We start from the raw sequence: 72,089 nt of genomic DNA, 5'->3' as shown, positions 1-72,089 counted from the left end.
CATTCTTGAAGGTAGCCGTCACGAGCGTTTGTTCGAATTTGCCTTTAATGAAGATCCATACCTTAAAATATATTTAAGCCGTATGTATCTATAGCCCCTTTTCCATACAATCTCACGTGAGGACATCTAAAAAAAATATATTGTCTTAGCCCACTTATTTTACTGTTAAATATTCCACTGGTAATATATATCTAGTAGTATGTAGTATAAAATCTAATCCACTAAATAATTATTTCTCTACTTCATACTTTACATATATAATTAATATTCCAAAGAATAATTATATATGCACATACATTTTATATGAACTAGCTTTAGGGTACGTACGTTGCACGTGTTTATCGCGTCAATCAATTAAAATTTATATAAAAGAACAAGTTATGTAAAATAGTAATGGACATTATAGTAGATGCAAACATTTATTTATTAAGTTAATGCGATAGTTAGAGTTACAATAATTGAACCTACAACGATAAATGATTTGATTAAGTTTGTTATGATGCATTTACTAAAATGCCAAATATTTTAGCAAAGAATATTAAAAGTAAATATGCATGTATATTATTGTGGGAAAAAATACATGTAAATTACTAAAAAAATATTAATCATAGGAGTAAAATATTGTACGTACATTTAATGTTAGATAAAAAAACTGTAGTAACAATATTTTGGAGAGTAAAGTTTTATGTCAAATATGTGAAAGAAAATTTAACGATGTAGTTCTAAATATTAGGAGTTTCTATATAGTTAAAATAAGAAAAAAATAAGTTTTAATAATTAAAATTTTATTTTATTTTAAAATTTTAGATAATAGAGTTAATTAAATTATAGCTTTGACTAATATGAAAGCTATTTTAAAGGATAAAAAATGCAAATAAAATTTTGCTAAGGAGCTTCCTGCTTTTAATATAGTATCAATAGATGAAAAGTACGTGTTGCATCTTATTGTACATTCGCTAGGTGTTACCTCGTATTAATGAGAATAATTTTTAAAAACAACATAAATATTATTCAAAAGATGTGTTCACGTTATAATATAAGAATTAACAAAAAATTATAAGTTTTAAATGATAATTGTGTTAATCATGTTTAGGAATTTGACCTATTCTAGTAGTTTTTCCTTTAGTTTGTTCTAATACTTGCTTTATTATATAAAAATATCAGAGGAATAATATTTGATTACAAGGTGAAACTATATTTTCTGTCTACCCGCTTTGAAAATTTTACAACTATAATAATTAAGACCCTTGAACCTAAAATTGATGTTCGAAGCTAAAAGTATGATTTCAAGGCATATGGCCCACGTGCCTTGGAACTTGGAAGTCCTAATTTGAATTTGTAATATATGGATTTTAAGCTTCTAAATTTAAAAACGTTTTTTTTACAAATAAGATATAGTACATAATCAGAATAGAAAAAAATTGAATACATAAATTTAATTAATTTTGATGTCCTAAATATTTAAGAAACAATTAAAGTCCTAAATATTCAAAAAATAATTAAATAACTATTTTGTTCAGTGCAATTTTTTTGACACTTTCTAAAGTAAAATTGTATAAATTTCGATGATAAAAACAGTAGAATAGTGAAGCTTCTTTTATAGAAGATTTACATATATAACTGAAACAGGAAAACATTTATGTAAGGTAAAATTATGTATAGTTAAAATAAATAAAGTGCTTATTTTTTACCAAATAGGAGTTCAAAGTGCTTATTTTTTACCAAATAACTTACAAAAAATTAATCTAAAATGAGTACAAAGTGATCGAAACTTTCCTAGTATAAAACGAAAGTGCTTGAAATTTAATTGAGTCAAAATTTTATTTAAAAGGCCTCCTAAAACTCAAAGGAGTTACAAAGTGGTTACTTTCCTAGGATAAATTGTGTTTAAAATTTAATACTGCTAAATTTAAGTGGAGATAGAAAGTGAAAAATCATCATAAGTCTAAAATTAAATGGAATTTCAAAGTGACGACAATTTTATTAAAAGATAATCTTAAACATATAAGTGGTATAAAGTTTTAGAAATTTTCCTAGTGGTAATTGAAAGTTCATAAAATTTAATACTACTAAATCTACATGGATTTGTAAAGGCACTGACTTGTAGATACAACAGGAATAGAAAAATTAAAGTCTTAAATAGTAGGAGAATAATTAAATGAGTATTCCTAAATATTAGGAAATCTATTAAACAAAATATTTTTAATTATTAGAGAAATAATTAAATGACTGTTTTATCTAGTGTGAACTTTATATTTAGAAGGTAAAAAAGACGAACGACATTTCGTTTAGGGCCTTCGTGCTTTTTAGTTCCAATTAATAAATTATTTTTAAAAATTTCATAAGGTAAAATCTTAATTGATTTTAGAGTATTAAATATTAGGATTTCCTACGTAGTTCAAATAAAAAAATTATAACTAAAAGTTTAGTTAATTGCAAAATCTTAAAATTTTAAGAAAAATAATTTAATACAGTTTTGTCCAATATAAGAACTATTAAAAGCAGCTAAAAATGGAGAAAAAAGGTCCAATAAGAGCACGAAAAAATAGTAAAAGAAATAACTTGACTAAAGATTAAAGCATACAGTCTAATACAAAAAGGATTCTATTCAACCAAGCTTTACAATCCAGATTAGCAAAATAAGATGTATTTGTTAAATAGGTGCATGCAAAATTCAACTACTAATACAAATACATGAATGCAAAATTCAACTGCTTATTAAAAAATTGCTCAAAGAAAGAAAATCTAAAACCCTTAATTTTGTAGCTGTTGCTCCAACAAGGCAAAATTATGATGATGAAAAGGCGAAATTGTAACTTCTTTTTATAGAATTACAGGCGTATATAAAATTGGGTGAAAATTTTATTAAAAAAAAGACTCTTATAAGTTTTCAAAGAGCTTGTCTTCATCTAATATAATTATAAAAAATTTAGTGTCAAAAATTTATATCAAAACTTTCCTAGTGTGTGCATGAATTAGTCAAAATTTAAGAACTTTTCAAATGTGAAATTTTAATACTCCTAAATTTAAATATAGTTGAAAGTATCAAAAGTTTCCTAGTATGTGAATTAGTTAAAATTTTATTAACTAAAGAAAAACCGAAACCTTCCTATTGTGTGTAAATTGGACAAATTTTTATTAACTAAAAAAGATCCTCCTAAATTAGAATTTTTTTTTTAATAATACTCCTAAATATAGAGTTGGACGAAAACTTCCTATTGTGTAGAGAACGAAAATGTTTCCTAGTATGCGTGTCAATTATAAGTAATATAGGAATAGTAATTAAATAACTATTCCTAAATAGTAGGGAATTATTTAAATGACTATTTTTAATATTAGGAAAATAATCAAATGACTATTTTGTCTAATATGAACTCTATTTTAAAAAGGGTAAAAAAGGCGAACGACATTTCGCTAAGGGCCTTCGTGCTTTTAATATAGTATCGATATAGATATAATTAATACCCGCTTCGGTATGGAGTCCGTTAAATTTAGTAAACTTTAATTAAGAAAAAAACTTAAAAGTTCACTCTTAATATTGGGTTATTACAGCCATATAATTCCACTGAAAGAGGGAAACATATATAATTCTGTTTTAATTTCAATTATGATTTGACATTTAGGTAGTCACGTTTCGAGGACTTTATTTCCTGTCTAGAATTTAAAGAGCATGAAGAAAAAAGATGGCTACTAGTGTCCCGAAGGGAGGGTCCAGTTGGTTTGGAGGGTGTTGTCTATAATGGCGACTGGAGTTCGATTCCCCTCAATGCCTTATGGGTCTAATCTTGTCGTACAAAACTTGCGTAGTGCGGTTTACATTCTCTGTGTAGTTTGCAGGCTATTACACAGTGGAGGATTTATCAGTGCGCATAGAATGATCACCCGAAAAGCAGAGGCTGTGGCAAAGACTGTAGCAGCTGCGGGTTTTCTTGGGAGTCCCAAAAAAAATGGTTACTAGTACCTTCATTCATTGCATGAATAAGTTAGAGGCACATTATTACTCCTCTTAAGAAATCCTTCACTCTGTATTTATCTTAAGAAATCCTTTAAGTATGTGTAAATTATTAATTTAGAATCCAGTAACTTAAAAGGATCACCACCACTCCGAACTCACAATGTTTGAATCCTGGCTCCACCTCTAGACTGGTGATATGAATATCATATGATGTGATAATATATTTGGAAAATCCTAACAGTAATTCATACGAAACATCGATTAGCCTATCTTTGACGACTATACGTCCATAAACAAAGAAAAGAAAATATAGGATTCTTTCAGGAGTCACGGCAACGACATCTGAGGGGCGCTTTGTTATTATTTGGGGCTTTGAATATTTTGAAATTTTAGGCAAGTTTGAATCAATATTTTGTAGCATATAATATTTGTAACCAAAGATAGGAGGCTGCCCATAGCAGACTATTATGAATATGAATAGTCTTACATAAAACCTTATTCCAAAGCACGTGCTCTCTACACTCTATATATATATATATATATATATATATATATATATATATATATATATATATATATATATATATATATATATAAATGTTTTTTTGATAGTACTTGTCTTTGTCCAACTACTCTATTAAACAATGATGAATAGTGGTGGCAATTTGATATGCCTTGCCAAAAAATTACACCAACATTATGTATATACACTATATGTTTGAATTCATTTGGCTTGATTTTATTCAGTGCCGACTCAAGGGAAGGCGATTAAAGCAATTGCTTTAGGCCCCTTCAAAGTGAAGACCCCAATTGTTCATTAACAATTAATATTATTATAAAAATAGTACAAGGGTTATGTAATTTTCTTTCTTGGAGTGTAATAGAGATTATTTCGGAAAAAGCAATACTTGAATCTCATAATAAACATGAAATATGACAAAATAATAGTTTGATGACGACATTGATAATAAACAAATAAAAATAAAGTTTCTTGTAATATATTTTAAAATAGATTATTTCTTATAAAGAATAGGTCAAGTCATATTTTCAATTTCAAAGACACTTAAAGTATTTCAAATATATAAAAAGTATTTCGACATCTACTTACAAAATTAAGATCATTAGATGATGGGAACTTACAAAAATATTATCTTTATTGCAGATATATGTTTCTTAAAAAAAATTGAAGCTTTGGTGAGTAGAGTTACTAGATATCTTTGATAGTGGGAACTAGCATGTAGCCGAGTGAAGGGCTAAAATACGTACAAAATGATTCATAAACCATTATTACAAAACAATAAGAAAAGAAATCAATTAAAGAATAAATATGTGTATTACAATAAATTTAAGGCTTCTTCTTAATTTTGGCTTTAGGCCACAAATATCATTGAGCCGCCTCTGATTTTACTTATTTATATTTTGATAATCCGACCCCCCCCCCCTTTGAAAAAAATTTGGCTCCACCGCTGATCAAATTACATGTACATAATTTTTTTTTCAATGATAGAAACTAAATTAGAGCAGTAGTCAAATTTTCTGGTGTCATGCATGACTGCTCTCGTCAAGATCAAAGAGGAATTAATGCCGTCGTACGTAGTAAAACAAATGGTATATATAGTTTTTTTTTGTTGGCTTTCTAGATTAAACATTCACTTATGCTTCCAGAAGGACATTATGTAAAATAAGGAACTATTTACATTGTCACAATTATTGCTTGGACTAGTACTCTTAATTCTTATCCTAGCTACTTTCTAATAGACAAATCTAAAATCATATGTATGTGCACCATCAGAAAGTTGAATATACATAAAGAATACGTACTCATCCATAATAAATTGTTGTAGAGTTATGCATGTATGTGTAAAGTCTTAACTGAAAATTTAAACAGTTAAGATGAGATATTTTATTTATTTATTTATGAGACACTTTTTAATTTGTTTCTCGAGATTCAAACTATATGAACAGTGCAACATTTGAATATCATTGCATATAGTTATTCGTGGAAAAGACTGACAGTAGGATAAGTCTCATTCAAATAAACTGGCTTCATTAATCAATAGCGGTGTGATCATGGGCGAAGTTACACTTTGCTAATTGACCGCTATTTATTGGAAAATTACATTGCGTATATAGATAACAGAGACGGTTCAACGGATTTAATGGCCTAAAGCGAAGCTCTATCAAAAGGCCTCTTAAATTTATTTCGTAAAATTCATATAATAATGAGACACAAAAATGTGCTTTCTATTGATCCATCAAACTATGACTAAATAAAGTAGCTAAGTCAGAGACCGTGAGTTGAAGTCAGAAAATAAAATAGTCAAAAATATGAAAAGAAATGAATAAACTTAGAGGAGGAAAAATTAAAACTGAAGAGGAAGACAAAATACGCTAACTACTAAGAGAAAAAATTTATTATTATTTTCCAACTCATCTTTATAACCTCAACTAAAAAAATAAATTGTTAAAACTTGAAATCTCTTATTAATAATTATTATATAAAATTTAGTATATGTTAAGCATAATAATATAATAAACTCCTAGTAATATTTTTGGGGCCTTTTAGTTTTGGGAGCCTAAAGCAATGACTTTAGTAGCCTTGTCCTTCGGCCGCCCTTGATAGGTAAAATATTAGATTTTAGAGATACATAACATATATTGAATACCTTTTGTCGGAATTTTTTTTACTTATTTCAAGTTTGAACATCGTTCAGAAAATTTATGGCTTCGCCACTGGATCCGGGTGTGATGGATTATGTATGCACGTTCGTAAATGGACTCTAGCCGCGTCGTCTATACTTTCTTAGAAAGTTCAAAAAGACCTCTTTTCTCTTTTTCTTCTTGACCCTCTATTTTATTGTAAACCTCGTATATTACATGCACCTAAAATGGTTTACTCGTTTTCTAATTAATTGACATATTTTAGTTTTTTTTTTCCCCTTGTATATATGCAATTATTTTCCTTATTTCTCTTTCCTTTATTATCATTTGATTTTTCAACAACTTGTTAGAGATGATGGACTGGATGAGCCCGTCTTTGTCTAAATAAAATTTTGAATATATGCAAATCCACTTCCAACCAAGAGGTTGTGAGTTCGAGTCTCCCCAAGAGCAAGGTGAGAAGTTCTTGGAGGGAAGGATGTCGGGGGTCTATTTGGAAACAACCTCTCTACCCTAGGGTAGGGGTAAGGTCTGCGTACACACTACCCTCCCCAGACCCCACTAAGTGGGATTATACTGGGTGGTTGTTGTTGTTGTTGCAAATCCAGTATAAATTGTACATGTCGTGGAGTTGATTTATTTTCAAGTTTTGTCCATATATTCCCTTAGTCTATACCATGGAGACAAAGACAAAGTATTTCACGTATTCTACTGGCTATAAGTGCAAATTTTCTACGCACTCAAATTTTCATTTTCCTTTTCTCAAAGTTAATGATGACTTGACCAAGCTAGCCGCCGGTAACCTTAATTTTCCACGTTATTATGTAGACAATACCGTACCTGCCCTTCAAAATCACTATATATACCATTTTATTTTTACAACTTTAACCATTTTGATCATATATGTATCTTTCTATAACAACACCAAATTTTCATATATTTTTTCCATACCATATATAGTTAAGCCAACTAGTTTAAATTAAGGTGCTCTTTTATCCTACCAATAAATGGAGAATCAGTCGATGCCCTTTCTTGGTTCAACAAGCTGTGTTCGAACCATTTCTTCTGACTCCTTTTCAAATTCGATAAATATTGGTTATAACTCTATGAATGGATGGACCTCGGGATTAAAGACCGAGATTTCTAATTCTACAGCAAGAGAGCAAAACATAACCAACATCAAAAACAGCCTTATGGGAGTGGTTTCATCAGAAATTCATACTACCAATATTATATCATCCCTTAAGAAAAAGGGGGATAAGAAAATTAAGAAGCCTAGATTTGCTTTCCAAACAAGAAGCCAAGTTGATATTCTTGATGATGGATATCGCTGGAGAAAATATGGACAAAAAGCTGTCAAGAACAACAACTACCCAAGGTAATTTTTTTCGTCTCAACACTACCTTATCCTTCTTAAAATGGAGTAGTTGTTATGTCTCATCATATACTCAATTTATCTTATCTTTAGTTTTTTTGTTATGAATGAAAAATTTAAACTGTGATTTAGTGCCCTTGTTATCGCGGTATACCTTCGGTTTTTTTATTATCTTGGTGTTGTTACTGTTTTTTATTCATGGCTTCTCCACTACCGTCTCATCTATACTTTTTTGTATTTATTTTATTTGGATTAGATTTGTAGTGTCAATCTAACACAAGTCCTTTTTTTAATATTTTTTATTGTTGTCAACTATCTATGTCATGCCTTGCAGGTGAATATGAGAGAGAGGCTGTAAGTGCATTCTCTCCTTCTCCATCTTCTGGAAAGCACTCTTTGAGCATGTATTTCTTTTCAACACTGTTGTGATTATGCTTCTTTTTTTTCATGGCTTTTCCACTCTCGTATTTCTGCATACCCACAGCCTTTCTTAGACCTCACTTATGGGATTACACTGGGTTTGTTGTTGTTGTTATCACGCGATCTTATATGAGATGCTTTATAGTCACCTTTTTAATTAAGTTAGAAAGATTATATGAGATACAAGTCATAGCCTGTGTACATGTTTTAATTTCGAACAAAGGAACTAAACGGAAGAGATGAGGGAACAATAGTTTTTCTTGTAATTTCTATTTTTATTGTTTTGGTGAGCTAGTCAGTTTTTGATTGTTAATTATACTTAGAAGGGAAAATTTGGTATTTATAAATATTTAAGATCTTGCTGGTCTTAATAATTAGCACAAGGAACTTGCGATCCCCTCGTGAATCCAGACGACTGCAATCTAGCTAATCCAAGAATTAACAACAACATACCCAATATTATTTCATACCGTAGGGTCTGGGTAGTTAATCCAAGAATCTTGAGGAGTAATTAATTAGTACCTTGCACTCATTTTTGTGTGTAATTATATTAACACCGGCCTGATCAATAAAAAAGATTTTCTTTTTCTCTTTTGAATAACAACGGTGTCCACCAATTGAATCTTTACATAGCCATGTTGGTAATTTTACTAGAGGACAATTCAGAACCTATTTAAGTTAGTTTCTTAAGGTGCTGATATAATATAGTATATAGTATGGTGATTCTTGTTAATTTGCAGAAGCTACTACAAATGTACACATCAAGGATGCAATGTGAAGAAGCAAGTACAACGCCTTTCCAAAGATGAAGGAGTTGTGGTCACCACTTATGAAGGCATGCACACTCATCCTATTGACAAGCCCACAGACAATTTTGAACAAATCCTCCATCAGATGCATATTATTCCTCCCCATTAATTATTCCTATTTTAATGCTTCCAAATAAATTAAAGGGGTCATATATAATCTGACGAGGCAGCCAAAAACAAGAGATAAATGCTGCTTGAAGATCATTAGAGTTGTAAGTGCATCAAACAAATGTATAGTACTATTTACTATTGATTAAAACATATGAGTTCTGGAGATATAATTTTCCTAGTCGTTACTACACATTATTTCACGAATAATGCATGGTTGCTGTGAAAAGATTCTTTTTTATTTGATATTCTCTTTTTGACTTTGGATTTTAGTTTGTACTTCATCTTTGTCTCCTTCCTCTCATGGCTGCCAGTTGCCACTTGCAATGGTTTATTATTTTTCTCTAGCAATAGCAGCATACTTAATTAGAATGGAGGAGGCTGGTCACCTTTGAGGACTTTCTACAAAAACCAATGATATTTCATCGTTGCCTTTGATGCATGGCGTCTCTTTTAGTTCCATTCTATTAATATTTTCATTTAATTAGGGTATGGTTGGACTCATATATGCTATTTTATTTAGAGAAATTTTCATAAAGCACTATCTTTTAGTGGTAATTAGTTATCTATAGATACCATTTGCTATATTACGGATTGTAGATACGTTTTCTGTTGTTATAAGATGTATTAGATGTATTTAAGCTACTATATTCATGAATACAGTAGCAAAAATAGGCGTGAATTAGGGAAGTCGAGCTAATCAATTGTTGTATTCGAGTGTATTACAGCTGGACAAATTATTGTATTCGACTGTATTCACGGCGTGAAACAGGGGGTTACCCTGTTTTTAAATGGAAAGTAAATCAATTAACATAATAGACTCCTAATATAACTTAACAAACTCAATTATAACACACAAATTTTGTATTTTCGGTTATAAAAAAGATTCTCAACCGAAAAATACCCCAAAAACATAGCAATCTTCAGAGAAATTATATAATACATCTGAATACATAAATTATATTAATTAGAAAAAATATATGAATACATTCATGGCATATAGCGAGACAGTGAATATAATGAAATACATAGAATACAGTGGGATACATTGAAATACAATGAAAAAAAACAGTGAATACAATGAAATACATGGAATACAACGAGATACAATGAATTACAATGACAAAAAAGACAATGAATACAATGAAATACATAAAAATACAGCATGATACGTTGAAAATACATTAAAATATATTAATAGAAAATCAAGTTGCTCAGCCCCAAACTCCATCGTCTTTGTTCAAGAACAAACCCTAATTTCTGGCGAATCTGCCGTCGAGCAAAAACCCTGAACACTACATGTCTTTTTGCAAGTGGTATGTAACTTATACAACGTCCATCACACGTGTTTGTATTGCAGGAGAACTATATTGTTGTTGTCTACCTAAAACTCCTTCATCAACATATAGTCCTCTCCAAATGAAAGACCCGTGAAGCACATAAGGATTGACCAAATTTTGGGTTGCACAAAATTAAAGGAGAAAAGTCAGAAAAATCTTCGTGGTATACCAGGCAAAATCATCGTGGCTAATGGTAGGTGATGCGGGTGAGAGGAATTTTGAGATTGAGCATCGTATTTTCAGGGAATGGGGGAAGAGAATGGCATGTATCAAAGTAGAGAGAAAAAAGAAAATAGTGTAACTGAATAGCGTATTTAGTGGCTTGGGAGGTAACCAAAATTAGATATTTTGCTATAAACATTAAAAGGTATCTATAGAATATAATTTTTTCAAATGGTATTTATTTAAAATAAATAAAGTGTTAAACTTTGCTATAAGAGGTAAAAATTCCTTTTATTTATGTGTTTATAACAATTATGGATGTCGAGTTACTTCTTCTTACGAATATAAAAACATATATGTTACATGCTGTATGAATGCGTTACTGGTTTTGTTTCTTAAATTGGAAAGTTGGATAATAATTTTTCAATGAATAATAAAGGAAACAGAAGTTGTCACTATGCAGAGGATGATAGTTCGTTCTATATTCCTATGTGGGTTACCAATTTCTTCATTCGCTTCAGAAATTAATTTTTTTGACGTAAGCATATATCATGCCACCCTCTGTGTTTAGGACAGTGTTCTCGTCTTTTACACGACATTAACTTAGAAGTTATTTACGAGTATGATAGTTCTAACAAAAATGATTTTTAATATTTTCTGATGAAATACGAGCAGTAGCAAGAAATTCAGTTCACATCTCCGGCTCATTGAAGCTCAAAATTTTCATTTTCCCAACCAAGCATGACACAAGAAAATAGATGCTAATTGCAAAACAGAGTTCTTTTGTGGCGGAGGCAGGATCTCTACGAAGGGGGTTCAAAAAAAAATTTTGTATCTAGTGGGAATTGAACTCATGACCTTATGTAGATTTTGAACCCCCTTGACCACTAAACTACACTTTTGGATTGTGTTAAGGGGGTTCAAAACTTAATATATAGAGGTAAAAAACAGATTTTGCCTTATATATACAGTGTATTTTTTCGACGAAGGGGTTGCGCCCCCCTAAATCCGCCCCTGCTCAGGACAAAAGTAATTTGAAAACTCCATTCTGTGAAGTAACATGAAATGTGAAATAGCTCATCCTTACGTATCAAAATCAACTGTGCATCGCGTCCAACAACCAGTTACTGCCGACCAGTTCAAATATCTTCACATTGTTGCTTAATCTGTACATCTCAGTATATATCAGAAGAAAAATAGTATTTGTACCAGGATACAAACGCCAATCATTATAGTGTTAACCTTAACAACCATAGAGTGGCACTAGTTGAGGGGCTAGAAAATGATATAGAAAATACTTTACGGACCAAAAAATTGAAACATTAAAGGGAATTGTACAGTTTCTGATAAGAATTTCAACTTGAGTCAAACCTAATGCTTGTCCTCCTTAGAAATGTCCTTCTTAGGTATCTCCTTTGGCTTTGCCTTCTCCATTTCCCTACAGAAAAAACAATGGTATGTCATGTTCATCTGACACACACAGACAGAAGGAGTGCAACTCATAAACTGAACAAGCAAAAGGAAAAGATGCAATTTACAAAGGGAAACAAGTTAATACAATGTCAAAATATAAGATTTAAAACACGGAGATAAGAAGAAGAGATTCTGGATATAACTTATAACATGCTATTGAAATATATCATAGAAATATAAATAATATATAATCAATTTCATGAGTCATAACATATACAATTATTGAAAAGGTATCGAGGAAACATACCATAAAGTCTAAGGATATATCATAACCTCACAAAACATTGATGATTCGCAATGTGCTTGCCCAGGCTAGAGGGCAAATTCTGCTTTTCCAATGAATGGTTATGTTTTAGTTCTCACAGGGAATGCAGTTTAATTTTCTAACTATGCATAAAATAAGTCAATTCTACTGCTAAGAAAATTGCTTATACCCTCCTAATATGGGACACTTAATAATCCCCATTCCCCCATCTAGGATTGGACATTTGCTGCATGGATAATGTACCATGGGAGTCCAACAATGGGTAAACTAAAGATAGGAATGGGTTGGGCTCTAATACCAAGTTGAAGGAACAACTCATCCCTCAACCAATGTGGAAACATCTACGTATTCAACTTATATTGATAAATTAAAGATACGAGTAATGATACAAATTTTGATGTCCAAAACAGAGGAATATAAAGCTTGATTTGAAAGAAGTAAGAACTGATAACAAATCGGGACACAAATTGATGGCATCAGACTCATGTCCAAGTGGTGTCATACAAGTTTAAGCTAAAACACAAACATGACATCAATAAGTGAACATGTGTGTTTAGCGCCTGTTCTACATAACCGCCAGAACATGAATATTTATGTGAGACAATTGCAAACTTGAACAAAGTTAAATGCTACTCTGAGAAAACAAAAACCATTTAACACTGATATCTCAAAAATCTAAGAAATTTACCCAAAAAGAAAACATTTTAATAGTATTGAAATAAACATCTCTCTACGGAAATAAACAGAAAACAATAGATTTTGTCCCACAGGAGCTAGGAAATAGGAAAATAAATCAACTTATGTGCATACTTCACTAATGACTACCTAAAGCACTTTGCACTCAGAAATCCACTCAAATTACTTGAAGTGATTCCTACAGTATACAGATATGGCAGTATTATGAAAGGCAAAAAAGAAAGTGTTAAAAGTTGGTTGGACTTTAAGCGCAAATGAAGAACGGGTTTTGTGAAGAAAGGCGCAAATTATATGATATAAAAATTAAGAGTCATAACAATAAATACAGATGCAATTATATGGACAAAGGAATTGAAAATATTTCTAAAATTAAGTGAGTAGTTACTATTGTTTAGTGCTGCCGCTTCAAGACAAAGCTCATGAGTGATGAAACATTTGTTCAAGTTCCATGAATGAATAGTATTGAAGTCAGTTAACTCTAGTTACAACAACAACATACCCAGTATTATCCCAAACCGTGGGGTCTGGAGAGGGTAGTATGCACGCAGACCTTACCCCTACCTTGTGAGGATAGAGAGGCGGTTTCCAATAGACCCTCGGCTCAGGAAAATATAAGCAGCACATTAATGAAAATATTAAAAAGAAGGGACAATACCCAAAAATCATATAAAAGCAGAATATAAACAACAAGACAGTAAGGTGATCAACAATGAAAGAAAACAACGGTTAGTCATAAAAACCTACTACCAACAAAAAGCGAGACTGCGTGCCAACACTACTGTTATGAATACTTTACACCTATGTTGTGCGAACTCTCCAAAATACTGCCGCACCCGTGTCGGATTCTCCAAAAATACACTGCTTTTGGGGAATCCGACACGACTGCGTGCCAATACTACTGTTATGAACACTCTAGACTACCTACTCTACTACCCTAATCATCGACCTCCATACCTTCTTATCAAGGGTCATGTCCTCGGTCAGCTGAAGCTACGTCATGTTTTGCCTAATCACCTCTCTCCACCTCTTCTTTGACCTACCTCTACCTCTCCGTAGGCCCTATCAACCTCTCACACCTACTCATCGGGGCGTCTGTGCTACTCCTCCTTACATGACCAAACCACCTAAGCCGCGTTTCCTGCATCTTGTCCTCAATAAGGGTCACACCCACCTTATCGCGAATCTATCTCAACATCCTCATCTCTGCTACCTTCATCTTCTGGACATGAGCAATCTTGGCTGGCCAACACCCAGCCCTATACAACATCGTTGGTCTAACTACCACTTTGTAGAACTTACCCTTAAGTTTCGGTGGCACCTTCTTCCTAGTACAATACACAGAAATGACTTCCTAGCTTCCTTTGTACGCTACTCTCTCAGAACTTCTTCTCTTCTCTGGCAGCCAAGCTTGGAGCTTGAGCTCAGATTTATAAAACTTACAAATAGGTAATGGTTTCTTACGAAAACAACATTTCCACTAATTTTCATGAGAGGTCTCGTCACAAGCTTCGATAGGAACAACTCGGACTACTTTTTATGGGAGACTAGCTCAGTAAATTTGAATATTTGAAAGTTGCAAAAAACTGTACGAGACGCATACACTTTTATTACCAAATAAATAGAGTTACTTGCATATGATAAGACAGCTATTCCAAAGCCATTTGCGTGCAGAAAGAGGATATGAAGAAACTAAAGTTGCAATACAAAAGCGTCGCCTAAGCGAGGCGAAGTGCTCAGGCTGTTTGCACCTAGCTTCAGGGTTTAAGCACAGCTTAGACTAGCTTTTGACAACAATGGAATATTGTTGTGTTTTGCAATACCGCAAATTGCAAAATTAGTTCCAAAAATTTTCCTCAAAATACTTAAAAGTAGACATACTTAGCGGCGGAAGCGGACTCTTCCTCGAGCCAATGGCGAATTTGACGGACGTTACGCTTGAAGATGGAGGCAGACTGTTTGATGTCGCTCCTCACCAGTAAAACCACGGCGCCCACTCCCACCACCGTCAGTATAAAGTTCGTTAACGCCATTTCGGAGCTGGACTTCTGATTGATATCTCAATATCAAGAGCACAGAAATTGCTTGAGCGTTACGGTTAATCAATTGCAGATGAACAGGTGATTATGATGATGATCCGATTTGTATGCAAGGGTTTTGGTACTGGAGCAGGGTTCTTGCGTCACAAAGAAAATTTTCTCAGCTCCGCAGAATTTAATGGGCTATTAAATAATGGGCTTTTGCAAGTACACAAATCCACGTTAAAATAAGCATGGGCTAACCAGTTTTTAACTGGTAATTAAAAAATAACAGTCATTAAATAATCACTTTTTTGCTGCAATACGAAAAAATTTAGCATAATATACTGAAGATTGAAGCACATGTATATGAACTTCCAGCATATTATGTTGGGATTCCAACATATTTATGAAATTCCAACATATTATGTCGGAAGTTCACATGTAAAAAATTCGAACTCCAGTATATTATGCTGAAATATTTTCTTAATTTTGAACAGTATTTTTGTTCATATTTATCTTTATATGAAAAGTGGCTAAATTTCGATTACTTTTGAAATTGTGCTATTTTACAATTACCACTTATAAATCTGACTATTTTTTTAATTTCACCCCCAAATCCACCGCCATTCATTGTTTATTTTTTCTAGTCAGATAAATAAATTATGCATATATTATATATCTAGCATATAATACATATATTATATTGCTTAATTTGACTATACGTAATTAAGCATATATAATACATAAATTATGCATATATTATATATCTAGCAGCTATTTTTAATTTAAACGATTGGATAAACGACTATTTGGATTAATTCTTCTAACTGTTTTGGGCCTATGAGATGCCATTGGTGAGATGTTAAACCTGTAGATTTTGGGCTAATCCAGTAGTAGTGGTCATCAACTCTCTTTAGAACTTGGGACTGGAATTGAGCATTAGTTGGGCTAACTAGATGTTGCGCTGTGGGCTAAAAGTAGAAATGCGATTTCATACAATTTTGACAAAAACGCTGACGAATGATATGACCCTGGTTATAACAAATAACACTTACATGTATTTAGTATTAACACCAAATGAAAGAATTTAAACAATAAGGGCCAGATTAAAGGGAGAAATTCAAAAATAGCCAGATTTACAAGTGGTCATTCAAAAATAGCTACAGTTTTAAAAATAATCGAAATTTAGCCACTTTTCATGTAAAGATAAATCTGAACGAAAACACTATTCAAAATCCGGAAAAATACTCCAGTCTAATATACAGGAGTTCCAGTATAATATATCGGTTCAGCATAATATACTGGAGTTTGGAGCACCGGTGCTCCAGTCTCCAGTATATTATATTGGAGCCAGCAAAGTATATCGGTCCAGTATAATATGCGGGAAGTTCATACACAGGTGCACCGAACTCCAGTATATTATGCTGAACCAGTCTCTATTGCAGCAAAATAGGGGTTATTTTTCATTGACTTGACAAACGCTGACTATTTTTGAATGACCATCCGAAAACTGGTTAGACCGTGCTATTTTAACCAAATTAAATTGTAACGCTTTCAGCATTTAAGGGTCATGGGCCTATCGGAAGAGAAGTAATTTTTGGCCATAAATTAAAGAATTCTTGTTTCGGTAGTTCATATCATCATAGTGTTTTTATCTGAAGACAAATACACAACGGTCAAGTCAATTAGACATTCACAACGGTGTCATCGTCTCCCGGAAGATTTTCTGAACTAGCGACACAAAGAGAAATGTTATGTACTCCCTATGTTACAATTTTTTTTGACGTTACTACAATTTGTAAGTAAAAAATTATTTCCAGGGATCTTATTACATAAAAAGTTATTAAATAATTATAATTATAAGAAAAATTGCGTTAATATATTTTACTTAATTTCTTAACGTGTATTTTAATTCGAATAATATTCGAATTCACTCTGAAAATTAGATAATTTAGATTCTCATGGTCCAACCAGCACAATTTCATTTGGATAGAAAGAATAATAAAATCTCGGAGAATTTTTACTACTCAAGATTTATTCAACATCCGGGAATATTATTACTCCATGTCACTAGTAGTAGCGAGTAGCAAGTATTTGTAGTACCTAGATAGTAATTTATTGGTCTTATTAGGTGTCAGTGGCCGACGCACGTGGTGACAAGCGAAGGGGTTCAATTACCGTTTTATCAAAAAATAATATTATATATATTTATGATTAAATATGTGTAAATTTTGTATAAATATTTTATTTGAACCCACTTGACAACTACTATTTTACGACTTAACTTATATACTTCTAAGATTAAACCCACTTGCACAAAATTCTTTAAACCTTTTTTATTACATAGCGAGTCTAGGAATAGTAAGGGAAACAGAAATCTTTGAATTAGAACGCTACATTTAACTGATATAGGACGTAATTGCAATTATGGCTATATAATTCTTTTTAATAAATTGTCTTTTCTCTCTTTTCTTTTCTTATTTTAATATCGTGTCCATGCAGAGACATAGCTAGCATGAATTCGATACATGAATCCCGAAGCTTTTGCTCACTATATGCATTAAAAATATACTAAATACTAGTCTTAGAATACGCGCGTTGACGCGTGAACCTCGACTCAAGGAATATGAGATTTCTAAAAAATCACATAACACTATTTTAAAATTCATATTTGAGTTATATAATAAAAGTTAATGAAAAAACTGTAAAACTATGAAACTGATGATTGTTGATTTTATTTAACTAACTTAATGAAGGAAAATGATCCGTCACGTAAAAGTCATCAAAATCCTTAATTTTAGGTATGCCATAATTAATTATTAATTGTAATTTTGATTTGTCCGACATGAAAAGCATTTACGAAGGGTAAGAAAATCTATCAACACTTCGTATTAGAATTTCGTACTTTTATAATAGAATGTATATACACATATATTGATAAATAGATATATTTTACCCATCTATCAAAAAGAATTAATGCAAATGTAGATCATTAAATCATATTTTATTAAAATTACAACAACACTTAATTAGTTGAATTTAAAGTTTTAAAAATTAGATAAAATTTACATTTAACATAGATTTATTTATTGAAGGAATAATTTAATTTTTTTAAAGAGTATCGAAGCTTAAATTTAATGATAATAATTGACTTCACATAAATTACTCCATAAATTTTTAGGTTATTAGGTATCTAAATATTTTTATTATTTTGTTAGTGTTATTCTAGAATTGAAGAGTTATTTTATACTCTCAAATATTCAAATTAATATATACTAAATATTTATTTTAATCATTTAATCAGATATGCACTTTGTTTAATATCACTTGCTATTTTCCACTTATTATTCTTATTTACGTCTCATATTGCTTGACATGATGTGCTTATGCAACACACATAATAAAGTTGCTGGAATGTTTAGATTTTTAAGTTTTAATTAGGTTAGCTTGTGTCTTGAAACATATAACCATATTTATAAAGCAAATAAGTATATGTTATATTACGTGAGAGAGTTAACTTTTAGGAAGAAACATACTCATAATGACAGGCTAAAAGAAATAGATAGTTAAATTCAAATAAGAAATATATTTATATAAGTTAAATATTAGGATTTTTTATACCCAAATAAAGAAAAACTTAGCAGTCAAATTTTATTTAGTTTCAAACTCCTAAATATTAGGAAATTAGGTAAAAACGGTTTTGTTTAATATGAGTTCTATTTTAAAAGGGTAATAAAAGCGAACGACATTTTGTTAAGGGCCATCGTACTTTTCATATAATATAGATATAGATTAATAAAAATTTAAATAAAAATTAAAGTATTATTATATATTAACTTGAGATAGTCGTAGGCATTATAACTTTTAAATCTTACCTGGATACTCATTTTCTCGCCAAAAAAAAAAAAAAAGAAAGACATTTTCATTTTTTTTGATGGGGCCCTCATTCCTAAATTCCTACGTCACTTTAATAATTGATTAGGCAGAATCAGCATCCCCTTTTTTGATAGAAAGTCCATGTAGATTCTGCTGTCAGGTAATGCTGGAGAGACAACAATCTGAAAAATTATCTGTTGATTAAGATCCCGTTTGGACATAAGATTTCTTTTACTTTTTTTTTGAATTTTTTTTTATTTTTTGTACGAAATCAGTGTTTGGTTATAAAATTTCTAATTTTTACTTGAAGATGAATTTTGAAATTTTTCGAAAACTAAAAACTCCAAAAAATAATTTTTCAAAATTTTCACTCAGATCACTCACAAAACTTAAAATACAACCCAAAATGGTATTCATATCCAAACACAACTCTAATTTTCAAATACTATTTTCACTTAATTTTTTTTTTTTGGAAACTTTACAATTCTTATGTCCAAACGCCCATTAAGACCCAACAGGTGTGATGTTACCTGCATTTTAAGCTACAAAATTAGGAGTATATTTTGTTCCTAGTTAATAGTTATTTATTTTAACATAGGGGAAAAAGAAAAACAGATCATCTAAATCTTCTAGAAACCCGCATTTTATTACTGATATATTTGATAATTTAGATTAAAGAATCGTTACGTGATACTTTGTAACAAGTGCAAATAACAGTATTATCACTGTTGAATTCTCGTATTTGATAATGCAGATTGTGGAAACTAGTACAAAGGGGACTTTTTCGTAGAACTTGAAATTCCAACAACGGAGAGAAATCTAGACGCCAAAAATTAAAATAAAATAAAATAAGAATCTGCTAGCACACCAATTATTCATTTAGTAGTAAATCTCTCACCAAAGTTTGAAGTATATATAGTGGTCCTATCAAATATTGCACTTTTAATCCCACAATATTATTCCATTCCTAAGCTTCGTCAGATTTTCCTTGGTAATGGGCCATTAATTGGAAAAACTAAATAGCGAGTTAGCCACTGCAAGAAAACTAATTAATGAACTCTATGCGAAAAACAGCCCGGTGCACTAAGCTCCCGTTATGCACGGGGTTCGGAGAAGGGCCGGACCACAAGGGTCTAATGTACACAACCTTACCTTGCATTTCTGCAAGAGGATATTTCCACGGTTTGAACCTGTAACCTTCTGGTCACATGGCAACAACTTTACCTGTCAAGGCTCCCCTTCAACGAACTCTATGCAAGATAAGCAAAATATCTATTCTTAGGAGATTTTTCCTCGAGAGAGAGAGATTTTTGCCATTGTACTTTATTTGCAATTGATATCTCAATAATTCGACGTTGCATATTTAACTTTCAATGTTGTTTGACACTTGAGAGACAAACGAAGAGTAATTATGTAGAAACTAAAATCGTACTTTGTATTTTTAATTTAAAAGCTTAATAAGTAGTAATTAGGGCTACACTACAAGTTGGCATACAAACAAAACGGTTGAAAAGTCATAGTCATTTGCTGCTTGCAAACAAAAGAAAAAAGAGACTTTAGTAGTCTCCTAGCGCCCACTTTATAATCAACGAACTGATGAAGGCAAGAAATTAAAGGAAGCACAAGAGTGGATGACAGGTAACAAAAACAATTGCTTTCAAAATTATGTGATATGGAATTTTTGAAGGGTGGAGGCAGAAGCCAAGACATGGATTCTGTCTAATACAATATTTTTTATTCAAATATTTTATTTGTATTAAAAAAATTATTAAATATATATAAATATTATATTTAAAATTCAATTATTAATATTTAAAATCATATTTTTAATATTCACAACCCATGAAATTTAAATATTGGCTTACAGATAGAGCAAAGAGGGGAAAAGTGATCAGGAATCACAAGAAAAGCCACTTTTAGAATGATGTGCAACTAATCAATATAGGGTAGGGCATGGAATATTATCTTATTTGAAGACCATCACCAGCATAAAGATCTTTTTTTCTCAGTGTGTTGTACATGTTTGAGTAAAGCAAACCATTCAGGAAAAAAAAGGGAGTATTATTAATTTTAGCCCGTGCTAAAAATTATTTATATTTAGTAGTCGAAAAAGTATATAAAATTTGTATATTTTTGTATATAACATACAAAATGTGTGTGTGTCTATATATATATATATAAATTTATATATTTTTTCGATTATTATTTTTTCCAAAAAAAAAAAAAAAGAGAGTAAAAGCAAAAACAAGCTGCCACTTGCAACCCCAATATTCTTTTTAAGTCTTTTACTAGTATCCTTAACCGCATACCACCTGAAAAATAACACACACCATGATTCTAGGATTCTCTGGCTTTTCTTCTTCTTTTTCCCATGTATGTCTATAAATCTGCGTCTAGTTACGGAACAAATTGTGAATCGGCAACCAAACACCCCTATTTCTTGAGTAATATATAGAAACAAACATGTGCTAATTCTTTCTATGAAATCTGACTTGATGCCCTAGTTGTAATAGGGTTTCTAGCATATCATATTCTTAATTAGAACGAAAAGGATAGAAAGAAATGACGACCCAATTATTCTTTCTTCTCGCCCCTTTTCATTTCATCATATATAATTAAATGTGTTGCCTATATGGTAGCTTGCAAATTTAATTTAATTAAAATGCTTATTGGTGTTATTTTAATAGAAAGTCATGAATATTAGAATTAACTTTTTCCTAATAACTTATGATTAATTAAGTCCAAATATCATAACTTTATAGAGTAAGAGTTTTTTATACTATTAATAGGAAATTAAACTCATAAAATTTCATCGCATCATGTGACTGTTATTTTCAAGTTGCAAACTACATGATGGGTGAATGGTATAGATGCAAAACCTCATAGCAGCATTGTACGTACCTCAATATCTCCAAAATGCCCAAACAGTGAGTGAAGGGTGGAAATTACTGACAGAGACACTGTCCTTATCCATATTATTTCTCGCAACCAAAAGTACAAATATATTTGCCTCATGTATGATTTTATGCGTAAGCTCGTTCATGGAGAAACATCATCTGTCCAGTTGAAATGATGTCATAATCAAGCAAAGCCTTTTAAAGACATTATATTCGTCGCATTAATGAATTTATTCAAGATGCAGCTAGTAAAGTAGCTGTTTCATGTTTGGAAAGGTATATATAGACACAACAAATTAAGAATTAAGAAAAATCTCAATTAACTCTTGATTTGTCACAAATCTATACATACAGTATGCTAGCTAATGGTAAGATTAACTTATTATTCTCTCGGAATCTAGCTGCTGGCAGTCACTATAGTCTATAGATATATATAATCAAATATAGTGTTTAGGTTAAGATGACCTATTTCTGGTTCGATATTATCTTTGCGATCAGGCGATGCAAAAAAGGCATCCAAGTCTCTCAACTATATATAGTCTTTTGAATATCAAGCCCGTATATATTAAAGGGAACGTCATTTTCTTGATTTTGATAAGTTGTAATATATACTGGTACTTAAATATAGGTCTTATTCGGGGTATCCGGTCCCATTGACAACACTTTCAAAAGTTTACCCACTTATATAATAAAAAGGATCGTGCCGAGTGGCGGATCTACGATTTTTATAATATGAGTGCACCACTAAAAAAGTAGAAAAAAAAAATATTAAGTGAAAATTGATCTCTGCTCTTCTAGATAAATAACTAAGCATTCAACCAAGAATACCTAATTTGGAGGAAGATCATTGGTTCACGTGCCCATAAAATAGGATATAAATCCGCCTGCATAAGTACTTTATTTGGAATAGGGAATCATGCATTTACGTTATCAGATTATTATGTCACAACATATCAGTTTTGCTACTATTGTTAGTCCTAAATTAGCATTCCAGCAAAAAGAGAAGGAAAAAGATTCGAGATATGAAGCAGAGACAGATGGATATAGCTAAAAGAACAATAGTACATACCTCATTGATCGATGCTTCATGTTTATCTTCATATCTACTTGTAAAGTAAATTGTAAGCTCATGAGTTCCAGATATTATATACTCGTGTGTATTTACTTTATATATACTCATTTTACATTATGATTGCATTTTAAACTGTTTTAGCAAAGTATTCCCTACTACTTTGCCTTGGTACGACGTTTAAAAAAAAAAGAAGATTGTTGAAGCTTGTATTCTAAAATAAATCATAAATATTTGTATGACAATAAATCATTTCATTAACGATAAATTAAAATAGAAAATTTAAAGCTACGTTACTTCTAAATAAGTAAGTGTGACTTTTTTCGGGCAAACTAAAAAAGAAAATATGACACATAAATTGGTACAGCGTGAATAGTGCTCTTTTCTATTTTTCAAGTAGTACCAATCTACTTCTGATGAACGATTAAGTGTAGATATTTCATCTTTTAGGTGATTCCTTATATGATAAAACTATATATATATATATATATATATATAGCCCTCTCGCGGTCTCACCTCGCCACTCACGATACAATCCAATATCTAACACAATTATTATCATATATCTCTACAGAGTATTTCGTAAAAGCTTATTGCCCAAATACAAGAGATGGATTCCATCCGCAAGCGCAAAACAGGGTTCATAAAAGGGAAACTGGTGAAGTCTTTACACCGAGCTGCAGCATCACCTGTACAATACGGGAGCAGCAAGGTAAAGGCCACTGCACCTCCTACTTACAACTCCGAGGGCATGAGTCCTCGAACTGTTTATCATCTTCATCTTCATAATCATCAGCCAAAAGAAAAGCTTATTCCATATAATCCAAATAGTGTTATTGCCTCATCGGCTAGCTTCTCGTCAGATGCAGTAGGGTTTATAGTGAACCAGGAGCAAGCTGCTCCTCCACTGAAGCCAAAAGTTTCTTATTACATTCCACCGCAGAGTACTGTTGGCTCTAACGGTAGTACTACTGGCCGCGGCAATTATTATGGAAAGATTGACACAGACGAAACCGTTGATTTAAAGGCTGCTAACTACATAACAAGTGTTCGGGAGCGTTTCAAACTTGAACGTCTTCATTCAGAAAGGAACCTGTCGTCTCTGCAATCTCACTAAATTTTGCATCTTAGTTCAACCTTAATTACTGATTATAATTAATAATCTTAAGCATTTGCAAGCAGGCAAGGTGTCAATTAATCGTTAGCATTAATGTCACTTGATTTTGTTGCTAGTTTTTTAAGTACTAATTTAAACTTCATAACAGGAAGTATGTGAGGCAGACAGTTAATTTTCATGCAATAAGAATAAATTAATATTGCATCCTCTTCGTGGAGTAGTACTTGATCATTTTGCATTTGGGGTTGGTAATTTTATGAATCGTCACTCAGCTTTTATTTTATTTCATCAAAGTCATTAAAATTATTTATTTATAAACAAAAAAGACAGTTAAAATTATACCACAGGAATTCGCTAAATAATTTTTGTCACTCAATTTTTCTTAAAGTATTATAGAAAATGCCTCTTTTGTATCCTTATAACGAATTACTATGATACTTGGACAAAGTTTAATTTGAATATATTGGTAACAAAACTAGTGATTAATTAATTTGTTTCTACTCTCTATTAAAGAACCTATTTTTGTTATTTGCTCGTCATGTTATCTAGGTGTATATATTCTCCACTGTGCTGTAAGAAATCCACACTTTAATTCACTAGAGTTTATGGTAAAAAAAAAAAATTACAAGGTATCTGTAGGTAGTTATATTTCCTACATCTCCTCTTTTATTTCGTTATTAATTAATTACTACTGGATTAATGAAGATTCAAAAAGAACCTCTCTCTAGCTGTCTCTTTCGATCAAGAAAAATACGTTGCGTTCAAGAAACCGAATGTAGGAATAATCTTCATCTTACTCATCCAATTATCTGGTGACAATGACTGGGAAACTGACATAATTTTGGGTATTATCACTTTTAGCACTATTTATTTCTGGTAGCCAAAAAAGTGTATAAAATTTGTATAATTTTTATATATAACATACAAAATATATATATATATATATATATATATATATATATATATAAAATATTCAAAATTTATACATTTTCTTGCTATTATTTTTACAGCGATTATACAGTGTCATTTTTTCCACTAATATTTCGGCCTTCAATATACATAGCCATATTAGTCATGCAGTAAGTGGATAATTTTTTTGTTGCATTCTCAATCCACTAGATATCCAACAAATATTCTATACCTCTAACGTTTTTACTATACCAGCCATCTATTTCGTATTTCGTATTCTGTATTTCATATCTCTTATAAAACTGTTATTTTATTATGCATTTTTATGGTACTAATATATCGTCTCTTGTTGCTTTTTTTGAGCCGAGGGTCTCCTGGAAACAGCCTCTCTACCCTTCAGGGTAGGGATAAGGTCTGCATACATATTACCCTCCCCAGACCCCACTTGTGAGATTATACTGGGTCGTTGTTGTTGTTATTCTATACCTCTAACAAAGGCATCAACAGTTTCCTAATAATTCATGAGCATCCACTTGTTTGTTTCCTCTGGCTAAAAATAGGCACTAAGAAGGCAATAGTGTTTTCTTGGTGTGGTTTTCTCACTTTAATCCAAATTAGAGCCTTAATTTCAGTATGTTTAAGTAATTAGAAGCAAATTGCAAAAGTTGGCCAAATGGCAAAAGTATGTAAATGTGTACTCTTGTAGTCATCCCATAACAACGACTTTTTTAAGTAGTTTTCCACTTTTTGTTCTGTATTAATTAGCAGCAATATTATATTTGAGTGTAAACAACTGAATTGCAAATATAAACCCCATTTATTAGTTATGCATGTTGGATAAATAATCTAATTTTTTTAATTCCAAATATGTGGTATTAATCAGTTTATGTACTGGGTAATTAATGTGATGCATGTATCATGACTTCGCACATTTATTTTTTTGGCTTTAATAATTCTTAAGTCTTCTGGACCATGATTTGGTCTAAGCTTTTATAAATAAAAAAGAAAAAATTGCACTGACATCCTATTTGGCCGGACCCATTTAACCTATACCCACTTTTTAATTTTTTTTTACTTGTACTCACTTTTTAATTAAACAAATGCAGTCCCTTTTCTCCTCCTCTCTTCTTCTTCTTCTTCTCCTCCTTCTCCTTCTTCTTCTTCTTCTTCTTCTTCTTCTTCTTCTCTTCCTCCTCCTCCTCCTCCTCCTCATCCTCTTCTAAAAGTGACAATGATTTAATATATTGTTTGTGTGAATATATTTTAAGGTAGTTTATAAGATTTTACAATGATGATCTGTTGTGCTGCTTTATTTTTTTACTATTATTTAGGGTTCTTCCTCTCTTTTTCTTAATTGTAAAATGGGTTCGTTAGATTTATTGTTGTTTTGACAAATTGATAATTGAGGTTTATTCTTGATGATATTTGGATGTTATGTTTCAAATTTGAGCTCATTTAGAGTAGATTTAGGTATTAAATCGTATATTGAATTGTTAAAATTCGAAAAACAAATTTCTATTTCTGGGCAATTTGTACTTCAGACCTATTGGCCTTATGTGCATCTAAAGTGCAATTTTTCACTTCATACTTATTGGTCTTAAGTGTAGGACAGACCTTTTGGCTTTAAGTGCATCTGAAGTGCAATTTTCCACTTCAAACTTATAGACGTTAAGTGCATGAAATTATTGGTTATATTTCAGACTTATTTGCCTTAAGTGCATCTGAAGTGCAATTTTTCACTTCAGACTTATTGGCCTTACGTGTAGGGAAATGTTTGTTGCACTTAAGACCTTTTGGGCTTAAGTGTATCTGAAGTTTAATTTTACACTTCAGACTTATTAGCCTTAACTGCATGAAACCATTGGTTGTACTTTAGACCTATTTGGCATTAAGTACTTTAGACATATCACATTTACTTTTAGTGTTGTACTTTTTAGATGAATCTATCCTGATATGGGATTCGCTATCAAAAATTGTCATTGGTCTTCATATTGATATTGCTAATACCTTCAACGAGCATGTCACAGTAAAAGTAGTCAAACAATTTAAGATATGAATGTATGTACTATTTAATAAGCATCCAAAATTCAACACAAATTAACTATCATAGTATTCATGAGTATCAAAATACACCTTGACCCATACGAAATGAATACACATACTGTAGCTTTAAAGAACTTATAATAAGCAAAATAAGATAAAGTAATTGGCATTTGAGGATGTTTCTAGCCGGTGTAAATGTGGACACCGATGGCAATAAGGAAGATAGTAATGAAGCCAAAGAAGAGAAGAGTATGTATGAAAATGGAGAGTCCACTTGTCTGAAAATTGGCAAACTCTACCGCCCTGCTGTTTCCTGGTAGTTGGAACAAAAGCCCAGGGCTCAACAGAACAAACAGCACCACTGCTATTACCACTGGTCCCCAATCAGCCATCTCTGTTAGTCTGATATAAGTGATGTATGTAGAAGTGAAAAGGAAATGAAAAAGGGAGAAGACCAATGATCTTTAGAGAATTTGGGAAGAGGAAATTAACCAGAATTATAGACATGGAATTTCCACCTTTATTATTTTTGAGATAAGTAGAGCCTGCTTAATTTCTTTTTCAGCAAATTAAGGACAAGTGAAACAAGACAATGCATACTCTGCCAACACAGAAATTACCGCATTGTGAGACAAATACAGCGTTTGTTTAATGACACGTATTATCAGTTGATAGCGAATAGCAATTAACATGATTATCATTTGCCGACCATGTAACAGTTGAGAATCTTCTCATTTCTTCTCCTGGACGGCACTCTCTTTTGTGGGCTTGAGCCATTGAAAACATGTGCATAAATTACTCGTTTAGATGGTAAAAATAGCACGGGCTAGCCAGTTTTTGGATTGATTATTCAAAAATAGTCAGCATTTGTAAAGTCATTAAAAAATAGCCATTATTTTACTGCAACAGGGACCGGTCCAGCAAAATATACTGGAGATCGTTGCACCTGTATATGAACTTCCAGCATATTATGCTAAACTCCAGTATATTATGCTGGAGTATTTTTCGGATCTTGAACAGTGTATTCTTTCAGATTTATCTCTACATAAAAAGTGACTAAATTTCGATTATTTTTGAAACTGTGACTATTTTTGAATGACCACTTGTAAATCTGGCTATTTTTGAATTTCTCCAATTTAGATGTTCTTTATAGCAAGACAGCAGTCCAACCCAACATTGATGGCCCTACCTGCAGGTGGAAAATTAGAAAATATAAAAGCCCATTCAGGATGAAAACCCATTTCGTCAATCCAATATGTCAAAATAATGGTAGAAATGACACCAGGTAGCCACTTTAAAGGGCCATTATTTAGGAATTAGCCCGTGTATCCTAAATTTCAGTTTAATTTTACAGGTCAAAAATGTTCTGAGTTGTCCTGAAATTAAAATTTTTAGTTTAAAATTTCAGGACAAAATAAATAATGACAAATCTCTAAATAGTATCCCTGAAAATGATTATCTGTGTACTTACCCCAAAATAATGTGAAGAATTAACCCAAATAGCCACCTACCCAATCGCTTAAACTAAAAATAGCCGGTGGAGGTATAATATATACATAATTTATATATTATATGTGTAACTAATGTATAGACTATGTGTATGGCTGGAAAAAGTAAATAATGAATACCTAAAACTTAAGATAAATTACTTGTTACAACCTATTAAGATACATTAATAGTGTAACATTATTTACAGTGTACTTTAAATCTCATTGTAAAAGTCGTTTTGCATAAGATTACTTCCAGTTGAGGTAAAAAGCTCGAACAAACAAACCAACTGATAAGCATAAAAATCCAACGATGGCATGCATCAAAATCTTGAGCTATTGTTTTAAGTGCAAAATAGGTACTTAAACAATGCCAACAAATCATTTCCCAAGGTAGCATTACTAGCTGTTATCGAAGAAATCAGCCAAAGAATTGTGCATTGTAAACGCAACAAAACTTTGGCTTTCTCTACTTTCCACGTCCACCACCTTCTTTTTCCAAATCTTTTATAAAGACACCACCTTGATGAATTTCTTTTGTGTAATAAAATGTGTAAAGCAAAATGCAAAAGAAAGGCTTGCGCGTTCTTCAATAATCGGAAACTTAAACATAAAGTTGGTATTTTCTGTCGACTTCCATAAAGCAAAAATCCCCCCACTACCACAAATCATACCTTTCTTCCCCTTTAAAACACACTGCCTGCTTTTCACCCTCAAGTTTAGTATATCCCCTTCTCCTTCTTCACTAAGCAAAACACTACATTTGCCATATATTAGCTGCTACAAATTTGCAAACACCACAACTATATACAACAGCAAGAAACAGAGAGATCGCTTAAAGCTCAGATTTTCGAGTACCTAGTAATTTTTCCTTTAGATAAAGAAAGACAGGATAGTGAAATAAAGATGGTAGCTGATTGGGGACCAGTGGTGGTTGCTGTGGCGATGTTCATCCTACTTTCACCAGGATTGCTATTCCAGTTACCGGCGAGGACTCGGGTGATTGAGTTCGGGAACATGTATACCAGTGGGATTTCTATCCTAGTTCATGCCATCTTATTCTTCTGTATATATACAATCTTGATAGTTGCCATTGGTGTTCATATACGATCTGGCTGATACTGGCAACAAGGCAAAATTTAAGTTTTCTTCGACCCTGCTGCTGCTCCAGCCAAATTCTCAACTCTTCTTCCTAAGGCTTTGGTGAAGGGGGATTCTTGTTTTTATCAAACCTTTTTCTGTGTTATTTTTCTTTTGAACTAGTTTCATTTTCTGAGATACACTCACTAAGTGTTGTGACATCAATGTTTATCAAATTCATGCATATGAAAGGAACAAGTTTTTGAACCACTTTTATCATATTCTCTGTACATGACGGTTCTTAATATAAACTCTTCTCTTTTTTCTTTTCTTTTTGGGGGGAGGGTTGAGGGGTAAGGGTGTACAGGGAACAAGGTATATATAAAGGCAGCCCGGTGCACTAAACTCCCGCTATGCGCGGGGTCCAGGGTAGGGCCGGACCACAAGGGCCTATCGTACGCAGTAGTGGTGGGCATTGGTCGGTTCGGTTTGGTTGTGAATATTATCGGTTTTGCATATCGGTCATCGGTTTACAAATATGATTAACCGATAATCGAACCGATAAGATATCGGTTATCGGTTAACCGATTATTGACTATTATCGGTTCGGTTATCGGTTTACCCGATAAGATAACTCAATCTAGAGTTAAACAAAAAAAAAACAATTCACTAGAATTAAGTAAAAAAGAGAAGAATTCCCATATAGTATACTACCCATTTCTGCATTCTAGCCACAACTAATATTTGAAGCATGCTTCATTTTGACAAATTCAAAACCTGTGCAATCTCAAAAATTGATATTACAACTCCACAAGCATTTCATCTCCAATTAGCTAGAAATAGAAGTTAACAAGAACATAAATAATAATTTTTTGGTTTCTTGCCAAACCATAATCAAGAGATAGCAACAAGAGTACTAGTAATTCAACAGTTGTCCAAACACAGTTGGACAAACACAACTGAAATAGTACTAATTCTTATTGGGTTATCGGTTTACCCGTTAAGAAATTGGGCAAACCGAGACCCGAACCGATAACCCAATAGTGAAAAAATATTAAATTGTTACCAAACCGTTAACCCAATAACCCGATATCGATACCTCAATAAGCTTTTTCCGGTTCGGGCTATTGGTTATACCCGATACGCAGCCTTACCCTGCATTCTTGCATGAGGCTGTTTCCACAACTCGAACCCGTGGCCTCTTGGGCACATTGGCAGCAACTTTACCAGTTACACCAAGGCTCCCTCGGAACATGGCATATATATATGTTAGACAAACGCAACATACCGCATATCTGCTTTACTTATTACATTGTGGTAAACCGAAGAAAAGACAGAATCAATCCTTTCTCAAGGCGCAAGCGAGGGCTTGGACCTTTCAGATCTCAAACATTAAAATTAAGCACCAAACTGAGAGCTTGGAGATTAAAAACTATAATTAGGAAAAAATTGTCGCTTGAACAAATAATCCTAGGAAACACTCCCTAGCCTATCAAATCATACGGCACCATCATCTTTGGTCCAAGAAACATTGCACGAAAAGTGAATCCTGCAATTAGAAGAGTGTGTGTGTGTGTGTGTTTCAAACATGATATTGTAGAAGCTGATAATCTTACACTGAAGGGGTCTATACCAAATTGAATTCAATATCTCCTTTTTTAACCCAGAAACAAGACTAGTCGCTTTCCATTTCTAAATAAAAAAACTACTCATCAAATATATCAATTATTAATTCTAGAATCGACTATATGCCAGCTCTATTGCAGCTTACTGTCACAATCACACCACCTTAATTAGTTTTCTATAGATTTTGAGAGGAAGGAAGAGTTAAAAAACAAACAAAAAAAGATGCAGTTCAATAAGCATTTGAGCAACCAAGAGAAACAGTACGCAAATAAATAGGGCATATATAAATTAATACACTTAATTTCAAAGACTAAAATCTTTTTTTTCATATTTCCTCTTGAAAACCAAAGTACAAACAAACAGATCTTAACTTCAGCAAGAAAATGGTACTAGCATTAGAGGGAGATTTGGAGAAGATCTGGAGTATATATATAGGATCAACCAGTATAGATGTGAACATGAACAGCCAGAATGAGAATAGCATAAAGCGTAAAGAAAATAAGAGTATGAACAGCAATAGCTTTTCCATTAGTCTTCATGCTCCCAAATTCCAGAGTACGATTATTACCAGGTATCTGAAACAGAAGCCCAGGTTGTAGCAATATGAAGAGTACAACTCCTATCAGCACTGGTCCCCAGTCCGCCATTAACAGCAATAGGAATTAATTAGAGAGCTATTTCTGGTGCAGGTGGAAATTGAAAAACCTAGCCAAGAGAAAAAAAAAGGGGGGAATAGAAGCAAAAGAGTAGAGTAGCTGTAGCTTATGGGGAAAGCGGCCAAGAAAGTATAGATAGGAAATTTCTAGTTTATTGGGGTAATATATTGTGACAAGGACACTAATCACTAGAATTTTTGGATCCATTTGTGAGCACAAGACATAAAAAGCATTTATTAATAGCTTAGAAATGCTAAACACCAATTTTACTTTCGGCAATTTCTTGATCTTAATTATGCTTTGAGAGAACACAAAGGAAGAGAGGGAAAAGGGAACATTTTTTTAGTGAGTTGATATTCAATTGAAAAACATTTATTCGCACAAAATATTTACATACAACAACAAGAAGCCAATAAAATCTCACTAGTGGGGTCTTGGGAGAGTAGTGTGTACGCAGACCCTACTCCTATCCGAAGAAGTAGAGATATTATTTCCGAAAGGTCTTCGGCTCAAGAAAACAAAAAGACAAAAGAAGACAATATTAGTATCACCTAGGAGTGGCAAATGGGTGGCCGGGTCGGATATGGTTCGGATCGAAAACAGGTAATGAAAAAACTGATCAATTATCCGACCCGACCCATATTTAATACGGATAAAAAAACGGATTAACCGACGGATAATATGGGTAACCATATTATCCATGACTTCTTGCATATGATCACTTTTGGGAGAATTCTTAGTCTCTCTAAATTGAGGAATACCCAATAAGGCTTTACATATGTAAAAGTTAGACTCATTGGTTATCCATTTTCTAAATGGATAATATGATTTTTATCCATATTTGACCCGTTTTTAAAAACGTCATTATCCAACCCATTTTTTAGTGAGGTTAACTATTTTCTTTTAACCATTTTGCCATCACTAGTATCGCCACAGAAATCATAGGAAAAATAGGAACACCATGAAATCCAGAAGAAAGATGCAAAGCAAAAGCGATAGCTAGTAAATAGGTCATGCACTGAAAAGCGAAATAGTAAGACACAACATTGCCACTAGCTATTTTAGACAAAAACTCTATTAGACTAGTCTCACAAAAGGTACAAAGTAAGGCAAGACTCAACTACTTCCTAACCTACAACCCTAATACTCGACCTCCACATCTTCCTATCAAGTGTCATGTCCTTGGAAATCTAAAGCCTCGCCATATCCTGTCTGATCACCTCTCCCCAATACTTCTTAGGTCGTTATCTACCTTTTTTCCTACCCTCCACAACCAGCCGTTCACACCTCCTTATCGGAATATCTGGACTTATCCTCTGAACATGCCCGAACCATTTGAGTCTCGCTTCCCGCATCTTGTCATCAATTGGAGCCACGTGCACCTTCTCCCGAATATCATCATTCCTAATCTTATCCATCCTAGTGTACCCGCACATCTACCTCAACATCCTCATTTATACTACTTTCATCTTCTGGATATATGAGTTCTTAACATGCTAACACTCAGCCCCATATATCATGGCTGGTCTAACTACTGCTTTACAGAACTTACCTTTGAGTATCAGTGGCACTCTCTTGTCACACAGGACTCCAGATGCTAACCTCCACTTCATCCATCCTACCTCAATACGGTATGTGACATCCTCGTCGATCTCCCATCCCCCCTAGATAACCGACCTAAGGTACTTGAAGTTGTCTCTACTTGGGATGACCTGTGATTCAAGCCTCACATCCACGCTTACTTCCCCCAGCTCAGCGCTGAACTTACACTCCGAGTATTCCGTCTTCGTCCTACTCAGCTTGAAACCCCTAGACTCAAGAGTCTGTCTCCAAACCTCTAGCCTCTCGTTAATATATATTTTTATTTTTTAAATAATTAATCAATATGATTTAATATAAACATTTAGGTAAATTATTCTCTACTCATGAAGCCCAAGAGAATATTTTTCTATCTCCATTTGTGCGAAGAAGGGAAGACCTAACTTCTTTTCACTTTCTATCTTTCTATAGTTCTATTCCCTCCGGGCCGAATTCAGTTTTTACCCCCATGATATCATAAGTTGCTGATGAATAACATACCCCTTGAACTTTATGTAGAAAAAAGAACTTTTGGTCAAGCAAATTGTGCAGAAGAGAGAATATATTCCGCTGCAAATTAAAGGTCCGTGCCAGAAACTATATATATATATATATACAAAAATTATACAAATAATATACATTTTTTGGCTATTATTTTGAGAGGGGCTATACAATATCATTTTCCCAAAATGTCTACCTAACACCAAAAAAATCTTTAAAAGTGGGAGATAAAGTTTTAAATAGAAGTTATTAAAAGATAAAGAAATGACAGGAGAGGATTGGATGACAGAATATTTTAGAACAGGAAACAACTTCCACCAAACTGATTTAAATAATTTTTTAGGTTCTCCTAGTTTTGAATAAAACTTATTCTACCTATTTTTATTCCTAGACACCAAGGCTTAGTACTTTATCAAACTTGTCTTGTATCTATTTAATCTCCTTTTTCCTCTTTAATTGCTTTCATTTTCAACGATGTCCTGATTGTAAATCAGGAGAAGTTGCGTGAGACTTCTTTTTGTTTCATATATGGACCAAAATCGTACACTTATGGACCAAAATCTTATACTTTCGGGTCCATAAAAATCTGGATCCACAAAATTGTAAAATAAAAATATACCTCATATAACTAGTGTCAGTTGTACGGGACAGAAAATGAAATTTTCCGTAAATCAGACACTTTTGGCATAAGAGCTATTTTGAAAATTAACAGACATGATGCCACAATACCGTATGGAAAGATCCAATTCCCATGCGTTGGTCGGATAATGCGTATACCTCCTTTTTTCCGTCGTGTACCTTTTTCACTTTTACCTCTCCATTCTCTACTTTTATTGACGTATATATGCCTTTAAACTGTTGACTAATAAAAGACTAAATCAAGACCAAATTCAGATACCATTTTGTATCTAAATTGTTGTTCAAAGCCGAAGGGTAAAGTACAAAGATTTAAAAATAAAACATGAATTGTGATGTAATCAAACACTAGTATATACTATTAACGAGTGACAATAATTTGAGGCGAGTAGACCATAGATTTTTTATGAAGGTCGACAAAGGCCAGAAAATGATAAGAGTGTATTAATTATAGTGGCAATATTAGCAACCTAAGTCATAGCCCCCTCTGAAAAACGTGGAAGTTTATAATTGTATGGGTCAAAATCGAACTTAGGAAATCAGGCGTGGGAAGGTCGTTAAGTGAGAAGACGGTGTTTCGATTTGGGCAGCAAAGTCGAGGTCGATTGAAACCCAACAACGAGCTATTGTTGAGCAAGCCGTTGAAGCTGAGGTCGAATAGTGAGGAGTAGGAATAACAGCTAGTGTATTCTTGGGACTAGAAATGGGAATATTGTACTTTTTTAGGGTTTTTAGAGAACATCCCTTTTAAATAGAAAAAGAAAGAGAGAAGAGAGGGACGTGAGATTTATTCTGAAAAAACTATTGTAAGAAGTCGACCCTTGAGAGAAAATACAAAGATCATCTTTCCATAGTGATTGACTTTATCGATTATTCTTCCCTTTCACTCACATGATCCAAGAAAGCATTGTTCATATTCTCGTTTACTGCCACATTTCGTTGTCAGAAGGAAGAATCTTCCACGTCATTTAATATTTGGATGAATTGTTCTTCCTATTTATATTTATTGCCACATTTCATATTTATTGTTCATCATTCATTCTTCATTTATTCTCCAACGTGCGCATTTAATGATTGAACATACGACTCTGAGCACTAAGTAAACGATATTACTTAAATTCTTAGTTAGATCTAAGAATTAGTATGCTTGAATGAGATTCACCTTTCACCTTAGTTATCTTATAATTAGTTTAACAAAGAGTACTATATTTTTTGGTCAAATAATAATAGTACTATATATATATATATATATATATAGCTAGCTAGTATTACCATATTTCTACAAAAATAGCAGCACATAATTGATGCATTATTGCCCTTATCCACCATAACTAACACACCACTAGTAATAAGAAATTAGAAATGGGAATAAACAGTAAAGTGGTGGGGGAATTTTTATATATTCGCCAACTTTATGGGATTCTTAATATCATTTTCTACTTCCACGCCCATTATTAACGTATCCAAAGCTCCTACTCTTCTTTCTCTTCTTTAGTTGAAGGTTAAATACATAGAGAAGCATAAAACAGGAAACGAACAAGAAACTAAAGATGAAGGATTGGGCAGCTCCGATCATAGCTACGGCGTTATTTGCATTTCTATGTCCAGGACTAATATTTCAAATGCCAGGGAAGAATAGGCCTGTTGATTTCATGAATATGAAGACCACTTTCGTTTCTATGTTGCTTCACACTGTCTTCTTTGGTTTGTTTCTTATTCTCTTCCTCGTTATTCTCAATATACATCTCTATGCTTAGCTACCAAGAAAACATATACCTATGCTAAATTATAAGGAGGTAGATGAGAGAAATTTTTTCATGTGAAAATGGTATTTGAAATTTAGAGTTGAGAGAGTCGCAAGAATTACAATTCTACTTTTGTATTGTGAGTGTGGTTTTTGATTGATTTAGTTTCAATCTCATAAGGCCAATTTGTTTGATGTTCCAAACAACTAAAGTCACATATTACTACCTGCGTTTTCCTTTGGATTCAATTCTCATGTTGTTTATCTAATGGTTCCCATTCTGTTTCTTTTTATTTTTCTTTCACAAGTCTCAACCAGCTATAATTCAGCCAAAGAGAGGATGGATTGACTCAATTATTGGTGCCTTTAACATTATTGAATTCAATAGTTTAATAATAAGAATCCTCCCGCTTTAAAGGGATAGATGCCAAAGTTAGTCCTTTGATAAATTGCAAATTAGCAATCACTCTATTTTAGGTGAAAAAACAAACAACCACAAATAATTGATTTAACACAGCAAAATTTGCAAAGTGAATGATTCTGATTTTGAGATGCATATGCAATTCAACAAGCAAAAATTGCCACTATGGGCCCACGCAACAATCAAGATCACATGGTGTCTTCCACTTGTTATTTACAAAGAGCAAGACAAAATAATTTCTGGAATGACGAGTTATAAATCGCATTCTTTGGTTGCGACTTGTAATTGCGACTTATACTTATGAGATTACTAGCATTATTAATAACAGACTAGTATAAAAGAAGAAAAAAGAGCTATTATTAATAACTAGAGCTTTTCCCACCGATAATACATCACATCAAATCATAATAGATTGAAGTGAAATTTGAATGCTAAAAAAAGAGAAAAATAAAAGCGAAAAACATGCATGAAAAAGGTAAAAAAGGAAAATGGCCGTCCATGATCACTAGGATTCCAGTAAAGAGTTAAGAACCCGTGTACAAATGGATCCCAATGGCTAATAAGAAGATGCAAATGAGGGCGAAGTACACAATTGAGTGAACCAGTATGGACACTCCACTAGTCTGAAAGTTGCTAAACTCAACAACTCGATTGCGACCTGGTACCTGAATCAGCAAACCTGGCGTTAACAGTACGAATAGCACCACCGCCACAAACACCGGACCCCAATCGGACATCTTCCTCTCTTCACTACCAAACGGTGTATTTCCTCTCCCCTTTTGGATTCTCTTAACCACAACCACTAGTAAACACTGAACCAACCACTTATCAAAAAGCTAGGCTATTCTATTGGCCCCTCAATTCCCAAGAGACTAGATGATCTCAAAGATTTTGAAGTCTTGTCAAAATACACTATTACATTACTATAGGGTTCTCCCCTTATAACGATGGAATTTACACAAGAGAAGAGAGCCGGAGTAGAATGGAGTAAGCTAGGGGAAAACAGAACGTTACCCAATGAAGGTATTCGGATTCACACTTTATCCTTTTGCTTATATCACAACCTTGTGTCTATTAGTGGGATTGCTGCTTTTGATGTTCAGAAACACAAAGTAGGTTGCTTACGAGATCAACATTCTGATTCTTCTACCGACCCCCACAAATTACATTCTAAATAAATTCTTTGATTTATTTTCCTCAAGACAATGTTATCCTACCTTATTTCTCTTTAGATGACGAAACGACCGGTTACGTCTTCCTTAAAACAAAAACTACGAATAAGTTACACTAGATAACTTGGCACTTTTAACAGCATAAACTGCGGACTACATAGCATTGCGCCTGAGTCGGCAAATTCAACAATTATGCTCCTTTTAACAAAATAAAGGCTTGCTTAGTTGGTAAAAGCGCTTCCACCCACGACCGTTAGGTCCTGGGTTTGAGTCACGCTGAAGAGGAAACACAATAGAGGAAACACAATAGATAGATCCTCCCAAAATTGGGAGGGGTTTACAAAGAAAAAAAAAATAGTATAAATTGAGCTGGATGAAATTTTGCAACACGAATGGCTAGTGCTTAAATTTGTACAAAACAAACATATCAATTTCACCCTTTCTACTAGTGCAATTTTGAAAAGATAACGTTTCCACTCTTTACCCCAATTGGCACACAACCTCTCCCAAAACTTTTTCTCTCAATACACAAAACTTGTCATCACGTTCAACTGTCAAACGTGGCAATGCAAACAAAAAAAAACATGACAAGAACATCCATCGGAGAGTTGAGACAGAGAGAAATTGAGACTTAGAAGCAGCAATTATTAAAGCATATAATATCTCGCAACAAGGAAGAGCTCATTTGTTTTTTGTTTATAAAGTTTAATCCATTGCTCACTCAACAAACAACTAGTAAACCAGTCTTACTAGCTGAGATATCCAACAGAAGCAATGTCTTTCAAACTCTTAGAATATATTCAGTAAACTTGTTCAGTTCCGAAGAAATCAATCAAGGAAACACGAACAACGGACAATTCAACCCAGTACCCTTCATGCATAGTTCAACCGGAAAATGTCATTCATCACATAGAAACTCCCTTGTTGTGTTGGCATCAAATGAAACATCTGCAGTCCAAAAAAGACAGAGGAAGAACATAGAAATTTGAGTGTAAATAAGTTTTGAAACATTGTAGTCATCATAGAACGCCGGACAAAGCATTTTGCACAGGCTTTAGTATCTGCAGTTTCTCACATATCCCCAGACAATGCAGCAGGGCTATAATCAGAAATAGAAATTCCGATTAAAAAAATGAGGACTCGATTGTCAGTACTAAAAAATTGCCGCTTCTCATTTTTTCGAATCATCAAGAAACAGAAGGCGTTCAATGGTACGTTTGAATATCAGGGAAAGATGCGAGAAGCAGCAAACAAAAAGCAGGAGAAAGGAAAAGAAAATGCAAACAGAGTATTTGCCTATCTTCTCTTCTAATTGGTACATTGACATCATATAATCTGTCTGTTCCAAGGATGAGGCCCAAGACCACCCATTCAACAATGAATGATGTTTCCTATAGTAATAGACCTCTGCTCTATGACAACTAGGGAGGGAAACAATCAGGCAATGCTTCAGAAAACAAGTAAAGCAATCTGCTAAAGAATAGCTGATTCAATCAAAATAGAAAGTCAGACTTCATCAAAAAAAAAATATTTAAGTGAAAAGCAAGATAAAGAAAATCAATACTCCTACTAGATATGACCAGAACAACACAACTCAATATTCCATTTACCGAAATACTATTGTACGGGGAAATCAAACATGCTCGAAGACATTCTAAAACTTATGCAATTAAACTTTCCTACACAATCTGTTAGCGGAAACGTAAAAGAAAGAACACAAGATTTAACGTGGTTCGGATCAAAATAATCCTACGTCCACCAGAGAACAATTGCCCTTTTAATATTAACAAAGGAAGGGGAGATTTCCCAATTACACTTAAGAGAATTTCTCTCTTAACTCTCTACTCACTACAATGTATTGTATTATTTTGGGATGATTTCTACAAGTGAAGGAGTGCATCTATTTATAGAGGTAAAGACCTCCTCTTGATGTCATTGGTGACATCAAACTACCTCCTCTTGATGTCATGGGAGACATCAAAGGAGGAAGCTTCCTCCTAGCATCCACACCAACTCTTTCCACCAACTCTTCCAATTGGCATGTCATTGTTGACTAAACATAAACCAACATTTTCAGCATGCCATTGTTAACTAAACATAAACCAACATTTTCAATCTCCACCTTGGTTTGCGTTTCGAGCGTGTGAACAACTCTGGTCAAAACTTCTAAGCTTACTGGGCAACCCCGTTGTAAGAAACGAGAAGAATCAAACCATTGTTGAACATACCACCTCCACCTAGCAACTGTTCTCTTCGGAGTTGCATCAGTTGATGCACACCCCCGCCAAGTCCTTGCAGTGTGCAAACTTAGCGAGCAGGACTATCTTGGTCAACATGTCTGCAGCATTATCGTCTGTGATAACCTTCACGACCTTGATAGTTCCCTCATCAATAACATCTCGAATAAAATGAAATCTGACATCAATGTGTTTAGTGCGCTCATGAAATCTCTGATTTTTCATTAGATGAATAGCACTCTGACTATCACATCTAAGAGTTGATTCCAGCTGAACCAAACTCAATTCCGCTACTAAACTTTTCAACCAGATAGCTTCCTTTACCGCCTCCGCTGCTGCCATGTATTCTGCTTCTGTCGTAGACAAAGCGACAATCGACTGCAAAGTCGACTTCCAACTGACGGCACTGCCAACGAGGGTAAAGATGTATCCAGTTGTGGACCTTCTTCTGTCAAGATCTCCTGCATAGTCAGAATCCACATAACCGAGAATTGAAATACCTGTACCACTTTTTCGAAAGGTAAGACCAACACCAGAAGCTCCTTTGAGATATCTCAATATCCACTTGACAACTTCCCAATGCCTCTTTCCTGGGTTGGACATGTATCTATTTACCACACTTACAGATTGAGCAATATCTGGACGTGTGCATACCATAGCATACATAATACTACCAACTGCACTGGCATAAGGAATCTTTGACATATGCTCCACCTCATCCTCAGACTGAGGCATTTGTGACTCTGAAAGTTTAAAATGAGGAGCTAATGGTGTACTTACAGGCTTGCACGTTTGCATATTGAATCTTTCGAGAACCCTTTCAATATACCTCTTCTGAGAAAGATGTACAACATCGTCTTCTCTTGAAATCTCCATACCAAGGATTTTCTTTGCAGCTCCTAAATCCTTCATGTCAAATTCCTTACTCAATAGTTTCTTCAAAGCATTTATCTCTGTAATGTTGTTAGCAGCAATAAGCATATCATCAACATACAACAGTAAATAAATCATTGAGTTACCAGACATCTTCTTGTGATACACACAACTATCAAATGCACTCCTTGAGAATTCATGTGTAGTCATGAATGCATCAAACCTCTTGTACCACTGTCTAGGGGATTGCTTCAAACCATACAAAGACTTCTTTAGTTGGCATACGTGATCTTCTTTTCCCTCAGCTAGGAAACCTTCAGGTTGATCCATATAGATTGTCTCTTCTAGATCACCGTGTAAGAAAGCAGTTTTGACATCAAGCTGTTGAAGCTCCAAGTCAAATTGTGCAACCAATGCTAGTAGCACGCGAATTGAGCTATGCTTCACGACCGGAGAGAAAATCTCATTGTAGTCAATTCCCTCCTTTTGGCTGAAACCTTTTGCAACCAATCTCGCCTTGAACCTAGCATCTTCCACTTCAGGAATTCCCTCTTTCTTTCGGTAGACCCACTTGCATCCAACTGTCCTCTTCCCTTTTGTCTTTTCACTAAGACCCATGTCTGATTCTTGTGAAGAGACTCCATCTCTTCAGTCATGGCTAACCGCCATTGTGCGGCATCCTTGCAAGAAGTTGCTTCAATATACGAGGAGGGCTCCAGATCTTTAATCTCTTCTTGTGCAGCTACGAACGCATATGCAATCAAGTTTGCTTGATTTATAAGGCGTTCCAGTTCTCGTGTCTGCCTCTTCTCCCTCCCCTTCGCAATTGTGTATGGTTCATTGACAGCAAGTTCTTCAACGCCTACATCTTCTGACTCATCTTTAACCTGAGTCTCTTGATCCTTTTCCTTGGCAAGCTCCACCGGAAGCTCCACCTGCTCGTTGTTCTTGTTTCCTGAAAACTCCACGGAAACTTTACGGGGATCAAGTATAGAGGATTCATCGAAGGTGACATCTCTACTAACTATAAATTTGAATAAAGACAAACACCAAAGTTTGTACCCTTTTACTCCATCCACATACCCTACGAATATGGCCTTCTTAGCCCTTGGTTCAAGCTTTCCTTCATTAACGTGATAATAAGCTGGACACCCAAATACTCGTAAGTATGAATAGTTAGAGGGTTCACCTGACCATACCTCATTCGGAGTCTTAAAGTCAATTGCCGATGCTGGAGATCGATTGACAATATGAGCAGCAGTGTGAACTGCTTCAGCCCAAAATACTTTGGACATTTTGGCTTGTAGGAGCATACAACGAGCCTTTTCAAGAAGAGTTCTGTTCATTCTCTCGGCAACTCCATTCTGCTGTGGGGTATGCCTGACAGTCCTATGTCTTGAGATCCCATGAACCTTGCAGAATTCATTAAACTCTTCATTGCAAAACTCCAAGCCATTGTCTGTGCGAAGATACTTGATTTTCCGCTCCATTTGATTTTCAACCAAAATCTTCCACTCTTTAAATGCTTCAAAAGCATCACTTTTTGCCTTCAAAAAATACACCCAAACCTTTCGTGAGAAATCATCAATAAAAATGAGAAGATACCTCTTTCCGCCCTTCGATGGAAGTTTAGAAGGACCCCATAAATCTGAATGGATGTAGTCTAGCACTCCTCTTGTCTTGTGTTTGCCAGTGCTGAAGCTGACCTTCTTCTGCTTCCCTAGAACGCAGTGCTCACAGAAGTCAAGCGTGCTGATCTTCTCACCTTCCAAAAGTTTACGATTGCTCAACATCTCCAGTCCACGTGCGCTCATATGACCCAGTCTCATGTGCCATAGTCTTGCCTTGTCATCATTAGATAACTGCACTGTAGATGCATTTGCAGAGCCAACAATGGTGCTTCCGGCCAATGTGTAAAGGCCGTTCTCCAGCTTGCCTTTCAGCATGACTAAAGAACCTTTAGTCACCTTCATAGTTCCTGCTTCGCTCATGTACCTGTAGCCTTGTTCATCCAGAGTACCCAAGGAGATCAAATTCTTCTTCAGATCAGGAACATGACGGACTTGTGTAATAGTCCTCACGATTCCATCATGGCAGCGAACCCGAACTGAGCCAATGCCAACTATTGCACAAGTTGCATTATTGCCCATTACTACGGTTCCTCCACTTTTCTCGTAGCTGCTAAACCAGTCTTTTCGGAACGTCATATGCAGAGTACAAGCAGAGTCTAACACCCATTTGTTTTCATAACTACTATTATTATTACACGATGTTGTTAGTACATAATCATTATCAAAATTATGTACCTGTTCAACTGTAGATGCACTCGCCTTTTCCTTGGACTTTGACATTGGGCAATCTCGTTCAAAGTGCCCTTCTTGCCACAACCCCAACACTCTGTATTCTTCTTGTTCACACGAGACTTTGATCTGTGCTTTGATTTGGTCTTTCCCTGTTGGCTAGTCCGACCTCTTACAAAGAGGCCACTTGCCTGGTCATCTCTATCTCCTTCAATGTGCCTCCGCACATCACTAGAGTTAAGTGCCTGCCGCACTTGCTCAAGCTTGATAGGCTCCTTGCTATACATCATTGAATTCTCAATATCACGATATCCTGAAGTCAATGAAAATAGCAAAGCACATGCAAGCGTCTCCTCCTCCCTTTTAATTCCTGCAATCTGTAAGTCCATGACAAGTTTATTAAACGCATCTAAATGATCTTGTAACGAAGTACCTGACCCCATCTTAAATGTGTGAAGACGCCGTTGTAACAACATTCTTGTTGTCACTGATCGGTCTTGGTATAGCCCTTCTAGCTTTTCCCACAACTGTTTGGCCGTCTCTTCGGTACCCGTACTCACTTCACAAAGCACGTTAGGTGCAAGGGATAGTTGGATTGCACTCAATGCATCCCCTTCAATCTTCTCCTTGTCGGGAGCTGATATATCCGTAGGATACTTTCCGTCAATAGCATGGATTGAACCTTCCCTCCGCAGTAACGCCATCATCTGGATCTTCCAGATATTGAAGTTGTTGCGTCCATTGAATCTATCAATTTCAAACTTCATGGAACTCATATTTGCTTGTTCTTTCTCCTTGGATCGTTAAAGAATCCTGTCGCTCTGATACCAATTGTTAGCGGAAACGTAAAAGAAAGAACACAAGATTTAACGTGGTTCGGATCAAAATAATCCTACGTCCACCAGAGAACAATTACCCTTTTTAATATTAACAAAGGAAGGGAGATTTCCCAATTACACTTAAGAGAATTTCTCTCTTAACTCTCTACTCACTACAATGTATTGTATTATTTTGGGATGATTTCTACAAGTGAAGGAGTGCATCTATTTATAGAGGTAAATACCTCCTCTTGATGTCATTGGTGACATCAAACTACCTCCTTTTGATGTCATGGGTGACATCAAAGGAGAAAGCTTCCTCCTAGCATCCACACCAACTCTTTCCACCAACTCTTCCAATTGGCATGCCATTGTTGACTAAACATAAACCAACATTTTCAGCATGCCATTGTTAACTAAACATAAACCAACATTTTCACAATCTATAAGGATACAGATAATAAAGCAGTAGATTGGCCAGTAAAGCTACAAAAATAAGCCTCACAGGAATTGCAGGATAACAAATGAAGCACCTTTTGGGTAAGTGATTGGGATTAGAAGCATATTGTTCTCTTCTTCCTTAAGTCAGCTACGTATAAAGAACTTCGAGTAAACAATTGCCTTGGAAGTTTATTGTTTTCTTCTTCCCTAAGTTCTAAAACACAACCGCTTACCCACTGCTTTATTTTCCCTGGGCATTGGTGGTCACATACATGTCACGTTACTTTCACATTATCCAACAAATTTCACCAACAATCATGATAACAGCCATTACACTTCAAATAACCTAATCAATAGTCTTTACCAATCTCAGCAGTATCTGTATTCTAGTAAAGCTTATCTGCAGGATACTTTACAATGTTCACTCTAAACATATTATCTAGAAGAAATGTTATGACTACTATCAGACTATCACTGGCTCCTTTTTTCGAGTAAGGGTCAGACTATCACTAACATCAAGTAATTACATTGCAAAATTGTGGCTTATTATCCTATTTGGCATAATGGAACATATTTATCATTCTATTCGAACTCTAGATTGTCAAAAAAAGTTGGGTCGTCGTAAGGGTCTCTGAAACTTTATCAAAGACAAAAAGTAAAGGAAGCCATCACCGTATTTGAAATAGCTTCTGGCATATTTGGTACCCTTATCTTGGTTTTTCATGTATCACTGCTAACAGACTGGCTCCAATAAATAACATCAACTTAAACACTTCTTGCCTCAAGAATACCGATGTTAAAATTTTGGTTGAAAACACGTTCCTAGTCAACCAAGCAGAGGTAGATTTGACCTTTGAACTTTATGGGTTCTGGATTCTCGGACAACGACCTCAAGCGCTAGTAACTGGCTTCTGAATTTAATTTTTTATGCATATTTAGTGAATTTTTTCACATATACAAAGTATAGGCCAAAGCTACTAGGTTCTACTGAAACGTATATTCAAGCCTAGAAGTGCGACTAACCATGAACTGGCAGGAGAAAAAGCCTTTCAAAAATCCTAAACAGAAGCTTTGCTAACCCAAGCATACAACCGTTGCTTTGGAAAAGAAATTTTACTTTTTATAGTACTGTTAGCAATTGCAAGTTCGAGTATCCTTAGACCAAACTGTGGATACATTAGCAACAGGAAAAAATAATAATTTTGGCATTACAAACAGAGAAGGCTGCATCAAAGAAAATATTCAAGATAATTCCCTCTATTTCAAGGGATTCAACCTGGTCTGCAGCAATAAACTGAGCAAGATTAGTTGTGCATATGTGAACGGAGGATCGTCATGGTGAATGATGATTCACGGAAAAACCAAAATTGATTTTCACAGATTTGTCGTGGCAGATGAAACACTTTATCAAGCAGGATTTTCTGGGTAAAATGATAATCCATTAAATTTCTCCTCATTTTGGTGGGTTGTGAGGAAGGAAGATGTTCCTTTCCCTTATAAAGGACTTGCCTAGTAAAGTGACGGGATTTCCGTCCAGTGTTTAACAGCCATTATTCGACTTGATGTTATTGAAAGGACCAAGCTTTAAAAGTGATTCATAAATAGGAGTGGCAAACGGGCGGGTCAGGCCGGATATGGTTCGGGTAAAAAAACGGGTAATGAAAAAACGGATAAATTATCCGACCCGATCCATATTTAATACGGATAAAAAACAGGTTAACCGGCCGATAATATGGGTATCCATGACTTTTTGCATATATGATCACTTTTAGGAGAATTTTTAGTCTCCCTAACTTGAGGAACCCCCAATTTGAGGCTTTACAAATGTAAAAGTTAGACTCATTGGTTATCCATTGGTTATGGTTCTTATCCATATTTGACCCATTTTAAAAAGTTCATTATCCAACCCATTTTTTAATGGATAATATGGGTGGTTAACTCTTTTCTTTTAACCATTTTGCCACCCCTATTCATAAATGACTAACTTACGCTTACCATGATACTACAGTACCAAATATGCCAAAAACTCTTAGTTGCAATGGTGGAGATGAAAAAGGTTTTACAGTTGTCCCCTGTTTGTTTGTATTTTCACTTATGTTTTTCTTTTTATTGACAAGAGAAGCTTCTCATCTGCAGACTGCAGAATTTAAAGTTGCATTGTCCAACTGTTCATTATGTGAAAATTCGTTCTGCCAAGACAATACTTCAAATAATTTTTTCAACTTCAACCAAATATTGTCCAAACTCCTACTTGGATCATTGAAGAGAAATGCAGCTAAATAATTTTTCAAAGATACACATACTATTCAATGAGACCAAAAAAAAGCGAAAACAAAGAGAATGACTAAGGAAAAAAGACCAACAAGACATGTGAGCATCAGCAGAGTCCTAGCATAACAAAATTCACATTTACTAGTATATAGGACAAATATCTTGCTCCCAAAGGGATCTCCACAAGGTAGGGTAAGACTGCGTACACACTACTCTCCCAAGACCCCACTATGTGGGATTATATTGGGGTTTTTGTTGTTGTTGTTGTTGTATCTTGTTCCCAAAGGGATTATTGAGTGGTCAAGACATAAAAATAACAAGCTGGAGGTCTAAGGTTTAAATCCAAGTCACACTCAGTAAAAGCCTAACCCATCAACAACTAAAAAGCACTCAGTAAGAGCTTATTTCCTCCACCGTTGGTGGGCATATTACCGGGCACCTGCGTTGAGGCGCCCACATTTGAGGACTGTAGCAAGTTATAGAGTGAATTAGTCGAGGTGCGCAAGCTAGTTCCAATACCACCATTTTGTAAACACACACACACAGAGACATATATCCTGTCCAATTACAAGTCTGACTTTTAGTAAACAACTTTAAAATTTTTTAAAAAAAAACGATCAAGACATAGAGACATGATCGTGCTGCCATATTTTAATGTCAGAATACAAACGAAAATGCACGAAGAACTCATCTTACCACTATTACATCCATCAAAGTCAGCAAACATACTTACGAGTTACCATCAAGGCCATACTACACTAATTTTGCTTATATCTTCACATAGAGCCATTGTATTATTAACATGTTAGCATAACTTGTCCCCCAGCAGTAAACCAAAAGTATATATATCACATGCCTATCTCCAAATGTTTAGAATCTCACTCCACAAAAGGTGAGGCGACTAACATAATGAGATCCGAAATGCAGAGGCAGATACAGGGTTTGCATTTATGAGTTTGAGTTTGGGATTCTACCACAACTCAATTGATTCACTGGGTTCGAAATCAGTTATTATACTATCTAGTGAACTCTAATGAACCCATACCTTAAACTTTACATGCGTCCCTACCGAAAGGGAAAGTCAACTGGTGTTCGAAAAAGGAAATCCAAATTCCATCCATTTTCCTTTGATAACTGATTTAAAACTTATACTATTACAAATTGTGAAATACATAAGTAGATCGCCGATTATAATAATTAAGCACATGGAACAGCAATAAAAGAGCACTTGGTAATGGGGAAAATACCTGACTGAACTTGAGGACGTGCTCTTCGCCGGGAAGTTGAAGATTGCCACTAACAAAGACAAGCATGCCGCCGATAGGACCAGATGGCTGACAATCAACGGTGTTGATCTGGTGCTTGCACTGCTGGAAAGGCAGACTGGTAAGCTTAGCCACAATATGCTGAGCACCTTGAATCTTCACCCCTTCGAAACTTAACATAGAATTTTCTTGGTACAGGTTCGCAAGCCCGGCCCGATTCGAATCGAAGGTGGAGTAGTAGTGCTCCACGAATGCCGTTGCGACTGCGTCTGGATTCATTGCCCCGATTTGAATTCGAAATTTGCTCTCTCCCCTCTTTGCCTCTTTCCTTAGCGCAGGCCCGTCAAAACACTCCGTATTATTGGTGAGTAGCTGGAATGATACGCTACAGGAGGAGCCCAAAAGATAAGAATATTAACCCCTGACAGGTCAAATAAATTTCCTTTTATTTTGTTTCCCATCTGGTTACCGTTTTTGGGTCTCCACTAATTTAGTTCAACGTTTAAACATATACTAGTATCAGTACCCGCGCGATACGCACACAAATCATTTCAAATTGTAATGTAGGTTGTTTGAATCATGTACAAGTAACCTTAAAATATAAACCTCTCAAATAAAAATTATATAACATGAGAATTTAATTATGAAACATGATATGAAATTATTGTTCAAATCTCGTACTGAACAACCAATCTTTTTAATATATATTTGTAGCAACATCACCCCTTGAATTTGGTACTTGTATTTCGTTCCGCTATCGATATTAAAAAATATTAAACATGTCATATTGTGATCTATCTTGTTCGAGCACATTAAATCATATTATCTTAACAAAATTCTTATAATCACTTTATTTTTATCTAGAAGTCAAATATATCTTATTCATCACATCACTTTTACATAAATTCTTTTTTTGTTCTTTTCTTATAGTTATTGTATTATTTAATATTTAATCATAATATTTTAATTATTTAAATTTATCAGTAATATTTTTAAATATAATTTAATTATTTTATTTTATCTATTTAAAATTAATTTAAAGTATAAGTATCCTCACACTACCTCTATTTTTATTTTTATGTACATTCTCTTCCCTACTACAAATGTTAGTTAGTTTTTATATTAATGTTTTACCCAGAGCCAAAATAATATCATATTTTGTTTTAAATTGTAACTTTTAATTAGTCTAAAATATTAATACATAAGTTATTTGATTATCATGTTCCAAATGTATTGAGTTCTCTTATAATTAATTTTGTATTAGATGTAGTTAAATTTTCTTTCTTTTTTAGCTATAAGATACAATTTAATTTTTAATTTTCATTAGTAAGATTAACAATATTAGAAAATTTATTTTGTATTTTTAAAATTTTATTTAATCATAGAAAAAAATTTCTTAATTCTTTGAATACATTATTTCTAAATATTGTAGTAATATTTTTATTGTCATTTTAGTTCTTTACGTAATATTTTAAAAAACAAAAAAAATAATCTCATCTCAAATTCAAATAATTCTTATCATTTTATTTTCTAAAATGGACCGCATTTTTAAAAAATTATGTTATGCATTCAAACTCAAACTAACTGCACTCGATTCAGATATTAATCATAGAAAAATATTTTCTTAATTGTTTGAACATATTATATCTAAATGTTGTAATAATATTTTCATTGTCATTTTATTTCTTTATATAAATATTCTTTTTTTTTTTACTTTTAAGATACAAATTTAATTTTTGTAAAATTACCTATATTAGAAATTTATTTTGTAATTAAATTTTTTATTATTATTATTTTAGTTTTCATAAGTAAGACTTCAATTTAGTGGTATTATCCATAATTTGAGCATTCACATTATAGTTTTAAGAACTTTCTAATCTCAAATTCAAATAGTCTTTTCTTTTAATTTCTAATAGTTTAACATAATTTTGCTATTTTTTAATCTAATATATAGTCTTATTATATTTTATGTGGCTTTTCGTTAACTTGTAAATTTATTTAATATCATTATCAACTACTTTCTTTAATGATATAAGATAAATATATAATTTTTTTAATTATGAAATAAATATTTATTTTATTTTAAAAACATTGCTCGAAAATTTTAAATTATTTAAAATTTAATAATATTTTTAAGTATTGTATATTTATTTTATTTTATTTTCTAAACTTATGATTTATAAATGTCCTTACATTATCTCTAATTTATTTTTATTGTTCAATTTTTTTAGTTTTTGATTTTAACTATTAGACTTGAGTTATGTGGACTTATATTATGACTTTTATTAGTATAATATAAAAAACTTTCTCATCTCAAATTTAAATAAGTTTTACCCTTTTTCCTATGATAAAAAATCTGAAACAATAAAAAAAAATTTAGTCACCTTTCTCTCTCGGCGCACGTTAAGTGTTTTAACCTGCGCCTCTTCGGAAAATGGGAGGAAGAGGACGACCAAGGAAAAACACTAGAAAATTCACGGATATCAGCATTAAGGAACAAGGAAAGCAATTAGGAAAAGCTAAAGAGAAAGTGAACGAAGAAGATGACCCAGATATAGAAAGTGATAGTGAAATGAACTGGCCAGATCTGAGCACCGCTCAGCTGAAATTGGCAACACCGGAGAAGACAGTGACCAGAGTGACACCAATGATGAACTCTGGCGCAAAAAACACACATGCAGGGAAGATCGGAGCTGAAGAGGCAAGTTCGAGCAAAAATCCAGGCAATGGAACAGTAAATTCAAAGGTAATCATGGAACAGAGTAACAAAGCACAAAGAAATGAGAAGGGTATGCAGGAGAAGCAAACGCAGGGACCTGGGGGAAGATCGTAGGCTGGATTGTTTAGTGAGAAAAAACTAGCTGCTAAAGGAATGAATTTCTCATATATTCCACCAGTGGTACAAGATGGTGAGGTAGTGGTACAATTGTTGGAAGATGACATAGAGGAGGAGCAATAGAAATGGAGTAGACCATTAATTTTATATGTTGTGGAAAACACCCCAACAATTGGAGCAGTTGAGCGATGTATAGCTCAACAATGGGGGAAAATCAGGAAGCCGAAGGTATTGTTCCATAGCGATGGCTATTTCATTGTATTGATGCATAGTATTGAAGAAATGGATGATGTTATGATGAATGGACCATACACAATGAATAATAGACCAATTATCATTAGGCAATGGAAGGAGGGGTTTGATTTTGAGGATGAAATCCTCAGAACTATCCCATTATGGGTGAAATTTCCTAAACTGACACTTAGTTACTGGAGTAATAAAGCTCTAAGCAAGATTGGGAGTGGGCTAGGTAAACCTCTATATGTTGATGCATGTACAACTATGACTGACAGAGTTGTATATGCAAGAGTCCTAATTGAGATGGATATTACTAGGCCTTTACCAGGATCAATAATACTATGTGACCCTACTGGGAAAAAGATTGATCAGATTGTGCAATATGATTGGAAGTCACAATACTGCCAAGAATGTTGTCAACTTGGCCACTCATGTAAGGAGCAACAGAAACAACATAATAAAGAGGGACAGCAGAGGATAAATAATCAGAAGCCCAAGCAGGAATGGAAAATTATAAGGAAGCTTGATCCAAAGGTGGATAGGATAGATGGACAAGGAAGGTTCAAAGAGCAGCTTGAAATAGAAGAAGAATTAGCACCAAAACAGTAAGATGTTGGTATCAATGGCAGATTGCTAGTGGAAGGTCTGCATCAAAAAAACAAATGGGAGCCAAAGGGGGAGAGGAAGTCAACATAGGCAATGCATTTAAAATACTTGTTGACACTGCCTAGAAAATAATGCTATTCTCTGAAGAACAAGAGATGAGAAGTAGAAGGAGCAGACAAGGTAGTGAAGAGAATCCCAAAACAACAAATATAACATGACGAACATTATAACATAGAATGTAAGGGGCATGAATAAGGTGTATAAGCAAAAACTACTAAAAAATTTCTGTAAGGAGAATAATGTAGCAATGATAGTAGTTCTGGAAAATAGAGTTAAAGAAAGTAAGGCTGATACAATAATGAGGAAAATATTTGGAGACTGGAAGTGGATAACAAATTATGAAGTAGCACCAGGTGGGAGAATCTGGATTGTCTGGGATCAGGCAAGAGTGGAGTTTGAAGTCAAACAAGTGCATGATCAATACATAGCAGGGCAGATAACTATAAGGCAATGTAACAATAACTTTTTATTTGTTGCAGTATATGATAAACATAACATCCAAGATAGGAAGAGTATGTGGAATGAGCTCAAGGGGATAATGAATGGAGTAAAGTGGCCAAGTGTTCTAATGGGGGATTTCAATAGTATAATGTCCATTGAAGATAGAGTACAAGGTAACCCAGTACAAGATGTGGAAGTGAGAGACTTTAAAAACTTTATAGAGGAGGTTGGATTGTCTGAAATGAGAACAATAGGGAGATACTACACATGGACAAATAACACAGTGCACAGTAGAATTGATAGAATCTTAGTCAATGCAGAATGGATACAAAAGTGGTCTCAAATGGAGGGGATCATCTAACAACCTGAATTTTCTGATCACTGCCCATTGATGATAATTATGGTTGAAGATAATGTACAGGTAAAGAGACCTTTCAAGTTTTTTAACTGCCTAGCTAACCACCAGAAGTTTGAGGAAATAGTGAAGCACTGCTGGAAGAGGGAACATAGGGGCAACAAGATGCAAAAGATTTGGTACAAGCTTAAAGCAATGAAAGGTGAATTGAAGAAGTTAAACAATCAGGAATACAAGAGTGTGGGGGATAAAATAAAAGAAACACAAAACAAACTGACACAGCTACAACAAAGTATGCAATCTCCAAAGAATGATAGTGCAGTCATTGATGAAGAAAAAAAGACTAAAATGGAGCTGGCTAAATGGATGGAAGTAAAGGAAAAGCATACTGAAACAAAAGGCTAGAGTCAAGTGGCTAAAAGAGGGGGACTCCAACACAGCATATTTTCATGCTTGTGTGAAAAACAGACATGCAAGGAATCATATTGGAAGACTTACAAATAATGAAGGGCACATACTGCATAACACAAAGGAGGTTGAAGAGGAAATCCTACAGTTTTATAAAACATTACTAGGTACAACAGCATCTGCTCTACCAGTAGTGAATCCAGATATAATAAGGAGTGGGAATATGCTGAGCAGGGAACAACAATTGCAGATAATAAAGCTAGTTACAAAGGAAGAAGTACTGATAGCTTTGAAGGGTATAGATGATAGCAAGGCACCAGGGTGTGATTGATATAATGTCTATTTTTTCAAGGGGACATGGAGCATAACTGGAGAAGATATCACATCAGCAGTACTGGAATTCTTTGAAAGTATAGATTTGTGCAAAGCCATAAACTACACTACTATTATAGTTTTTTAATGTTTAATTAATTTTTCACTTCCATATTTCTAGCTAATATAGAGAAAATCTATGAGTGGATCAATATATAGATATAAATATAGATATACATATAGATACAAATATACATATAAATATAGATATATAGATTAAATTTGTCTAAGATCTATTTAGATTATGTATAAGATTCATTAAATTACTTCCATTAATTATATTTCTATTTATAATTTTTAATAATTAATGTTATCTTAAAATTGCCAAGTGGCTTCATTTTAGCTTGCCACTTGGCTTAACCACATGCTTCACTACTCTCCTTTTAATATAATATAGATTAGATTGAAACTTAAAAAAGAGTTTTTAAAGTTGTATTTAAAAATAAAACTTTTATATTTAAAGTTGGGTTTGAATATGCATATTATTTGAAGAAAAGTTGAAGTTTATTTCACCAGTTTTTTGGGAACTAGAAAACTTTTGAAGTTTTTTTCCCAAAATATGATCATATTTCATAAAAAATAGTAATATTTAAAAAAAAAAATTAAAAAGTGAAACCAAAATCTATTGCCAAACTAGAGCTTAAATTTGTGTCCGAAATATAATTTTATGAATTTGAAGCCTTTGATTAAGAATGAAGTAATTCTCATCCATCATCTTTTGGCGGTACACATATTTTTTTTCACTATGATTTCTGTATATATTATATTTTCTAATTAGTAAAATTGTACATTTTGCAGTACTTTTTTTTGGTAATTAAAATTTATCATTAATCACCAATAACAACATTACAAAGCATAACTTAACTACTCCCATCTAGCTAGATCACAAAGCAAAGTACACAAAAGACTATGACTAATAGCCCGTTTGGCCAAGCTGTAAAAATCAGTTTATTTTGAGAAGTGCTTTTTTTCAAAAATGCTTTTCTCAAAAGCACTTTTGGTGAGAATCAGTTTGTGTTTGGTTAATTAGTTTGAAAAACACTTCTAAGTAGCAATTAGTGTTTAGCCAAACTTTAAAAAACTGTTTCTAAGTGTATTTTTCTCAAAAGTGCTTTTGGAGAGAATCTATTTTTTTCTGCTTTTCCAAAACTGCTTCTGCTTCTCCTCCAAAACACTTTTTTTTCTTCTAAAAGCTTGGCCAAACACCTCAATTTTTGGCCAAAAGTACTTTTGGCAAAAAAAAAAAAGCACTTTTGGCCAAAAAAAAGCTTGGCCAAACAGGCTATAAGACTATGACTACCAAAGCTCCTAATCCATATTTCTATCAACAACTCCCATCTAGAAGAAGAGTTGTTATACTAAACATTTTATATTTTCATTTGCTCTAAAGTTGCACATGCAGGCACAATCTCCCTCGCCAGGCTATTGTAATCTCTGGTGCTCCCTTCAAAGACCCTGTGATTTCTTTCCCTCCACAGTATATGTATATATTCAGCATAGATCATCTTGAGGAGTTTAGCTGGTGCAGTTTTCCCCTTGGAGTGTTGACAAACAAATTGGAGGTGTTCATTCCATGTATTGCACTTTATATTCTGAAGTTGTGCCCACTGAGTCAGTCTTCCCCAAATTTTTGCTAGCATAATTACATTCAGCAAATAGGTGGTCTTTTGTCTTAGGATTGGATTGACATAGTACACAAGAATCATTCACATTAAGTCCCCATTTCCTAAGTCTGTCCACAATCAGTAACCTTCCATGACACTGCAACCACATAGTGAATATAGCTTTTGGTCTAGCAATATTCTAATACATTAAACTCCTCCAACTAGTTTTTGAGTAGGTTGGTATCAGTTGGAGATAAAACTGTTTTATAACACTCTTTTTAGCATCCTGTGGTCTTTGGAGTTGATGGATAACATCCCTTGCTTCCAAGATTTTCCTCACCATCCGGCTTGCAGTCTTTGGTATAAGCATGGTTTCTGGGTTCTGCTCTTTGATGTAGAAGAGATGTATCCATTTAATCCATAGCTTGTCTTGTTTGTGTGACAAGTCCCAGTATGTTTTGGCAATAGCAGCAGCATTCCACACCTGTATGTTGCTCAGATTCAGACCACTCACAGACTTAGATAGACAGACTTTGTCCCAAGCAATGAGAGCTATTTTGTGATTTCATTCCCCCCGACCACATATAACTTCTACGATAAGCTTCAATCACTTTAGTTGGCAAAGGAAAGAGTTGAGCCCAGTAGCATTGGATTTTAAATAGTATTGTCTGTATCAGCTGTACCCTTCCAGCATAAGATAGCTTTTTGTTGTCCATGAAGTTATTTTTGCCACTATCTTGTTGATGAGTGGTTGCCATTGTATCAAAGTCAACTTCTTAGTATCCAGTGGTACCCCCATATATTTAAAGGAGAGTTGTCCTTGAGTGTAGCCCAACAACTGACATACTTCTTCTGTAACTTTGTTTTCTATTCCTCCACAGTATATAGTACTTTTTGCTAAGTTAGCTTGTAGTCCAGATGCAGTTGAGAATGTCAGAAAAAAAAGCATGAAGCCTCCTCACTGAATCTGTGTCTCCCCTTGCAAACAACAATAGATTATCAGTATAGCTCAGATGAGTGATGTGTAGTTTCCCACATCTAGGATGATATTTGAATCTTTTGTCCTGTTTCAATTCATTGAGGAGTATGATCAAATATTCCATGGCAATCGGAAAAAGGAAGGGGGAATTGAAAGGTTTTATAGTTTCCCCATTAAGCAAAAAAGTGCAATTGACAGTTCTGACACATGCCATTAACCATTTTATGAACCTGTCAGGGAAAGCCAATCCTTCCAAAACTTGTTCAAGGTATGCCCATTCCACTAAATCATAAGCTTTTGTAATTCCACTTTGATTATGCACCTACGGAGATGTGTTTTCTGCTATATGATTTGACCAACTCATGAGCCAAAATAATGTTGTCAACTAATTTCCCCCCCAGGGATGAAGCCTGATTGTGCCTCTGATATGATGTAGTTCATGACTTTTTGAAGACTCCCAGCCAGGACTATAGCAATTAGTTTGTACAATATTGTGCAACAGGCTATTGGTCTATAATATTTCACATTGCTTGGATTTGCAATCTTTGGCAGCAAAGTTAGCGTAGTGCAATTAATGGCTTTGTATAGGACCCCTATGGTGAAGAACTCTTTCACTATCTCACATACCTCTTCCTTGATGACAGGCCAGACTTTTTTAAAAAATGCAGCATTAAATCCATCAATTCTAGGAGCTTTGTGAGCTCAAATTGAGCATAGAGCTTTATATATTTATGTATCAGTTACTGTGGCACACAATTCAAACTGTTGAAGATGTGATAGTCTAGGTCCATTTCTCATCACCAACATGTTGACTCCTGGTAGAGTAGTGGTTGCTGATCCCATCAGGGATCTGTAAAAATCAGCAAACTCTGTTTTGATAGCTCTGAGATCCTGTAATTTCATTCCTATCAAAGAAGTGATTTTCAGGATCTGTTTCTGATGCTGTTTTTCTTTCATCACAGTTGTGAAGTATTTTGTGTTTGAATCACCCAGCTTAATCCATGCAGCTCTAGATTTCTGTTGCATTGTACTTTCTTCTATCAATGACCATTTTTCTAGTTGTTGCAGGCACACCTTCTCTTTGATCAGCCAATGCATCCGAGTAATTATTTTGCATTTCTTGTTGGACTTCTTTCAGTATGACCCTAGCTTTAGATACCTTCTCAGCAATACCTTTGAACTCCTCAGAATTAAGTTGTTTGAAAGCAGGCTTCAAGTGCTTCAGTTTTAGCCATACACTTTTCATTTTCCCTCCTGTTTCAATTTTTGACCACCCTTCTTCAACAATCTGCCTAAACTTTATGTGATTTGTCCATAAGTTGAAGAACCTTAAAGGTACCTTAATGTTGCTTTTGGGGGGTCTAAATGGAATTAATAGGGGCACATGATACGAAATAAAAGGCTCTTCAAATACAGCTATTAGATGACCATATTGTACCATCCATTCATCATTTGTTATTGCTCTGTCTAGTCTGCTACAAACTCTGTCTGCTCCTTGTTGTTTATTAGTCCATGTGTAATAGTCACCTCTTCATGAAATTTCATTGAGTAATAAGCTGTTGTAACAATTTGTAAAGTCTTGCAATTCTGCTAAGGTAACTGGAGATCCTTGTCTGTCTTGGGGATATAAGATAGCATTAGAATCCCCACATAAGAGCCAAGGGTATTTCCTCTAGGAGCCAAGCTTTGCAAGTCATTCCACAGTTCTTTCCTCTGGTCAATTGTATTAAAGCCATAGACAACTGTAAGTAAACAACTCATTACATTCTGCTTACCAGTGACATGGCAGTGAATTAGTTGAGCTGTCTCTTTAACCAGTTGAATAGCATACATTTTCTTATCCCAAACCACCCATATTCTACCATTTTTTGCATCTCTGTAGTTAGAAAGCCTTTCCCAGTTAGGAGTCACCTTGCTAGTTATGCGTTGTGCTTTATTTTCTTTTATTCTAGTCTCTAAGAAAGCAGCTACTTTAATATGATTTTCTTTGAGGTATTGCTTTAACTCTTTCTACTTATACATATTATTGATCCCTCTAACATTCCAAAATAACTGTCATCGATTTATTCTAGTACCACCTCCTGCATCAGGAGGTTTAGTATTGGCAACTCTTTGTTCCTTCTTCGGTAGAGCTTTGAATCCATTACTTGTTGACATACCTTCATAGATTAACCTGGCCTCAAAGGTTCTCATTAAGCCCGATCTCTCCATCTGCTTATTAGTCTACTGTTGTTCTGCTGATTTTCGTCCACTACTTGCACTTTTTGATTTTACTTGTGTCTACCCCTCATCTGCATTCCTCTCAGCTGCATTTAGAATATTTTTCCCTTTGACTATGTTATTGTTATCTGCCTGCTGTATCATTTGTTGTTGTTGCTCCTGTTTCAGTTGATCAACCACATGCTATTATTGAACTTTTGGTACCCCACCTTGAAACCTGTTTAGGTCTTCTGTTTCTCTGAACTTGCATTGTTTGCCCCTCATGTTTCCTCTTCCCACAATCATGGCCAATCTTTACACATTCCGAACAGTATTCTGGTTTCCATTCGAACTCAAGCTGAAACTGTTGCCCAGATGGATCTTTAACTATAACTTCAGTAGGCAGTTTCTTAGTAACATTAACCTCAATCAGAATTCTAGCATAGACACCCTGGTTTGCTTGGTAGTGCGTTGATCAGCAAATATAGGGATGCCCAAGGTATTGGACATCCTACTTAGAGAGTTCATGCCCCAACAGTTCATAGGAAGGTTAAGGAATTTTATCCATAATGGGATTTCTGTAAGGAATTCAGCATTAAAATCAAACTCTAGGGTCTATTATTTAAGGATGACTGGCCTACTATTCATGGTATATGGCCATCCATACAAGATGTCCTGCAAGTCACCTAAGTTTTGGAATTTAACAATGTAGTATTCCTCTTCATGGAGGAATAATTCAGGTTCAGCAATAGTGTTCCAAGTTTGAGAAATGTACTTATGCATCTGATTGTAACCAGGTATTTTCCCAATTATATAAACAACTAAGGACTTTCCTCCATTTTTCCGTCTCATTATCCACCTCTGTTTTGTCTAAGTTCACGGCATATTGCCCATTTATCACTTCTGGAGCAATATAGGTTAGAGGCATACCATTTTCTGCAGATCGATTCCCAGTAAAGAGTTTCGCCCATGGTGCGTCACTCAGATTTTCCTTCACTGGTGCTAGAGCTGTTGGTCGCTGTTGATTCTCCTCTGTCTGGGCCGAGTTAGGTCGTTTCTCTGATGCAATTGATTTCTCTTCACTTCCGATGGTGCTTCCTTGATTTATCGAGGGATTTGAACTCAGAACCAATTTCTTAGAAGCACCAGTATTCCCACTCGTTGTTCCCACTTCAACTGAACTAGTTGAAATTTGAGCCCCAATTGGTGTTACAACTTGTTGAGTGTTGCCGCATTCAATGGTCTCAGCAATTACGGTAGCACTGACAGAGCTTCCTACAATTACGATCGGTTGGTTTTTGAAAGGTCTTCCTCTCTTCTTAGCCATGGCAACCGAGATTCAGCGCAGGTTAGCATAACCTACGCCGAGAGCAGAGCTAGAGAGAGAGTAATTATAGCCTGTTTGGCCAAACTACTCAACAGACATTTTTTTCCCTAATTTGAGGTGTTTGACCAAGCTTATTTGAGGAAAAAAAAGGTATTTTTGGGAAGAAGCAGAAACAGTTTCAGAGAATCATAAAAAAATAGCTTCTTTTCAAAAGCATAAGTTTGGCTTTTCTTCTTACCTAAAATACCCTTAACAAAATATAATATATACCAAAATAACCCTTAAACCTAATACTTAGAATATTAATTTATAAATATTTCTTCTTATTTTTAGGAAACTTTTCTAATATATAGTGACTTTAGGGGTGAATGCTTTTATATTTGTTGAAGGAATTTTGATATATTTAACTTATATTAAAAGAATTAAGTACTTTTTAATTTTATTTTCATATTTTACTTAAATAAAATGATTTTTTTAATTATTGCATGTAATAACAAAATTTTGATATTATTTATTTACTTATAATATTAATTATTGTGCTTTTCTGATTAGCCAAACACAAACTGCTTCTTTCCAAAAGTACTTTTTTCAAAAGCACTTTTGAAAAAAGTACTTCTCAAAATAAGCTGATTTCTCCAGCTTGGCCAAACAGGCTATTAGTCGGGGAATATGATTTTTATACTGGGAATACTCAGCATAACTCATTTAGCAGTACTTTTAAAATGTAAGAACTCAATGTATGAATACTGATTAAAAAATTTGATGCTTTGACTTTGAACTTTGTATTCCGGGAATAGCAATATGCAAAACCATGATTTAAAAATGATTTGGGCAGTTCTTAAACCAATTGTGACAAATAAGTGAAGTCTCTTTTAAACTATTTTAATTTAATAAATTGATTTGATAAACTAATCATGATTAGGTAAGAAAAATAAGATTAAAAATCAGACTTAACAAGCATTAGTGTATGCCTTGACTGAAGAATATTATTCCTCAATCAATTAATCATATTCAACAAACTGCACAGGGAAGAGAGCTTTTTAACGGCAAACAGGCTGAAATTATGTTATTCCTAAGTCCTATCACTATAATGGTCGGGGTATCTTTGTTAGTTGATCATTTCTAATTTCAAAGGGGAGTTAATATGGGAAGTGCAATGGTAACAGGTTGACGTGAATTTAGTAACTTTGCCTAGATTTTATATTTGTATCAAAAATTTACTAAACGTATAAAAATATTTATCTAGGAATGTGGGATCATAAACTTAAAATTTAGAGCACCTCTGGTTGAGTAAGACTACATTTGGGAGATTGATAGGAATGGCTTCGTAAAGGACTAGTCTTAGCTGAATACCCTTTAAATTGGCGGTATTTAGAAATTGGCCTCGGGCCCGCACCCGCACTGAGTTATTGCTCTTCCGAGATTTATCTATTGGCTTGATAGATTTTATGTCATATTTACGCTACTTACATATTAAATTGTTCATCAAAGTTTCTACTCGGTTGGCATAGTTTTGCTCTTCAAGAGTTTCTCTATCGGATTGGTAGAATTTTTGAGCTTTTAAAAGTAAATTATTAAACCGATGTTTGAATTTAAAATTTAAGCACAAATTATCAACATTTAAATAATTTTAATAACAATCGATTATTAATTTCTATTTTTTACCACTAAACAAGAATTTCAAACTTTATATACCGAAGAACTATAATGTTCTTGATTAAAAATATATATTATAATACAGTAAAAAATGGTGACATTTCGTCAAGACCTGTCTGTTGGAGGACACACCGTGTAATTTTATGACTACATTTGGTCTTGGGCCCAAATTAGGGTTGGACTTGCTTTACTGAACCCTTCTGCTTCTTGGAAAAAATTCTATCATATGGCCCTTTGGGGCATCACTATTTATATTTGGGTGTATGACAACTTTGTTAAAATAGCACGATTAGTTATTTTTCGGACTGGTCATTTAAAAATAGTCAGAATTTGCAAAGTCATTGAAAAATAGCTACTATTTTGTTGCAACACGGAAAGTTCCAGCATAATATACTGGAGATCGGTGCACCTGTGTATGAACTTCCAACTTATTATGCTGGAACTCCAACACGCGGAAAGTTCCAGTATAACAGTGTTTTCGCTCAAATTTATCTTTACATGAAAAGTGGCTAAATTTTGATTACTTTTGAAACTGTGGCTATTTTTGAATGACTACTTATAAATCTGGCTATTTTTGAATTTCTCTTAGGCCCAAACTAAGATCGGACTTTGCTTTACAGACCTATTGACTACATCTTTTCTTCTTCTTTTTTTATTCCTTTTGGGCCCTTTATAGGCCCTTCTCTAAGCAGATAAGATGTGCTCGAGACTTTTCATTGTGATGGGAATATGTTGAGGAATTACACATAATACAACCTTTTGAAATCAATCTATTATTAAAAAGAAAGAAGTCAGCCATGAGAATTTGCCGAGTGTTATGTGAAAAAAATGTCATGTGGCAATTTTAGTTAAAATTAGGTAAAATTAATTTATCTTTTGAATTTGAATTTCAAAATACTGAAATATCTACCCTTTTACATTTTTTAAAAATTAATTTACCAACAACGATTAATTATGGGAAGTTACCAAGTAATAAAATTTGGGAACGATTGTGTGCAAATTCTAATGATGATAATTAGTTTATTTTTTAAATTTGAATATGATAATAATAAAATATCAAATTTTTTACATTCTTTAAAAGTTAACTTACCAACAAGATCCAATAAAATATCTCTGCAACCTTTTGTTGGTTTTACCATTGCGCGCCTAAACCCTAAGGAGTGTGCGCTTCAAACACCCTACGATGTATCACAACGGTTCATATTTTACGGTACATACCTCCAATTCTTTCTCTTTTCTTCGCAAATCACTCAACAATTCTGCATTACAAGAGATAAGTTCTATGCTTTTGTAATTCTAGAATACTTATTAAATTTCTATAACAAATAAATTCTCAGAATTAATTTTGACGCTTCTCTGGATTATGAATAGATATTTAACTAGAATATAGAAAAGTAACGAATCTTTCAGTCCTTTCTTTCTTTCACTCCCTACTTCTCTACATTATGAACATATATCTAACTAGAATAGAGAAAAGCAATAAAAATTTCAGTTCTTTCTTTCTTTCACTCCTTGCTTTCCTTTTCTTTAGTTGTTATATAATTTGTTCAATAGAAATACTAGAAGGCAACTAAGAATTTCATTACAAAATCAAAGGTTTGATTTTGTAATGCAATTCTTAGTGATTTGTGCATACCACAGGACATTATATTCTACGTTAATTCATTGATTTCACTATGTATTTGTATCTTTATTTTGACTTATACTTCTTTTCAATTAACATGGGACATAATGGCAGATGAAAGTAATTTTATTAGCAAAATTAATAGCGAGTCAATGAACTGAAAATGAAAGGTTCGTATTGCTAGACGTTAGGAAAATCCGGATCATGACGGACCTGATATTCCGTATTCAATTGAGCGTATTCTGATGGATGAAAAGGTAATATTTATAAACTTCGTTTATATATACTTCAATATGCTATCACCATATAGGGAATAACTTAAATTTTTTGAACTAATTGAATGATTTTGTAAGGCGACCGCATTCACGCAAGTGTTGGCAGGTCTCTTATCCCAAAATTCAAGCAACAAATTAAGGAAATGAGTTGTACATCATGAAGAATTTCATGGTTTGTCCAAATAATATGAGGCTGAATACCAAAAATCACAAGTTTAAGTTGATATTCACACAAAAGGTCATTTTAAGGAAATACAAGATCTACAATTCAATATGTGTATCTTCAAATTTAGAACATATGGCACCTGTCAAATCCACAAGAATTTGACAATACTGAACTTTTTGGTAATTAAATCTTTCTCATATTTTTTCAGTTTTAGTTTACTTTTCTTTATATGTTTTCTTATGATCGTGACATGAAAAAAAATCTCAATCTCAATATCTGACGTATCTAAAATTTTAGTCCATGCGGATTAGTTCAATTAAAAAAATTAATTGTCAAATATTGATGAAGAATCAACTTTTATCATATCATCTCCTTCACTTTCTTATGCATTTTAAGCTTTTCATCTCATTATGGAACACACATTCCACCAATTTCATATTTATGAGTAGCTGGCAACATTTTCAATGGACATGTTATAGTTTGAATACCAAGGTCTTTCTTATAATTAGAAGTAGTTGAAGATTAATCTCCTAAACATGAGTTCCAGGAACTATGAATTTATGATCCAAATCACTCCAATTATAGTAAAAGTTGAAGTTTAATATTTAATTTGAATTTCTTTATTTTGTTAGCTGCATAACCATTTAGGTGGAATGTTAGATTTTGGGTGGAGCCTTATCTTATTCAATCTTTGAGAAATAACAAAACTTAAAATATCTCAAGCATCTTAAATATATCCTTCGTGAAATAGAGTGTTTCAAAAATGCCAAATGAAATGTAACCATTAATCTATGATTCGTTATCTTCTTTCTGTCTTATCAGCTATGTTGTTCGGCCTCTCCAAAAATATTGCTGCACCCGTGTCAGATCTTCCAAAAATGCGCTAAATTTGGAGGATCCGACACACACCCAACAATATTTTTGAGGAGTCCGAGTAACATAGCTTATCAGTACTCATTGAGAACTAAAGCAATCCCAATTATAGTAAAAGTTGAAGTTTCATATCAAATTTGAATTACTTTATTTTGTTAGTTAATTAATCATTTATGTGGAATGTTAGTTTTGCGGGCTTGAACCTTATCCTTCTTTCTTTCTTTTTGTGAGCTGTCGAATTCTCTTGATGTTTTATTAATGAAGCAACTTTTAAGGTGCTTAAAAAAATAGTATATCTGCAAGAGTGGATCTGTATATTTTTTGACTTAATTTTTTTTATCATCTTATTAATAAAAACTGTGTATTTTATTTATCTCTTTTATGTCTTATTTGTTTGGTATACCAATTGCTATATTTTATGTAGATTCTTCAGAAATTTATTAATTATTATACATTATTTTTTTATACTAACTTCAATTTTTTCGCTGATTTTTTTTTGTTAATATTGTTGTAGATGTTATTGGCGAAATTGTGAGTTATGGAGATGTACATTCTATCAAACAAGATGATAGAATCTGTATGTTCATGAACGTACGTTGAGATACAAGATTATGTAATCTACCCAATATTAATTAAACCAAATAAATATTTCAATAATTTGTTATTTCTATTCACGTGCTAACCTTATAATAATTGTAGGAGCAATAATATTTCTACAACTTTTTTGTTATGCTTACTGATGACGAGGATATTATAAACAAATACAATCCTTCTCCACGTGCAGAGACATTCAAAGTATGTTTCTCTACTGAAATATTTCTCAAACTTTGCTATTTGTGATTGAAGAAAATTTTAATTATGATATATATTTTTTATAGGGTCGGGATTTCAATAATAACCAAGTCATTCACGAAGATAACGAAATCATGGTGATTTTACAACTCACCATTAACATTTCTTTATATTGTCGATTCTTTTAATAAAATTATTTGCAGGTGTATACAATAATAAAACAATAGGAATTATAGTTTCACTGCTGATTTTTACAACTTTTTATATTTTAAATATGTAGGATTCTATTGAAGATGTTGACTTTATCGATGTTGCAAATACACCTGCCAATATGAGTATAACTAATGTCATACCAGTGGTTGAAGAAGATCTGTATGCTCAGTTGTCAGGAAATAAGATCAAGAGAGTTTTTAAGAAGAAGATATCATAAGGTGTTTACATATGTAACAACTGCAGAAACGAAGAATTATTTGATTAGTTAGTTTAGTAGTTTCGTTTGTTATGAAAAAGATGTTTGAATCGTTTCTTGTTTTTTCTTGTATTTAACTTTTCCTTTTTCGTTAGTTTGGTAACTTCATCAGTTATAGACAACATGTTTGAATATATTCACGCTTCATTCAATTTTTGAACTTCTCCTATTTAGATACATACAATAGTCCATACATTTTTAACTTAGTGGAAAGGCTACTTGAACGTCCCATGTTGGTTATTTTTAACTCATTTCACTGTTATATTGGTTCTCTATGTAGTCGAAGAATTTTCCTGGTTGATATATTTCTCCATCAAGCTATCTAGAATTGATGTGAAACTGAAACTTTATTGTGTGACGAACAACCTTTAATTGATGTGAGGGTAAAGTTATCTCATTCGACTAAAGTAAATTGTCAATGAATTGAATGAGTATGGCGAATTTAAGCCATGAAAAGGATGGTGGAGTTGAGCTACTATTTTATTAAATCTCTCAATAGTTGATCTATTATTTTGTTCACGAGAAAGTCTAGAATTGATGCAATTTATTTTTGCACGAATCCATTGATTAGACACTGATGGAGTTGAGTTACAGGAGCCAACTTTTTTTAAAGTAGTATTAATTATTTTGGCAAAACTTTATAGTACCATATTTTCTAAAATCAACTTAGAGTTGAGATACTCTTTTGATTAAATTTTTTAATTTCTTGCAAAGCGTAGTTACTTTAAATTCACTTTTTCCTTCTTTACTATGAAAATTTTGATAATTTATGTCATTTATATTTACTGAAGCTTTCACCAAATGTGGTGACATACGAGAAGTGTGGAGCCTAGAATATTAGGGCCTAGAGGGTTGATCTTCTACTTCCAGCTGTTGAATTTGGTATTAATATGTTTCGATGAATTGAGGATCTAAAAAAAGGGTGACAGATTGGTTAGTAAGAGGAAGCCAAAGGATTTGACTTACCAATTTTCGGGAGCTAAACTGTTACAGCGTAGAAAAATTATAGAAGATCACTATAAGAATTGACAACCATGACTAATATAGAATGATCAATAGTCATCAATTTAATGTTATTGATGCACTTAAATTACTTTAAAATATAAATTATATATTATTCTTTTTTCCTCTAAATAAAATACTAATTTATACTGGACTAGGACTATCTCAACTAATTGAGAAGCGTATCTTTAATTAGACGATGCACCTTTTCAATTGCGGTGATTAATTATGCTTCGGACGATGGGAAGAGTATTGAATAAGTTGACGCAGAAGCTTTTATTGTCCTTATTTTGTGAAGGAAATAAACTTCAATCACTCCAGAAAGAAATGTAAAACTACTCTTAATTATCTATATTGATCTTATTTTGGATTTGATATACGTTTTATCCTTGACTTTGCGTGAGTGCATAAATATTGGTGGTCCGTAGCATAGATACAATCCTATGAAATTCATATATTTATTTTTTGGTTTAATTTTTTTGAATGTGATCGCTAAATTTCGTCTGCAATATAGACATGTTTCTACTATATTATTTTTTTCCTTTGAAACTATTCGTGCATCGCGCGGGTACGTATACTAGTTTATTTAAAAGAAATACAACTACTTTTAAAAAACTACATACATACAATTTATTTAAATTATTTTAAAATTTAAATTTTTAATTAATTATAAATAATTTTATATCTCTAATATATTTCTATGAAGATTTTCTCTCTCACCTAATCCATCCATATAATTTTAAATTTCTTTTCCCTTCAAAATTTGTAATGCACATGAATAGATATTCATTCCCAAGTGTTATTAATATACAGTCAAACCTCTATGTAACAACTTCGTTTGTTCCGATATTTTTTGGATGCTATAGTAAATTGTGTTATAGAGGATATATATTATAACATAACATATTATATCGGTTCCCAAAAAATTTGACTTTTATAGTGAATGGTTATTATATAGAAATGTTGTTATAAATAGATCTGGTTGTACTGTACAAATATACACATGAATGGATATTCATTCCCATGTGTTATTAATATATTGTATAAATATACATTATATATAATATATAAGTAATTTAATTAGTGTATTCTTACAACGAATTAATATGCATATATTTTAATGTATATTTTCCTTACAGTACTATACTATATAAATCTATTTCATATACAATATAATGCAAAATGGGAATATTTATAACATTACGATGATGTGTTTTAGTGAATCAAATTTGTCGGATGAATAATACATTTAAGTAACAAATTCTGCTAATTAAGTAATAAAATTTCTATTTACTTTAAGCAATAAGACTTATGCATTTTTTTAAAATTTGCAATGATACATGAATGAATATTCATTTCATTATAAATATCAGTAATATACTATGTAGATTTAAATTATATATAATAGATATTAATATATAAGTAATTAACTAACTCTAGACTAACTAACTAATATATATATATATATATATATATATATATATATATATATATATATATATATATATATATATATATATATTTAAAACTGTAAATGTTCATGCACTGTGATGGATGATTTTCTTTACAACTAATTCATGTTAATGTTTATTTTTCCTTACAACTAAGGTATTAAATATTTCATATGATATAATAAATCATGATGAATCATAAATGTGAGTTGTATCAATAATATTTGATTGCTAGTTGACTTCCTTAATTATAGGGATTCTACCATATTTCTTGGGTGACTTAATAAAACTGACACTATTTACTTATTTAATATGGAAGCACTTATATTGTATAAAACGTGGATCCGATAATAGTTGTATACGATGGAATATAAGTTTATAAAAGTTACAATTATGAAAATTTCCCGAATATTTTGTGTAACTTGACAAGGACCAACATATCAAATATTGCAATCTTATCCTGTCCACGTAAGCTAAATATTTTTTTATAAAAAAAAACCATAAAAAAGAACCCACATAAGTAGTCAAAAGTTGATAACAAATTTAATAAGCTAAAGAAATAATCCAGTCGATTTCATTTGGTCCAGTTTGCCATATTTTATTTGGTATCATTTCTCATAAATTTCAAAATGAACATGTATCTCCTTTTTTCCCCCAAATCGTGGTACATGATATATAAGTGAATACGGGTCAACTCATGTCAACCTCAATAGGGCCTTTTTTTTAAATTTTTTTTTTATAATTGCGGTGTTCGAATCCATTTACGTGCATCTTGATTAAGTCCACGACATACACGTTACCTTCCGCCATCAGAGATATAAAACTCATCCAGTGTTTTTGGGACTTTAATACTTATAAGATGAGAGAATCAATAAGTCAATTATTCTCTCTCTCTTTTTAAGGTTCAATGATAAGGGCGAGAGCTAGAGTGTCGGGAGCGGGTTCGACCGCATCCAGTAACTTTGAACGCTATATTTATATTAAAAGCTTCATTGAAATATATATTATTAGTTTAAAACTCAGTAACTTAAAACGATTAAAATTTTGAACTCATAATCTTAAAATTCTGGCTCCGCCTCTATCAATGACTACATAAATAATAAGTCGTGAACAAATTGAAAATTTGCTATTTAACTTGTGAACAAATTGAAAGCGTAGTGAAAGCGTATAGAATAGAAATATAAGTTGAACAAGTTCAAAGTTTTGAACTGACTTTTAAAAAGTTTGTGTCTAATTACTTTTCAAGGACAATTGTCCAAACTCCCAAGGACTGACACTTGTCCTCAAATGAGTCATTTTCCCCTTAATTATTCGTTTAATTTTTTAAAACTAAATTTCAAGCTAATTGCTCGAAAAATAATAAACAAGAAACGTAATCACGGGAAAACAGAGGGGTTTTGACATGTAGAAACACGTAATCATTGCAGCATGTTATTATAACTGTGATATTCAGGCTAATTTATGCGTATCTCAATTAATTTCATGAGGTATCTGCTATCTTCTATTAGTATAAATATCGAATAACTATGTCCACCAAGCTTGGACAGATGAAAAATCTGCCAAGCATTTTACTAGTTATCCAAAGCGACTAATTGGAAGTGAATTACATTCTTAGGGACGATTAAGCTTGAAAGATCGTAACCTTTCCAAACATATATGTCCTCCTGCTAATTAAACATAAAATTTTGGAAAAATGAAATTAATGGTTCCAAGTCACAAATCTAAGTCTATCTATTATTTTTGACTATCACGATTTTACACGAGTCGAGGAAGCGCTTTTAACCAGAAATGGGTGGGCAAATATTTAGATGCTCGTATAGTTTTGGAAGTGTTTACCTTCAAAATCGAATAACAGTTGAATTTGTACGCAATTCTAAGGATATTTAATATAATTTGATACAAGAGTACGAAGTCAGATTAATGTAGAAGTAAATGACAGAAAGATAAATACACCTTTGCAAATTGAGTAACCTTTAGCTTTGTGAAATTAATCGACCTTTAGCTAGAAATAATATTGTGAATGATAGAGTAGAATGAGTTGTGACAAAGCTGAAAAATAATACTCTATATTGCTGTTTGAGATATGTTACAATGTACCCCTTCCCTTGAATCACTCGCCCCCCTCTATTTATTGGGGAAAATCTACCTTTTTAGGTATGGTTTTATAAGAAATAATAGTCCTTGATTTTGAGGACCGTCAGCTCCCTTTTTGACTAATCGCATGATTTATGCCATAATAATTAGTTAATGGCGAGAATTACGGATCCATGTCGGCTGAGTTGGCAGAGCTTTTCTTCGAGGTCATTAAGAACAGGACCGATTATGCCTTCGACAAACTCGAGGGCAAGTTTGATGATCTCGATGACTGGCTTCAATGTTGCTTTTGAGTCTGATATCATCATATTCCGATTTGGCTGACTATGATGGACAATAGATCGAACCCCGAACTTCGATATCGAGACCGGTTTCACCTGTGACTTTGATTTCTATCCAGATACAGATGTACCGACTCTGATCTATCGCTTCAGATATCCGATCAAGCCTCGAGCTTGGTTTTACCCGTATACATGAAGTTTTATGGGAAATTCTAGAAATCAAACACCAGTACTAAATTTTTGTAAGTTAATTTCCTAAATATTTATCGAACACCTTACCGTTGCTACTTCTATTTTTTTTTGACTGAAAAAGATAATTTATTTAAAAGATATTACAAAGTACTGACAGTTACATCCTTAATAAAAGAACAAGCCTTGAGGACATTTAAATTCCCCATTTCTGCCAAAGTAAAACACACATTAGTACTGAGTTTTTTTTATCAAATACACATAGCCATTTCTGTTCATTGCTAATTTATTTAATACTAGAGGCAATGGGTTGACAAAAAGTTAATTTTTCCTGGCATGCTTGAGTCCTTCCTTGGCCATTTTGTGAGCTACCTTGTTACCTTCCCGAAAATTATGGATGATCTTCGGGTGCTTCAGCTAGTGCATTAACCACCTACAATCAGTAATAATAGAGTTGTAAGGCATAGCATTTGATTGTAATTATGAGCTCCGTTGCATCTGTTTCCACCATTAGTAGAGAGTAACCATAAGTGAGCGCGATTGGAAGACCTATTCTTAGGGCTTCTAGTTCAGATTGAAGAGGGGGAGACGATGGATTGGAGTGTTGGAAACCCAATATCCAGTCTCCTCTATGGTTTCCGAAAACACCACCCATGCCTCTCAAATTTGAATTATGTTGGAAAGCACCGTCTATGTTCAATTTGATAAAATTTTGAGAGGGTTTGTGCCATGCAATCTTAATAGAATGACATTGGGTCACTATGGGTTCCTTAGACGTGAGATGATAGTACTCTAAAGCAAGAGAGACTGCATGAGATTGGTTATAGTTAAGGGTCAAATTGTTGTGATTATTATTGTTTCTATTTGCCCAAATTATACATATGACAAAAGGGAAGAGTTATCCCAGGTTAAAAGGATCGAGAGGATATTTGGGCAAAAGTTTCTAATCTTATGCAACCAGTCAGTATGATTTTTTGTCCGAGAAAAGATTTGACCTAAACTTGTCCAAAACGTATTGACCGCAGAATAAGTTATGAAAATGTGTTCAAGAGGTTATCCCAGGTTAAAATGTGTTCAAGGTTTCTTACGAATTGACCGTTGCTACTTCTATAACACACTTAGAACTAAAAAGAATGTAGAGTTCGAGTCCGAGGTTCAAGACATTTACTTGTGAGTATGAATTCGAACATTGATTTCATGACATTCTTAAGAAACAAAATATACATATCTAAAAAAGTTATCCCCGTTTTAATTTATATGGACATTTTATTTACTAGTTAATAGGGTACATGCTTTGCGCATGTATTCTATATCAATAAAATATACTTTTTAAAAATATTACTAAAGAAATAATAAACAATGTGTTTGACTTTTAAAATAAAAATTAACAAAAAATGTATAAGTTCTCAAAAATGAAGTCTACTAAATATTTATTTAGCTAACTCAATGAAGAAAGAATTCTTTTCTTAAAAATTCTTAGATGTCTTATTGTGG

The 72,089-nt window shown here is 33.4% G+C and overlaps 3 protein-coding genes, 1 long non-coding RNA gene and 1 other non-coding gene across 5 annotated transcripts; 2 read left to right on the top strand and 3 right to left on the bottom strand.

Annotated features, from left to right (window-relative positions):
* Window positions 1-7,856: 7,856 nt before the first annotated feature.
* LOC107763775 (uncharacterized) lies at window positions 7,857-9,180 on the top strand. The gene is made up of 3 exons (XR_012708166.1): window positions 7,857-7,994; window positions 8,326-8,345; window positions 9,152-9,180. It is a non-coding gene; the product is annotated as an uncharacterized LOC107763775 (transcript).
* Window positions 9,181-11,921: 2,741 nt separating this feature from the next.
* LOC107763783 (uncharacterized) lies at window positions 11,922-15,445 on the bottom strand. Its single transcript, XR_001643107.2, has 2 exons — window positions 15,143-15,445; window positions 11,922-12,268 (listed from the first exon to the last, which is right to left on the bottom strand). It is a non-coding gene; the product is annotated as an uncharacterized LOC107763783 (long non-coding RNA).
* A 16,242-nt stretch (window positions 15,446-31,687) lies between these two features.
* Window positions 31,688-37,793, bottom strand: LOC107763753 (uncharacterized). The gene is made up of 3 exons (XM_016582254.2): window positions 37,463-37,793; window positions 34,538-34,559; window positions 31,688-32,033 (listed from the first exon to the last, which is right to left on the bottom strand). Exons 1-3 carry the CDS (start codon window positions 37,657-37,659, stop codon window positions 31,824-31,826), a joined length of 429 nt encoding a protein of 142 aa, XP_016437740.2. The 5' UTR covers window positions 37,660-37,793; the 3' UTR covers window positions 31,688-31,823.
* Window positions 37,794-38,718: 925 nt separating this feature from the next.
* LOC142179606 (nuclear transport factor 2B-like) lies at window positions 38,719-48,713 on the bottom strand. Its single transcript, XM_075250578.1, has 2 exons — window positions 48,282-48,713; window positions 38,719-39,042 (listed from the first exon to the last, which is right to left on the bottom strand). Exons 1-2 carry the CDS (start codon window positions 48,576-48,578, stop codon window positions 38,968-38,970), a joined length of 372 nt encoding a protein of 123 aa, XP_075106679.1. The 5' UTR covers window positions 48,579-48,713; the 3' UTR covers window positions 38,719-38,967.
* A 4,166-nt stretch (window positions 48,714-52,879) lies between these two features.
* Window positions 52,880-53,573, top strand: LOC142179325 (uncharacterized). The gene is made up of 2 exons (XM_075249015.1): window positions 52,880-53,217; window positions 53,303-53,573. Exons 1-2 carry the CDS (start codon window positions 52,880-52,882, stop codon window positions 53,571-53,573), a joined length of 609 nt encoding a protein of 202 aa, XP_075105116.1.
* The last annotated feature ends 18,516 nt before the right edge of the window (window positions 53,574-72,089 follow it).

Source organism: Nicotiana tabacum, chromosome 3 (assembly GCF_000715075.1).
Source record: "Nicotiana tabacum cultivar K326 chromosome 3, ASM71507v2, whole genome shotgun sequence".
Taxonomy (NCBI): domain Eukaryota; kingdom Viridiplantae; phylum Streptophyta; class Magnoliopsida; order Solanales; family Solanaceae; genus Nicotiana; species Nicotiana tabacum.
This window is presented reverse-complemented; position numbering and strand designations above follow the sequence as displayed.

What these genes read in the sequence shown, in the direction of transcription:
- LOC107763753 (XM_016582254.2), bottom strand. Translation starts at nt 37,659, where the DNA reads ATGTCCGATTGGGGTCCGGTGTTTGTGGCGGTGGTGCTATTCGTACTG. An exon ending in TTAGCCATTGGGATCCATTT is followed by an intron (nt 34,560 to 37,462) that starts GTACACGGGTTC and finishes AGGAAAAAGGAG; the next exon opens with ATTAAATAGATACAAGACAA. An exon ending in TAAATAGATACAAGACAAGT is followed by an intron (nt 32,034 to 34,537) that starts TTGATAAAGTAC and finishes CTATTGCTGTTA; the next exon opens with ATGGCGGACTGGGGACCAGT.
- LOC142179606 (XM_075250578.1), bottom strand. Translation starts at nt 48,578, where the DNA reads ATGAATCCAGACGCAGTCGCAACGGCATTCGTGGAGCACTACTACTCC. An exon ending in ACGTCCTCAAGTTCAGTCAG is followed by an intron (nt 39,043 to 48,281) that starts GTATTTTCCCCA and finishes TTTGGACTGCAG; the next exon opens with ATGTTTCATTTGATGCCAAC.
- LOC142179325 (XM_075249015.1), top strand. Translation starts at nt 52,880, where the DNA reads ATGGTTGAAGATAATGTACAGGTAAAGAGACCTTTCAAGTTTTTTAAC. An exon ending in TGGATGGAAGTAAAGGAAAA is followed by an intron (nt 53,218 to 53,302) that starts GCATACTGAAAC and finishes TGTGAAAAACAG; the next exon opens with ACATGCAAGGAATCATATTG.